Source organism: Acipenser ruthenus, chromosome 8 (assembly GCF_902713425.1).
Source record: "Acipenser ruthenus chromosome 8, fAciRut3.2 maternal haplotype, whole genome shotgun sequence".
In the NCBI taxonomy this organism is placed as follows: Eukaryota; Metazoa; Chordata; class Actinopteri; order Acipenseriformes; family Acipenseridae; genus Acipenser; species Acipenser ruthenus.
The window spans coordinates 3,616,282-3,679,390 of record NC_081196.1 but is presented as its reverse complement, the minus strand read 5'-3'; the positions used below and the strand labels follow the sequence as shown (position 1 = coordinate 3,679,390).

The 63,109-nt window shown below is 39.1% G+C and overlaps 6 protein-coding genes across 6 annotated transcripts in view; 2 read left to right on the top strand and 4 right to left on the bottom strand.

Moving 5' to 3' along the window:
- Window positions 1-2,531: 2,531 nt before the first annotated feature.
- On the bottom strand, window positions 2,532-11,862 carry LOC117406324 (matrix metalloproteinase-20-like). Its single transcript, XM_034922700.2, has 10 exons — window positions 11,298-11,862; window positions 9,737-9,978; window positions 8,689-8,837; window positions 7,759-7,884; window positions 7,411-7,572; window positions 6,786-6,957; window positions 5,842-5,975; window positions 5,591-5,747; window positions 4,964-5,067; window positions 2,532-4,677 (listed from the first exon to the last, which is right to left on the bottom strand). The coding sequence occupies exons 1-10, from the start codon at window positions 11,430-11,432 to the stop codon at window positions 4,577-4,579; spliced, it is 1,482 nt and encodes a 493-aa protein (XP_034778591.2). The 5' UTR covers window positions 11,433-11,862; the 3' UTR covers window positions 2,532-4,576.
- A 112-nt stretch (window positions 11,863-11,974) lies between these two features.
- LOC131737681 (matrix metalloproteinase-20-like) lies at window positions 11,975-22,418 on the bottom strand. Its single transcript, XM_059028094.1, has 10 exons — window positions 22,033-22,418; window positions 20,985-21,226; window positions 20,126-20,274; window positions 19,193-19,318; window positions 18,254-18,415; window positions 17,277-17,436; window positions 16,104-16,237; window positions 15,861-16,017; window positions 15,644-15,747; window positions 11,975-14,872 (listed from the first exon to the last, which is right to left on the bottom strand). Exons 1-10 carry the CDS (start codon window positions 22,162-22,164, stop codon window positions 14,772-14,774), a joined length of 1,467 nt encoding a protein of 488 aa, XP_058884077.1. The 5' UTR covers window positions 22,165-22,418; the 3' UTR covers window positions 11,975-14,771.
- A 5,295-nt stretch (window positions 22,419-27,713) lies between these two features.
- On the bottom strand, window positions 27,714-30,821 carry LOC131737680 (sperm-associated antigen 16 protein-like). Its single transcript, XM_059028093.1, has one exon. It carries the CDS (start codon window positions 30,531-30,533, stop codon window positions 28,650-28,652), a length of 1,884 nt encoding a protein of 627 aa, XP_058884076.1. The 5' UTR covers window positions 30,534-30,821; the 3' UTR covers window positions 27,714-28,649.
- Window positions 30,822-30,859: 38 nt separating this feature from the next.
- LOC117972907 (NADH dehydrogenase [ubiquinone] 1 beta subcomplex subunit 4-like) lies at window positions 30,860-32,707 on the top strand. The gene is made up of 3 exons (XM_034923318.2): window positions 30,860-31,073; window positions 31,904-32,050; window positions 32,552-32,707. Exons 1-3 carry the CDS (start codon window positions 30,897-30,899, stop codon window positions 32,612-32,614), a joined length of 387 nt encoding a protein of 128 aa, XP_034779209.1. The 5' UTR covers window positions 30,860-30,896; the 3' UTR covers window positions 32,615-32,707.
- Window positions 32,708-32,897: 190 nt separating this feature from the next.
- On the bottom strand, window positions 32,898-41,758 carry LOC117405197 (homogentisate 1,2-dioxygenase-like). Its single transcript, XM_034008064.3, has 15 exons — window positions 41,582-41,758; window positions 39,763-39,834; window positions 39,260-39,348; window positions 38,587-38,692; window positions 38,140-38,199; window positions 37,702-37,793; window positions 37,294-37,328; window positions 36,983-37,062; window positions 36,488-36,587; window positions 36,284-36,408; window positions 35,828-35,932; window positions 35,603-35,729; window positions 34,762-34,943; window positions 34,184-34,337; window positions 32,898-33,798 (listed from the first exon to the last, which is right to left on the bottom strand). Exons 1-14 carry the CDS (start codon window positions 41,594-41,596, stop codon window positions 34,194-34,196), a joined length of 1,332 nt encoding a protein of 443 aa, XP_033863955.3. The 5' UTR covers window positions 41,597-41,758; the 3' UTR covers window positions 32,898-33,798; window positions 34,184-34,193.
- A 21,037-nt stretch (window positions 41,759-62,795) lies between these two features.
- The window catches only part of LOC117972614 (aristaless-related homeobox protein-like), an 8,820-nt gene continuing 8,506 nt past the window's right edge, over window positions 62,796-63,109 (top strand). Inside the window, exon 1 of the mRNA XM_059028092.1 lies at window positions 62,796-63,109. This exon is cut by the window's right edge and continues 43 nt beyond it. Coding sequence (XP_058884075.1) covers window positions 62,969-63,109 — 141 coding nt within the window. The 5' untranslated portion in view covers window positions 62,796-62,968.

Here is a 63,109-nt window from a genome sequence, read left to right as displayed (position 1 = left end):
TACTTGGCAGTTTGTGTTTGAAAAACTGTACACTGTTCTTATCACTATTTCAGTGAAATCTGAAAAACAGGAATCCGCAAAAAGCTGTCACTTAGTTTTGTTGATGTTTTTGTCTCTTTTTTAAATAGATTTTCAAGGTCAAAGTGAAGATCCCCCTGTACACACACACACAGACAACCCCACACACACAATGATAAATATTCAGCTGGTGAGTCAATATAAAAAAACAACCAGCTCCCACATACTCATTCTATCTGCGCCTCACAAATAGCAACTAACCTGACTTTTTTTATCACAAGAACTTCAAATTCACATTGTACTGTAGCTTCACAATAATCTATTCACAAATGTGTGGTAGTAATATTCATTGCACGTTTTTTTTATTATTATTTATGTGGTTGTGTTGCAGCTATATTGTTAACTTCACCTAACCAAAACTACTGATTTTCATAAATAACATAAAAAAGCAAAAACAAGTCTATTATTCTTTCAAATTGTATTCAAAGGTAAAGGTAAAGGGTTTTGTGTATGACTTCTGTTTTGGTCCCTGTACCTTCTTTATTTGTTTCTGTTTTATCTGTAAATAAATGTGTGCTGTAACTGCAGCTCCCTGTCTCTGAGTCTCACTCCTGCTGGTAACAGCTTGGGTCGTGACGCTCCCCTGTCACAGTGTCATATTACAGGCTTTCTGATGAATCACTGTGACACTGGGAACTGAGCAGAAGGCATATGTTTTGAAGCACAATTCACAAGATGGAATTAAAGCATACTGTCCTCATTGCTGGCAGTTAACACTCATTGGCAGTTAGCGTGGGCACATTAGAAACCAGCCGGTGCCCATCGCCAAGGCTGGAGAAAAACATGGGCTGATCTTATCAGCCCTCCAAAACGGTTTGTCTTTATTGTGCATGAACACAAACAAGCATACTGTGAGTCAGCAAAAGGAGAGACTAATTATGAAAGGGGAAAAAAATGTTAAAAGAGAATACTGTAATATTAGATGTTGTTTAAACCTGATGTTCTGTGTCATCTCATCTAAAATAATATACCATAAGATATCAGCTAATCCATAAGAAATGAATCACTGAAAAAATGGACTTTTCTTGCATATTTATACCCTTATAGCAGTTTACTACAGTACATTTGCTTGGTAATTTTACATACTTTTCCAATGGTTATGCTATGCCATACTTTACCATACCTATATGGGCATTAGTACATTCTTCTAAGATTTACCATGCTTTCACTTTGCTTTCTTACACCTTGTTGTAAGGATTGTGTTTGGAGGTAAAGGCTTATGTAGACCACTAAGAAGCAGATAGACACTCAAAAGATACAAAGTCTCTTATTTATTGTGAAATCTCCAGGATAGGTCATGCATAGCTCTAGGCAGGTTGATTTTTTTTAGGCAGACACACCATTTACATGTAACTCTTTCCTGGCTACTTTACTAGCTTCCTAATAACGTTGCCTCCACCTAGCCCTTCAAACTTCTCTCCTGCTCCCTCTGCCACTCCCTCCTGCTCCAACTCAACTGCTATGTTCTCTACGTGGAGCGAAGGGGAGGAGATACAGTCGTAGGGAGGGAGTGACTTCAAATATTACAACTTAATGAGTTGTGAATGAGTTTTATATACTGTAAGAAGACATGGTAACTTTGAGTTTGGAATCGTGCACATTTTATGTAAGATAAGTAACTTATGTGATGATAACAAATAAATTACAGTTCATGATTACCTCTTGTGAGCACGGCTGCTGCTGGGTAAGCAGGAAGTAACGAAAATACCAGCGTTCGCTATTATTGTAAATGAGTTTTTGTTACCATTGATCTTTAGCTTCCTTACCAAAACAAGTATTATTTCTGTTATGTCTTTGTGGCTGAAGTGGTTCTTTGTTTGAGTCTAATTTCATCACAGATTCATTCTGCTGGATTCCACCTTGATCTTGAAAGAAAATTAAATACCCGCTGTCAGGTTATTTAGTTCATACCTTTGGAAAGATGCAATCAAGCAAATACAAGAAGTGGCTTTGCTTTATGCTGTGTGCCCTCTTCACACTGAATACAGCAGGACAGCACCAGTACCTCACACGGCTGCTGCATGTGTACAGTGAGAGTGTGGAGTCTGGGTGTGAACCGCTGACATGTACACTGCATGCAAACCTCTTAACCACCATGCAAATGAGCCAGGCTGGTCTGTATTAGTGACTAGAATATACACCTCTGAACCTCATACCAACATATAGCAGAATCCACAACAGCAGTGCATCATACAACACTGCCTGTTACACTTAGCATCATAAAACGCGTAACTATCTTCGTTCTCCCATCGCAGCTAACTGGATAAAGCACATGTCTTTTGTCTCACAGGCTGTTTGTTTCAAATGCCACTTTCTGAAATGTTTTTCTTTTATTTATTTTTTATTTCTTAACTAAACACTGCAATAAGCTGTGGTTTCAAGGTATTTCATAATAGCTATTTATTGTTAAATTATATGTCAGAATATTAAAAGAAAAACATATGAAAGGTGCAAATGTTTTATTCCTATTTACAGAAAGGACTATATTTTTTACAATTCATCTTAAAATGCTGATAAACATTTGGAGGTCAGATTTTAATAGAACAGTGAATATTGAGGCATCCTTTCTGGTGCCACACTGAGAAAGCAAGTACCATCATATAAACATTTACAATACTGTAATAAAAAGGGATGTTCACGTCTCACAGGTACCTCCACTAGTGTTTTCTACAGTAATAACAACCTTGACTTGCATAAGGAAAAACATTGAGTGAAATAGCTCGCAACACTCGATTTTCAAGGTAGCATAATCAACAAGTACAGAGAAACATCATGTGTAATTGACAAACCCAGGACTGGAAGACCTGTCTAACAAGGATGAGCAATACTTGAAGATAATATCTAGATTCAATAATGTGATTCCCCCTTTGGCTTTATAGAGATGAGCATGTCGGCAGGATTCTTAGCAGATGATTCATGTGGGCTTTGAGCTGACATCAACCCTAAAATCAGCATCGACTGTATTCCGGGATAGTGCTACACCGGTGGCTACACACACGCGGATTAGGAGAACATGCTCTGGTGCTGTGCCTTGATGAAGTAATAACTGTGTTTCCATTCACACAGATTGGAGGTTGGATAAGGTTATCACAGTGGAAGCCCTCCAGTAGCATGTTCTCTGACACCCCAGCTTCATGTAACTTTTTTGAATTTATTCTTTTTTGAACTGACACTTTTTTTGAACTGATACTTTTTTGAATTGATGCTAATTGTTTTTAATTGTTTAATTATTTCTTGAGTGTTTTGCAATGTACACCATGTGTTTTAAATCACTGGATACAGGTGAACTGATCTCTTAACTGTTAATTGTTAATGAAGTGGAAACCATATATGTGATGCTGTGTTCTGAGATTCCTTATACTGAGGAAGGCAGTTTGCTGAAACGTGTCTGCACAATCCGGGTGGATATAAAATATTTTTTTAATCAAAAATGAAATAATAAACTTTTAAGTGCATCGGATTGTTTTCTTTTAGTGAAGAGTGTGAGTCGTTCTTTATCAATTTATTTATTTATTTTAAAATGTGTTTGCTGGAAAAGTCACATGAGCTCCAATCAGCTTGTTTACAAAGGAGTCGCAGGATGGAGGCAGGCAGGAGCCAGTTACAGTAACATACAGTATGCACACAGCTTCACAATCCATGTGTCATTGTATTCATTTCACATCACATGCAATCGCAAGGCTGCTTCAAATGATCAAACAGTAATCTCTTACCATGAGAAAGTGACACTGTGGATCTGAGTTCTGTGCAATCTCTTACCATGAGAAAGTGACACTGTGGATCTGAGTTCTGTGCAATCTCTTATCATGAGAAAGTGACACTGTGGATCTGAGTTCTGTGCAATCTCTTATCATGAGAAAGTGACACTGTGGATCTGAGTTCTGTGCAATCTCTTACCATGAGAAAGTGACACTGTGGATCTGAGTTCTGTGCAATCTCTTACCATGAGAAAGTGACACTGTAGATCTAAATTCTGTGCAATCTCTTACCATGAGAAAGTGACACTGTGGATCTGAGTTCTGTGCAATCTCTTACCATGAGAAAGTGACACTGTGGATCTGAGTTCTGTGCAATCTCTTATCATGAGAAAGTGACACTGTGGACCTGAGTTCTGTGCAATCTCTTACCATGAAAAAGTGACACTGTGGACCTGAGTTCTGTCAGAGGGGCAGCAAAAACCAAAGATTCCCTGCCAATACACTTCTCATGGTTGGTATTTTAAAATATTTAATATTGTCTGCATTTCTTAAGGAATAAACACAATTAAACTCCTGGAATTATTTAGATATACAGTGATATATGAAAGTTCAGCAGACTGCTGGAAGTGAAGGTATGGATTCTAGTATAGGTATAAAAACATATAGATGTAACTCTCTAAAAGCAGCAAATATATTGTATTTGTACCTGATGTCTAGTGTACAGCTATACAATTCTTAATGTACAATCTGAAAGCCCTATAAAAAGCTTCTCTCATATAACTACTTTAAATCTTCTTGTCTCAGCATCCCAGCCAAGTATTTGCCTTCTCAGTTCCAGACACTTTCTTCTGCTTGTAGTCATACTTGTACACTTCTGATCCAGAGAAGAAATAAAGGAATCCTAGAGAAGACAACAGTATGTCTTATTTTAATGTGAAAGAAAAGAACAGAAACAGAAGCATTTTATTTTTGAAGCATATCTTTATTATTTCAAATAATAAAGATACTCTGCTGCGCTTCACAAAACAGTCTGTTACACAGTGTAATCCAGGTGTGTGAAGTGGAACAGTGAATGACTATTGAGAGAGTTAGTGCACTCGCACACTTATTCAAGTGCAGCAAACTTGTAATATGTTAAATATCAGATGTAGCAACTGCTCAGATAGCAAAACAAAATCGACACTTGCCATTTTTCTCCACAGCCGCATCTGTTTTGGTGCTTATCCCTGGAAAGTCATCAGTGATGTTTCGGGGATAAAACTCCTCCATGGCTCTGGCAGTTTCATTGTAACTTAAAAAAAACATGCAAATAATTTACATTACGATGCTGTGTGTGCTGCCACTGCATGTTCCACCAACATCAACATAAAAGGTATTTTCAAATGAATTTAATAGTTCAGGGCTTTCTCTTTCTCCAAGGTGGATCGATCATCCAGTTATAAAACTGGCTGAAGTGTGCCCTCAAACACGGACTCAGCAATAGGTTAAAGCTCTATCTTGATCGGATTTAGACAGCAGGTTTTGGCTTTGTGCACACCCCATGTCACACTAAACTAAAGAACAGTTACTGTGTTCCAGGCTTCAGGGTGAACTGTTTTGTACTATAAGTTAATATGCTGTGTTAACATGAAGCATTAACTTACTATAAATCACAGAAATGATCATACTCAGTAACTACTATTAAACATGAAGCAATGTGTGGGATGACATCTACACACAGGGTAAGATGTACTGAAATTCCTACAGATCCATAACTGACACTGGCTGACTTTTCATACATGATTTATAAATAATGTGCTGTGAAGTGCACTTACCTCCAGTACAAGTCTCTGATGAAGAATAAAGTATTCCCTGTTTCATTTATATGAACAGCAGCGTCTATTTGCTTCACTTGATGTGGGAATCCCAGTTTGTAGATGGACTTGGGGCCCCCTTTCATTTCAGGACCTTTGACAGTCCAATACTTAGATCCTAATGGAACACACAGAAACATCACTTTAGTGCTTTAACTTAGAGACTGGATGGTGCATTTACTTCAACTGAACAGACACATAGGTTCACTTACCTTTAAAAAGATAAGCAAACTTTCTCCTGGGTAGTGAGTATGCAGCATCGATGTCTGAATACATTCTTGGCATGAAGTTATTGATGGGTCCTTCTTTTATATCAGGAAGCTGTCCGTGTCTAATCCATAGGTACCTAAAATAATAATAATAATAATAATAATAATAATAATAATAATAATAATAATAATAATAATAATACATACATACATACATACATAAATACATACATACATACATACATACATACAAATATATCAAAATGCATTAATTCTTTGTCAGCAGCAAAAGGGGTGCAAATACACCCCTGCATGTTTAAAATGAACATATATCAAAAATCTTTGAAAATCCTGTGCTATCCTGATCAAATGTACTGTTATTTTGATACCAAACAGATTGCAAACCCTGTTTATGTTCAGTACAGTATGTGGGGTGCATTTGCACCCCATTCCGTCTGCTCTGTGCATGCATATTGTGCAGTCGACAAAGGGTTAACAAACAAAAAAAATTCAAGTTGAACGTAGATATGAATATTGCTTGTAATAGAGCTGTTGCCATGTTCCACTGTGTAGTTAATCATAGATTAGTGACTATTTGAGTGAATAAGGAAAGAATATTTCCTTGAATTTATTTTACCCCCACTTAATAAAATGTACAGTACATTTTAACTATTGTTCCTACCGGAGAATGCTGATTTTTTGTATGTGTGTGTTATTGTGTCTTTGTAAAAGCACTGACTGATAACTATTGTGCACCCCCGCAAGCAGACAGCTATTGTCAGTAACTGTGTTGCACAATACACTGCGTGAATGAAAGCACAGTGTGCCCTGAAGCAATGAAAACAAAGTCCTTTGCAAGTGCCTTAATAGCAGGAAGAAGCATCAGAATCTCTGAATAAAATAAGCAGTCGCAACAAACATTTAAGAGTTGCTTTTTTGTTTTTTACCTGTCTTTCAAAAGTAGTACATCCCGCCCCAGTGTAGTCACGGCATCAAAAGACAGATCAGGGTCACATTTTTCCTTCCTCGTTTGTGGAACATCAAATTTCAGCCTCCAGGGATAAAATAATGACGTCATGCCATATCCTGAGAAATCGTATAGTAGATTTCTTCTAGGTCCTAGTGTATGTAATTGCATGTGTTATTACATATTAATTACGCTATAAATACACTAACACATGTGTAACAAAAAAAACTAGCAACAGCCAAAATGTTTAATTTTGCAATTAAACGTGCTGCTGCATTGTAACTGCACAACCATAAATGTGTTACTACAATGTAAATGCAGGGTAGTTATAGACAAAACAAAGAGTTACCAAACATTTCATAATAAAATACTTGCACTTAATGCAAATAAAAGCAAAACCAAATATGATTTCATTATTTATTTAGTTTCTGATAGAAGGGTTTTTTATTCAGCAGTCTGTTTATAAGTTTCCTATTTTTTACATTGTACATGACATGAAGTCAGTCGAACAAAAACCTGTGATTTCAATAACTGAAAACGGGCTAAATACTGTATATAACTGGCTAGTTATTTGGGATCGCAGCTTATTTATCTTGCATTCCTACCGTACAAAGCTTGTATTTTAGCAACATCTTCACTGGAGAGGATATTTCCTGCTGTGTTGCGTTTTCTATATGTTGGGTACATCAGAGATTCTTTGTATCGCGAATGACTTAATCCCAGAGCATGACCAAACTCATGCGCTGCGACAAGGTAAAGGTTGAATCCTGAAATGAATTTAAAAAAAAAAAAAGTTTGCATTTTTTTTTCTTTCAGGGTAGTTTTCATAGTAAATAGCTTTGAGAGTCTATCCCAATGTGGCTGTAAAGGCAAAATAAAAACAACAACAAAATAATCTGCAACAAATTAAATTGCATTGAGAAAAAAAGGGTTACTATCATAAAACAAAATACCTTGGAACCCAGCTGACCAGGTTTCGTCATCGTCAAAGTGAGCATCCCCTCCGATTCCTTCCCCAGGACCATAGGCATGAGCCAGAGTACCCCCCGGCCCATCGAAGGGAAAGAAGTCTCCGTGAGCTGTCACAGACACAACAGAGTGACAATGGGAAACTGGGGAGCTCTTTCAATGATGCAATAAATCATTTTGATTTTTGTTCATTTTGTTTTATATTGGAATTCGTAGTAACCCTTGTCTCGATGTGTAATAAATCAGGCTGCAGTTATCGCAAAACACAAATTGTTAGGGCCTTAACACAAATTGTTTGTCAATAGATGGCAAACTTGCACAATGTGCTTTTAAAAGACATCCCCCAGTAGGGGAGAATGGAGTGCTAACAAGGGACGAGCCATGATGGCCCAAACCTTTCTTCTGTTCTTATAGAACCATACCTGTCAAGTCTCCCGTTTTGACCAGGACCCATCTCCCGGTCAGGACAAATCTCCCGGCTGGGACCCTCTTAATATTGGGACCCGCAGTTATGATTCCAACATCAGTGACAGAGTCTTGAGAGACTGCAAGTCTGCCACTTGGGCATATACCATTCACCACAGAACACAGCCATAATTCAACACCATCATCATTAGCAATCAAGGTTGCCAATTTTCATCTCAAAAGACACCAGAATGCATCTCTGAGCCAGGGGGTTAAACCCCCTCCTGCACCCTCCCCCCATGCCTCGTTACTCGCTTAACACTATCCGTTACACAAAATCTCCTGATCAACTGTCCTGGGACCTTGACAGGTATGTAGAACACAGTCCTTGATAATCCACCTGATTAAGTATTGAATGTATCCTAAATTGGAAATGCACAAGTTCTTACATAATTATATCTGAATTACAGACACTTGTTTCAAAGTGTAATCTTGTTATCAATACATACCGTAGGTGCTGAACTGAACCCTAATGTCTGCATTCTGAGAATATGACCTGACAAACGACAGCGGACTCGCAGAACTCCAAACTTTCAGTGCAGAGTCGATAAGATGATCCACCGCTGAGGCAGGCAAGTCACGTGTATAGCTTCCAATGCTGTGACACAGGAACACAGCAAGAGACTGAGGCAGACAAGTCATGTGTACAGCTTCCAATGCTGTGACACAGGAACACAGCAAGAGACTGAGGCAGACAAGTCATGTGTACAGCTTCCAATGCTGTGACACAGGAACACAGCAAGAGACTGAGGCAGACAAGTCATGTGTACAGCTTCCAATGACCACTGGGTTGGCGAGAGGGATGCTGTCTGTATGTATATTAGATTCTTTAACAGGATCTGATTCCAGTGTTTCAAGATATTTCTGACCTATCGCGAGGTGCAACTGCATCCTGACACAGAAAGGGTGTGGGTGCTATGTGTTACATTGCTGCAGTGCTGCAGTCTGGGTGTTTTTGTCTTTTTCTTTTTTTTGTTATCAGTCTATTATAAAGAAGGTGGAACTTATTAATAAAAGTCTTGCTGAATGTATGTGACACAAGGTGCTCCTTTCAATGGATCTAAACAGCGGCAGATATAAACACTGTCTGTTAAAATCATTCGTCCAACAATGCACTTTAGTCTCGTGTGTGGATTTCTGTCTTTAAAAATACATCAATCGCCAGGAAAAGTCAATTTAATTAACAGCTGTATTTCATTCTGCCACATTTAGATCAATTGAACGGATCCAAGATTTTGGGACAGTTCGGACTACTCACATCGCAGTGCATTCTGGTACACTTGATCTGAGACAGGTACAACGTACCAGAATGCATTGGGGTGTGAGCTGAAAAGCCTGAACTGTCCCAAGCTGTCCTAGTGTCCATGAGGTCCTAGGGTAACATTAGTTAAGCTTAAATTAAGATTTGATATTAAACATTTACAGTTAGTTTAAACCATGCTTTGTCAAGTCTTTTCCCCTTTGGTAAATGATCCCATGAAGGTACAGTGGTTTTACCTGTAAGAGATGACGTTCTTGTGCCACTTGGCTTGTTGACCGTTTGGGCTGTAGTTGTGCACGTCAGGAATCCCACAGCGAGGTGTCTTCATCACTTCAATGGTTTCATTGTCTAAACTCCCTGTCTCATTGAGTCTGAAAAACCTTTGCATTTCTTTCAGCTTCGATCGGATGGAGTCACTGCTCCTCTTGGGGCGACCAGCTGATTCATCTTCCAGGTCGTAGAATTGCTCAAGGTATTCCTAGAGAAGGACTGACAATCTTTAACTTCAAACAGGTATGATGTTTTCTTTCACTCTTAAGAATCCATCAATTCCGGACGGTGTACTGGCTTTAACAGTGATCCAGTTAGTCACAGTGCATCACATACTTCTGACACCTCTGCTCTTTCACTCTTTCACTCATCGTAAATCTGTTATGTTGTCTTTATTTTTTTATTTGTCAACTAGATCTATTTTCTTTGGGCTGAATTTCCTTTTGTACACAATCAATCAAATGCTGCTTGTAAGCGTTCACTGGTAGAATAGTAACAGTGTCCTTTTGGCTTTAAGTTGCAGCTAATGCATAGGGGATCTGTGTAATTCCCAGAAAGATTCCACCCTCCAGGAAGAGAAATTAACAAGCACTCAAGCCTTTTACAAATCCCTGCTTATTGTACTTATTATGTAGGCTGTGCAGCTGAGGTAACAACTGAGCTTATGAAATGTGTACTTGACAAGTTAGGAATGTGACGCTGCATATGAACAAAACGAATATAATATGAACTTACATATATATATATATATATATATATATATATATATATATATATATATATATATATATATACACACACACACATATATATATATATATATATAGGTTGATAAGAAAAAAAACATTAAAAAATAAAATAAAATAAAAATAAAAATAATGTACACAAAAAGTTTAAATGATTAAAAAATCATTTATTTCAGGAGGTTTCGGGCAAAAGCCCTTCTTCAGCTGTGTAGAAAGAAAAGTAACACAGTGCAGTAAACTTGTTGATTTTCAAAAATTCTGAGGATGATGTTAAGATGATGTCAGAATAGAATGTTCATTCCAAGAAGCTCCAAAGTTCCAAGTTTGAAGATCAACCCAAACCGAGAGAACGCAAGCTTATCTTCAAACTCGGAACATTGGAGCCGCTTTTGCCCGAAACGTCCTGAAATAAATAATTTTTTTAATCATTTAAACTTTTTGTGTGCATTATTTTTATTTTTATTTTTATTTTATTTTTTTAATATTTCTTCTTCATTATCAACCTTCATTTTTGAACACTGTAGTTCTACCTTCTCTGAAAACTTGCTAATTCATTGAGAATCTATCCAATTTAATAAAAACGAGTAAACGAAAAATAGAAACATCAGTAGTTTACAAATGTAGTTTTGTTGTGCTACTTTTATAAGCCTTCCTGACAAGCAGAAGCCTTTGTAAATGTAATTGGCATGGTATGTTAATGACTCCATTTTAAAGGAGAGGTAATGAATACTAAGCATATCTGTGAACACTGCCAGATTCCAATGAGTTACAATGCACTTACTGTTGCCAAGCTTAGGTCACTCTGGCCAGCATCCTTTGAATCTCCCTTTGTGTTTTCCTGTTTAGTTTTTGACACAGCACTAGAAGAGACCAAACACAGCAGGAAGAAAGCAGCACAAGCCCATAGCTGCTGCATCTTTGCAGGTAACACTGAGGGAGTGAATACGGGTGGTTTTCCAATTCCAGGGCTTCCATCTACAGCAGCCCTGCTTATAACTTACCACTTGTAATGTCATGACTCAGTTCACCTGAAACCATGAAAGCCTCAACAGAAAACATGAAATTAAGGAGTGGTTATGTTGGGTCAATGGGGGAAAAAATCCTCTTGGTTATTGTGTGAAACTCTTCTGTGTTTGTTTTTGTGACAAACAAAGGTGGATGGTTTGAGCACAATATATATTACAAAATCAGATGTCTTGTTTGGCTTAGTGGAGACTCTAATTGAGAAGAATGCACCGTTTTGAAACTCAAAGTGGTAAATACTGGTTATTAGCAAATATGAAAAAGCATTAAGCTAGATTGACATGCAAGTTAATAATACCACAACTTGACAAACACAAATGAATTCATTGCAAGGGCAATTTCATCATGTGTGAATGATTTGGGTTGCAGGCGAAATAACCTTGGACGTTCTAACAAAGCCCACCAAATCACCAATCACTGCAGTGGGTAACACTTTACACTGCGTCTCTAATTACTGTGTGTTTACATGGTAGTTACTTATTAATACATGTGTACTTACACACAATTACAATGTTATCATGCATAGTACTAACCCTAACCCTAACCCTAACCCTTTTCTGATACAATTGTGTACTTACATATACATTGTGCAAAAAGATTGACACATGAAGTACATTGTAACTATGCATAATAACATTGTAACTATGTGTAAGCACGCATGTATTTATATGTCCAATGCAGCCAGTCCAGCTAAGAAAAGGCATGCAGCACATTACATGATGCAGTTACTGGCAACATTTTCTTTTCTGTAAGCCTTGATAATCAGGAGCAACAGAAAAACTGCTCCCAGCTCTTAGCAAATAGCAATTCCAAAATCTAATACAAGGTTTGCCCCCCTGTGTTTTATTCTTGTGCTTTTCTTTTCGTGTCTTTCTCCATCTTGGCAGAATGCTTTACTTTATTTACCTGTCTGTGTGTCTGTGGCTTAGTTTGTGTTTGTGTCTACAGTAATTCGTAATAGAAGATGTTCCTAATGCTCTTTTCATTGCATCATGAGGACTACTGACTGAAGCAGACAGTTGTGCGGGAGATGTGAGTCATGTGACTTAGCTTGCCTGTTATGCGTGTTTCTGCTTGACTACAGCACTGCTGCCGATAGAAAACGTCGTTCCGGCACGTTCCAGCTCGACTAGACCACTGGTTATTTCACAAATGGAATATCATTTGAAAGGTATAATTAACAGACCCTATGTAAGACACGAGTAGCACCATCATTATATCTTTCTCTTGTATCCTATCCTACCACACTAACGTACACTATATAGAATAATAGAACTCAATTATACTGCGCCCCAAGTATATATAACCTGCAACCTGTACATAACATACATACATTTTACCAATCTATCGAAAGTGGAGTGTGTTATATTCCTAGCATTACGACATATAAACAAAAACATTTATATGGGGATATATGGAGGACCATAAGGAATTTCTGTGAAACGTTACACAATTCCCATATATTCACAGCTAATCTCTGAAGAATGTGCATGTAATTTATCAATTATAATTGTTTCTGTTTACAGCAATGTTTCTCAATGGAGGTGTTGAAAGCTTGAGGTGGCAATTATTGTGAATTATTTACACTATTATGCGTATCGGTGTAACACTGCACTGCTGTCACAGATTCTGAGCCTACAGATTCAGAGCCACAGTGTATTTGATATTACCTGTGTTTTTGAGTAACTTCTGTAGAGGCTGTCAGCAGCCTCGTAGAGGGTATTATTACGACAACGCAACAAGAACAGCTCCAACACAATGGAATGCATGACATCCTGCCCAGTAAAGGTCAGTTTTGACATTTTGGGTCACAACTCCTTGGGCCTGACCGATATTGCCACTGTGGGCATACTGTCCACTTCACACACATGTCAAGGAGTGGGACACCTGCCTACGAGCTGGCCAGAGTCGAAAATACAGACCCATGTTTCCAATGTCAGCTGTGACCAGCCATGCAAGAGTTAACGACGTATCTGTCATGACCACGCCACACCAATGAAGAAGAGCATTCCTGAGCCGTACATTTTTATTTAATTTATATTTAACACGGTGTTAGAGAATATATGTTTGCCCCAAATATTTATTTCCCCAGAAATGAATATTCGTTCCTACTGGGAACAAATATTCTGGAATATTGGCTCCCCTTCCAAATATTTGTACCCTCTTATGTTTTTGTAACTAAGTAATCTTTCTTTGCATATAAGTCTATATCCATGCACTTTCAACTGAAACCTTAATTTTAAGACCACTTTCCCCAACACTAACCCTAAACTTGTACCATCCAGTCCCCTCTGACAGGTCCAGTCTCACCTACAACAATAGAACAGCCTGCAAGCATTGCTCACATTTACCAGCATTATACCTGCATCATTTACATACAAATAACAAACATGCATGTAGGGGGGAACAAATGTTCGCTGGTGGAAACAAATATTTCCAGAATATTTGTTCCTGGGGGAACAAATATTTAGGGGGAACCCATATTCGTTTACAACTCTTTCCGTTTCCACAGAGAAAAATAAAATAAAAACATGAACACAGTAAATGAAAGAATTGCTTTTGCATATGTTTAGCAATACATTCATAGTATAAACACGCATCTGTAAGTCTGTGTTGTGATCTTTCTAGCAGGTTGAACAGAGCTGAAAATATCCACTTTGTAGATCTGAGAGCTTCCCCTGGAAAGATGTGCATGAGGAAAAAACCCAAACCATACCCTCGTTTGGATGAGAAAAAAGATCTTGCAATTAGGTGACACAGTACAATAAGTTGAGAGAAAAAAAAAAATAGATCAATTCCTTTTCTGTTTTCTTAAAGTAAATTTTTTAATGAGGAAAAGACCATTTTATTCCAGTTCCATGTAATATTATCTTTTTTTCTATTAAGGTTTGCAAAATGCAGAAGATCAGTGTTCATCCCATAGCCAAGCATGACATGGGTAACCAGATTGTGTTAGTTACAAACTGTGATTCATTCCACAGACAAGCATGACATGGGTAACCGGAATGTGTTAGTTACAAACTGTTCCTGAAAACAAACAAAGGCTTTTCTCTTTCCCCCCCCCCAAGGGTCATTAATATTAAAAATGTAATTAAAAAAAAATGTATTTCACAAAACGTTAAAAACCCTTGTTTGTAATGTCTCGGTCTTGTTATTTTTTTTATCTAGAAAAGTAAAGTTAAAATGTCCAGCCAGTGCCCTCCTAATGTGGGAATTGCATTGGAATTTAAAGCTAGCATCCGAGCCAGGAGTTGGCTTTTACAACTCGCGTGACTTCATCTCGTTCGCTGTCATACTTGTAAGCATTGGATCCAGAAAACAGGTAAAGGAACCCTAGGAGAGAAGAATGCATGGTCATGGTGTATTATCTGTGCACGATGCACAAGTCTATAGGAGCATCCTTTTTTTAGGAGAAATAGAAATAATCTGGAGAAAAAATTATTATGGGGAAATTATCTGTGAAACAATATTTATTTTAATTTCATTAGGGGTTCATCAATGAAGAACGTAAAATTCACCAGCATTCATTCTTACCCAAGTGAAAAAGGTCTCTAGGACAGACATACTACAAACCAGCTTGCACCCACTCCTGCAGACTAGCTTGAGAAATGCTCTATAAGTAACTGGAGCTGAAATGACTGAGCGTAATGAATACATGAAGACGTGCACAAGGGGGAATAAAGCAGAACGCTTGTGACATACCAGCTGGTATCAGAATGGAACTATCCACCCCAGTCTAAACTGTTAATTCAACCCATTTAAACTCTGAAGTATGACCCGTTTTATCTGACGATCCTGGAGTGGAAATGGTCTTGCAAGGCATTGGTGATATAAACCAATACCTCCTGGGTACCAGTGTGCAGCTGATTGAAGTTAAGGATCACTGTGCAGCATCTGTTAACATCGTCAGCGTGTTGAAATTGCTAGTAATGCTGTGTTTTGATAAATCCTCTGCTTTAGCATATACTGCACACTAGTATGGTTTACCAACAGGTCTTTTTTAAACTTCCCTAAGGAAGGGTTTAAATGTTCATGCACAGGGAGATGCTATTCAAGTCATTCATCTCGAGTGCTTATCGTTTTCATTGAATGAAATATACATACCGTTTACTTCAACAGCAGCATTTACTTTACCACCGATTCCTGAGAACTCTTCTTCAATGTTTTTAGGATAGCCTTCATCCATCTTTAGTTTGGCTTCATTGAAACTGGGAAAAGATGTTCAAAATAATTAGTAAATGAAATGGTGTTAAGCTTGGTCTGCTTTGAGCGTGACTTGCTTACCGTCCGCATGCAACTAAATAAGACAAACGACACGTACCTATAAAACTGAGTATCGACAAATAAAAGGGTCTTTTTAATGTCCTTCAGATAAACGGCTGCATCCACATGTCTCACGCGGCTTGGAAGTCCAAAATCAGAGATTGATCTTGGGCTACCTGTCATCTGAAATCCTCTTGAAGTCCAGTATTGAGAGCCTAAGAAGAAAAAAAAAACATACGTCAATGGGTGTACATTGCTAGAAACATGCACCCCTTACAAAATGACACTTTGTTAGTAATACCTTTAAATAGATAGGCAGTTCCTTTCTCTGGGACATCATAAGCTGCATCCACACTTGTCAACAGATATGGAAAGGAGCTTCTGAGGTAGCCCAGCCTGACGTCATTCAGCTGGGACTGTCTACGCCAGAGCAAGCTGAAGAAATAGAAATGACAATAATTACAGGTTTCTGTTAGTTTCATTTAATCTTTAGAAAACTTACATAACCCTGTAATTGAATACATTGTGTGTGAGGCATCTCCTAGTGTGTCAGAGGTGTCAGCTTGTTTTGTGGATGAGAGATTCGTGAACTGAGCTGTACTGGATGACTTGTTTTGGTAACATTACACTTCACTCTTTATAACATAAAGTTTAAAAAACGCATTACTCAAATGAAATACCATTGGCCCATTCATCTGCACGTCTACTGTTTTATTTCGCGGTAAGCAATGTTTAAGAGCAGTCCTTATTTGTCCCATATCATTTAGCATGGTGCACTTCGTTTTTGTTTTTCAGTACACTTTCAAATTGACAGGTGTCGTCTGTATTCTTTCCCCTGATTATAGTTTCTCCATGTGTCCAACGCTGTAAGTTACTGTCATTGAACAGAGGCAGGCCTTTCAACAGGTGTGACAAAACTGAAAAGTACAAGGTGCAATGGCTAAGGTATGTAATTGTTATAATTATATTTGGTAATGTTATTTTGCATGTAAATATTTATTATAAGCACTTGCTGACTATGATGTCACGGGCCTTGGGCCCAGGTGCTGTATAGGGTTGTTGTACACATATCATTTGTACGCTACTTGCTTGATTAATAATGTTATTGAAACGTGTTTTGCCTCACATGCTGACAAAGCTATCTGTTTATGTATAAATAGCAATCATTTTATGTTAATCAGCCCCAGAGACACAGGGATATCATATGAAGACATTTTAAATCCATCAAGTAACCCATTGTTTTGAGTGCTGTTTCATACAAGAGCTGTGTGTTATTTCAAGTTCACAACCATATATTTCACCAAAAGAATTATTATAAATGGTTGTTTTTCCTTTTACTGAAAATAAAAAAATGTCTTTTCAGCTAAACAAAATGCATCGACTCTCAATAAGACACAGCACGTGAGGATATAAGCAATGTGTATTAAAACGGCTTGTTTGTTTTAGTTGAAAATGAAATAAAGTCTGTCCTTACCCATCTTTAAAGAAGAGCAATTCTTTCCCCACAACCATGACAGCATCGAAAGACAAGCTGGGGTCACATGTATGGGGGGTGTGGGTGGGATGCGCTGGAGGCTGTGGAGGGATGGCAGCTGGGGGGTGAGGGTTCTCAGGCACCTTCGTTGTTGCGTGACCTGTATATTAGAGACATCAGGGGGTTAATAAGAGCTACATTTACAAGAGCTGCTGGATCCCAGAAGGGAACGTTCTTCTTCTTCTAGAATTTTACAATGCACTTTGTAAACTTATCTTTTATGACTGACAACCGAAATATTAGCATAGTCCCTCCTTAACTACCATAAAATGACACCCACTGGTGGCAATTAGAAATTTGTTGTAAACCCATGTCATACCAAACTGGGTGAAGTAGATTGTATTTGTAGCCAATGTCATTTCACTCCCAGACTTCATAAGCAGGTACCAGATATTCCTCAAATTAAGTCTGCATTTCAGACATCACCTGCCCAGTATTTGCAGTACATAACAATGCTGCATGTTTCCTGAGTCTGTCAGCCGGGTGTACTGGCAAGTAATCTTCTTTTCAATTTCTTTTCAACTGATTGTGCTAACCAGCCCTGAGGTTCAGAAAACTGGATACCTTCCAATGAATACACACAAAAAGCTTTTAACAGCCTTTTCAGTGTGGTTTGCACAACAGACACATGCATTCAATTATTATAAGCATCATAACCTCAATCCAAACTGAGTAGAAAGCTTCTCAACACAGTATTAAAAACCTGACCTAATAGAACTATCCAACACACTACAGTATTCAGGTCAAAGTGTGATTGACCTAGTTATTAACATGTCAAGTGCGACTGTACACGTGCTGTACAGGTAGTTGCCCATCAAATGTCTACAAAGCTTTGTGTTAATAGTGTAGCTGAGTGTCTTGGGCAATTACAACGCTGCTGTGTTGAATCCAGTTTTAGGAATGGACAATGAACGCACCGTATAAAGACTGAATGCCTCGCACGTCGTCTGTGGGCAGCTTGAAGCCCTTGGGGTTCCGATATTTGTAAGTGGGGTACATCAAGGCCGAGGGCTCTCTGGAGTGTGCCAGGCCCAGGGCATGCCCTAACTCATGAGCGGCTACCGTGAACAAGTTGAAACCTGATCAATAAAGACAAAATGAAAAAGCGTTGAGTTCCTCTACTTCCACCTTTTCAAAAAAAAAAAAGCATATACCTTTCTAACTGTCACTGACACATTTCCAGCGATTTCCTCTTGCGTTGTAGTTGCCAGATTCGCTTTGATCATAGACATATGTAAACAGCAAAGAAGGAACAGGTGGCCATGTATTCAACACAGCTGTATGTTTAGTTCCTGTGAGCCAGCGGCTCTGTTAAATCAATTTGCATAGTAGTTACTTAGTAAATACATGTGAACTTACACATAATTACATTGTTATTATGCATAGTTACATAGGTACATTTTTTGCATGATATAACCTTATCCCTAATCCTATCCCTAACCTTAACCTTCACCCTAAACCTAACTCTAAGAGTTAGAGTTAGGGTTAGGGTTAGGTTTATATCATGATTAACACATTAAATACATTGTAACTATGCATAATAACATTGTAATTATGTGTAAGTACGCATGTATTTACTAAGTAACTACTATGCAAATACACAGTAATTAGAGACACTTCATGGAAAGTGTTACCATTATCCTTTCACTAGATGGCAGTAGCTCTTACAACTACACAGAAGCTTTTTTCATCTCGTCTGCATTACATGTGACTATGTTGAAAGACAATCTGCCAACCAGAGCTGGAGTGCTGCTCCTGTATTCAGGTCAAAACACTTCAAAACACAGTGTTGAACTAAGCACAATGCAGTCAATTTATTAACAACGGCTTGAAGTAACCAATATAGCAATAGTTACCACTGGTTCCCATGGTCCAGGATTCATCTCCATCGAAGTGAGTATCTCCACCGAGACCTTCTGCAGGGGCAAAAGCATGTGCCAGTGTGCCTCTTGGACCATCGAACGGGTATGCGTCTCCGTGAGCTGTGCACAAGCACACAGAACACAAGGATACATTACAAACCTACATTACAACTAACCAGTGCTCATTTTAACACAGGCAGGTCCTCTAAAAGCTAACAGGACATTCGAATCTTGAAACTCATCTTGAAACTCATCTTGAAACTCATCTTGAAATATAACCCATACACATTTTAAAAGTGTCTTCATACACACAGCCATTTTAAAAATGTCTTCATACAGAGCTATTTTAAAAATGTCTTCATACACAGAGCCATTTTAAAATTGTCTTCATACACAGAGCCATTTTTGTTAATAGCATTATTATCCTCTGAAGCAGTCATAACCTGTAATTGACCTTTGGTTTGGGACACCTAACTGGACCTGTGGTCAATAATCTTGCAGTTTATGACCGTTGTATCAGATAATAATGCTTAATGACCTTCTGAGTTTGCTTGTGGTGCAGGAATGGGTAGTACTAAAATAATATATAGTAAATGTTTAATATATATGAATGAGAGAGATATAGATATAGATATAGATATAGATATAGATATAGATATAGATATAGATATATAAGCCATTTTTTATAAATGACACGTTACATAATGACCGTTTTTTTGCAAAACACAACATCAGTCCGGGCATTTCTTGCTTTAACCCATCAATGATTAAATAAACATTTTTGCAAGTGCTAGAGATATTCACTGGCATTTGTTTTGCAGTGCAGTAGTTTTAAAACATTGAATGTTTTATGTTCTATAAATCTCTGTTTGGAAACCCAACACAATCAAAACATCAAGTTGTAAAAGAAAGTAATGAAATAAATACCTCCCAGTTCAAAGGAGATCCTGATATCTGCCTCCCCGCTGAAGGTCTTTTGAAAGTTGAGTGAAGTAACACTGCTCCACGCGCTCAGAGCCATCTCAACCGCATGGTCCACCTCAGCGCGGTTCAGATGAGATGTATACTTTACTATTCTTTAAACAGAAGCAGGGAAAGTGTGCTTCATTAACGCGTCACTTCGGTTAGACACCTACAAGCCCTACTGTACCATGGAACACAGTTATAGTATATAGTAGAGTGATCTGACTGCGGTGGGACCAGAGTAAGGGCGGATATGTAAAAAATCGAATAAATTAATCCTGTTTAAAATACCATTATACACAGCTCTAACAATTACTATATACACACAATTATTGTTTTGAGATTCAGCTTTTATTATGGAGCTCCCATAAATCCCTTGTTTAGAAAGATACAGGGTATTAATGCTTGTGACAGGGTAGCCGTCTGCCGTGTGGGTGCGTGCATTCACTGCTGAGTGACAGGCAGGAGATCCAGATGGAGGTTGAAGTTGATATGCCCCCTGCAGTCGAACAGGATTTATTTACATATCAACACACTGAACAGCTCATGAGACACTACCAGCAATGGCTACGCATGAATCACATACAACAATGTACGGAAACTTTGGTGGGATCTACAATCTCTGAACTAATCTTCTCTGTTCAATAATAAATGAACGTTGCTGAAGAGATTGATCATGACGTATAAACAGTCAGAGTAGATATGTGATGGGTGGATACACGACGGTTCAGTTCAGTTTACAAGCAGTGGATATACCTTCATATAAAACAAAGGACAGCCAATATAAACAGTACAGCAAGTACAGCACAGCTGCAGATGGTACCTGTATGTTAGTGTATGGTGTCTCCATTTGGGGGTCCCAGGAAAGATGCGGTAATTTTCCACGTCAGGGACTCCACAGCGAGGAGCCTGCATCATCTCCATTGTACTGTGGTCAAGCCTCCCTGTGACCCTGAGACCGAAGAACGACTGCATCTCCCTGAGCTTCGGGGGCAGGGGGCTGTCAGGTGCTTCCAGCATGCCTACGAGGGCCCCCTCCGTGCCATAATACTTCGAGAGATATTCCTACACATTGTTAAAAAGAGCAAACAGCAAACTGGAGTGAAAAAAAGTACCCTTCGATCAGAACTGTCTTTGCTTTCAGATAAATGCATTACACGTTGCAGGGATGGCATTCAAACTCATTCTAGTAATTTTGCATGCAGTGAACAATTATCAATGAAGCAGATCACCTGCATGCTGCTTTTGTTCGTTTTTGCCCTGAAGTATTCACAGCGCAGTGCTGTCAAACCTGACCTACAGTACAGTAAGCAGTCATGAGTTCATATCAGCCAGTGAAAACCCCAGAGCGGAGGTGTCTTGCACGGATAGCCACCTGGCCCTTCGTTGAGTGTTTAATTGCGTTCTAACTGTCTTTAGGCTTTGTGTGCTGCAGTGCATAGAGTACCATGACAGGGGCACTTCTCCCATCCCCTCATAACGTCATTCCTGACAGAGGCGTGCTTCCAGACAGACATGTCAGGCTCACATAGAAGTGTCATCGTGATCCTTCGAACAATTCCATGCACCTGAACCCCACTGAGTCCACTCCCTGATTCCAACCCCAGTTGAAGACAGAGTTATTTTAAATAGTGTTTTGTTTCTAACTTAATGAAGTCAATAGTACTGGTACAGTTTGGGAGATGTTACATGTTACATTGTAGCAGTTATTTGAGTCACTCTACAAGCCATGACATAATCTGACATAACCTCTGTTCACGTAAGAGTTCCATACAATTTGGTACCATAACCATTGGCTGTGATAGGTCAGGTTTTCTAAATGTTTGACAAGTGAAATACAACTACTTGCATAGACTTTGAAATTTACCAACCTGTGCAAAATGAAAGTCTCTCCTGTTTGAGTTCCCATACTTGCTGGACCTCCTTGGAAGAGATGAAGAAAGAGCAACCAAGCTCCCCAAGAGCAGAACACACATACTCAGAGGAGAACAAAGGATCTTCATGTTTTCTGGAACAAGGGTTTATTTATTTACCCCAACAGAAGTCAAATGACTGTGTGGTCTGACTGGGCCTCTGGTTCTTTTATAGAGATAGGCAGGTCTATGTAATGAGTGCCGGGATGAATCATGTCTCAAATTCTAATTATACAGCTGATTTGTGTAGATGAATGGGTACAGTGGTGGTTATATAGATCTTGAAGAGAAAGTCAACCCTATCTAATATAGCGTTGAATAATAAGAAAGACCCAAAGTATACAGTTCAAGTTAGTTCCTATATATAATAGTGCTGCAAGAGCTCAGCTGACTGCAGATTACAAGCAGCACCACTGAACTCTCTATGAAACCTTAGGGTGGCTCAGTCTGGAGAGTAGAAGGCTCTGTCATTTTTGTGTTTAGTTTAGAAGGTGTTCACTAAAAATGCTCCAAGTTACCTTACGTCTCTATTAGAGACATTTAACTACCTAGGCACAAAGATCAAATGATGTGCCTACTTTTAAAATCCCTAAATTGAGATCTAATATGGGCCAACATGCCTTTGTGTATAAAGCTTCTCATCTTTGTAACCCACCGCCTTCGAACATAAATACTGCCTTTTCACAATACCTTTTTAAATCAATCATAAATATGTATTTAAAATCTGACCAGGGATGCAAATCCTGTTAATCCTGACTATGACCGGGATCATGTCAATTGTTATGCTTTTATTTTGCATCGCTGTTTTTATGATTGTTTTTAAGTGTTTTTGACGTGCTTGAATGACGTGTCTGCTTTTATAATGTTATTTATTGACGCCTTCTCTTGCCAGGACACCCTTGGATACGAGATGCATGTCTCCAGGGTTCTATCCCGGTTAAATAAATACATTTAGTGTAATTTGGTTGGTATAGATAACATTTACTGATGTGTTTGACCACTTTTGAACCCAAAGAAAAGAAGAGTAGGTTATTGTAGATTTCAATGCCCATATTTTGCATGCAAACTGGCACGCGATCAGTTCTTATAAACTACAGAGAGCGTGGTGAATAAACAGACACAACTACAGCTTGTGAAGCCAAAAACCACTGCCAAGTGAGCATGCTGAGTGACACGCTGCTGTGCACATTAATTCAATAACACTCCTGGTGTAAAGCTGCTTTGCATCAGATGATAGAATTAGACTGTGTGTCCTGGCTGATTGTCATACACTACGTCCTTCTTAGAATGCACCTGCTTGATCTGCCATCATTGTGTTTTTACACTGCTTTACACTAATTAGATGGCTTTACCACCTACTGCTTACAGTGCAGTCAACTAGCAAGGTGAGCCCAGCAATATGGCAACAAGAAACTAGTCAACAGGGCCTTTTATTAACATTTTCCATATTGTTTGCCAATTTCTTTTTTTTGTTTATTTTTTTAAGCTAGAAAGGCCCTGTGGTTGATGACAGCTCTAAAGCTTTCTAACGTGCTTATGTTACAAAAACTGTACTCCGGTGGTTATTGGATCAGTGGTGTAACTTTGGGTTCTAAAGTGGAGGGGACAGTTTCTATAGCTGGGGCATATAGGAATAAAATAAAAAATAAACATTAATTTCATTCCGATTTCCACCTTTACGGTCGTATACTACCTGGGTACTATTACCCAATGCTCAAATAGAAAATATGTTTTTATAATATTGAGACTATCACGATTGATAAATTTCACAATGAAGAGAAAAGAAAACAAAAACGTTACAAATGGCCTCGGCTTTCTCCTCTGCTTGAGATCACCCACAATGCACTGCGCACCAACGCTGCCCCAGTTGATTGTCGTTTCCGCTGGGTCCTAAAGGAGACGCTATACTAACTAGTGATTATACAAATAAATTACTGAGGAATAAAAGTCTCAGTACTGCTGCAATATGAGCCGGACATTTCTCCGTCGTTGAAAAAGTGAGGGGGACATGTCCACCCATGCCCCAATGTAAATTACGCATATGTATTGGATAAGCTAAGGGCTCCACTATCTTCACAACTCTGAATACCAGAGAAAAAAGCTTCAAATAACAACAAGGTCAAGTAAACTATGAGGTTGAACGAGGTTGAGAAGAGGGGGGCTCCGAGATTAAAAGGAATATGCAAAACAAGCTTTCCAGCCCAGGCAATTCCAAGTAAATATCACTTAGACCCTTTCCATTGCTATCTGAATAATGTATCTAATTTCTACTGTGCTGTGGGGCAGATTAACACAAAGCACGCATCCAGCACATTCCTGGCACCGCATGGTTGCTGATTTGCTCCTTGTAATTAGTCTATTTACTAACTTACAAGGTCATTTAACCTATGTGAATCAGTGCCTCTTATTCAAGTTTATCATGCTGTGGAATGTCTCTCAGTGTTAAGACTTCATCGTTCATGTTTTTTTTTTTTTTTGCTGATGATTAGACTTCTCACATCCAGTACATTAATCTCCAGCCCCAGCCTAAAAACACTGTCTGTCAGACAGTTAATAAGGCGAGTTAACTAGATAGCTTCCTTGTGTAAAAAAAAAAGCACAGCTGGAACTAGAAGCAATCTGTCCGCAAATTCATAATGAATTAATGAATTCGCGAGTGAATACCACAGGAATAACCCCTGCATACCTCCTTCAGCTTTGTAACAGCAATGACAAGCTCAGTCATTATTTTTAAGGTTAAGCTTCTTATCATTTCAGAGTGTTTAAAATCTTCATGTCAAATAATAACTGTGTTTTTTCTAACCATGCGGAATGACACAGTGTTAGAAAACCCAAGTGCTGTGCTTGTTAGTACCTCACGACAGCAATGAATAACCCTCTAGTAAAATCAAATAGTCAAGACGCAAGTCAAATTAGGAAGCATTACCTAGACATGAATCCACATAGTGTACATCTTGTATTTATTGGAAGATGTATTGGAAGACTGCACTTTCCAAGTCTGAGCTGAAAGATGCAGTTGAGAAAGTTTTCAGACACCTTTGGAAGGACTGAAATAAAACATACTGATTCAGAAATCACATCATCGTAGGGTTATGTTTAGATTTGCTGGAGAGACCATTTGACAGCGTGACGTTTTATTATCTGCAGATTAACAACATGAACCCATTCCTGCCAGGGCTGCTTCTGCCCGTTCCAGCCAGGGCTGCTTCTACCCGTTCCAGCCAGGGCTGCTTCTACCCGTTCCTGCCAGGGCTGCTTCTGCCCGTTCCAGCCAGGGCTGCTTCTACCCGTTCCAGCCAGGGCTGCTTCTACCCGTTCCTGCCAGGGCTGCTTCTACCCGTTCCAGCCATGGCTGCTTCTACCCGTTCCAGCCAGGGCTGCTTCTACCCGTTCCAGCCAGGGCTGCTTCTACCCATTCCAGCCAGGGCTGCTTCTACCCGTTCCTGCCAGGGCTGCTTCTACCCGTTCCTGCCAGGGCTGCTTCTACCCGTTCCAGCCAGGGCTGCTTCTACCCATTCCAGCCAGGGCTGCTTCTACCCGTTCCTGCCAGGGCTGCTTCTACCCGTTCCAGCCAGGGCTGCTTCTACCCGTTCCTGCCAGGGCTGCTTCTACCCGTTCCAGCCAGGGCTGCTTCTACCCATTCCAGCCAGGGCTGCTTCTACCCATTCCTGCCAGGGCTGCTTCTACTTCCAGTCAAAGTTCAGTAGTTTGTGCGATCACACATATGGATGGACTACAATGTTGTCTCTGTCAGCTCTGCTCCTGCACAGTGAAAGGATGTGGTGCACAGTGTGGGACACAGTGAATACAATGTTGCCCTCATATCATACAAGCCACAATAAAGCACTGTGCTTCTGCAGACAGCATTTCAGATCTTTATGAAATGACATGTATTTTCACATATTGTTAAGGCCTGGGCCACAGTATGTGTTTGCTGAACATTGATATGTTTAGGCTGGGAGCCCCACACCTTTCAACCCTTAGCATATACATACATAAGGGTACTTCATTGGATCAAGTAAAACATTTTTTTAAGCTGTAAATACCAGCTTGCAGGCTATAGCAAATCAGTCATTGCTATAAAAAAAATCAGGACTGTCAGAGTTTCACAATGTCTAGCCCCAGGCAGGATCAATTATAGTATGCAGTTTTCTGTTTGGGTTGCTCAATAATATTCTCCACAGACCTTTGTATTGTTTTTTTTTTTCTCATTTCCACCCAAACAAACCAGTTCCAGACACAACACTGCCTGTGCAACATGACATGGCTTTAATGACTTGTATCATTTAACATGAGGGGGGTTTGTGAACTATGCAGGAAAACCAAATACACCCAAACATGTTAGCTTAATCATTCATTCACATTCGGTGGTGAACCTAATTTACCTAATGGACCATCACACTGCATCCAAAGGGTATGGAATAAGGATATTGTAGCAGGGCAGAAGCTCTGCTGTGTAAATAGTGAGTGTGGGAATGTAAGAGTGACAGGGATGGGGTTAAATCTGTCCCTGCCAGCAATCACAGGCGTGGCCAGTCCCCAGTTAGGGAATTGGTGCTAATTGGGGAGTGGCCACATGTATAAAAGGAGCCAGAAATCCTTATTGTTTTTATTGATAGCATCACATTGCACAAGCACTCATCTGTTACCGTTGAAAACATTCCTGAAATATTATTTAGCAGGGTAAGCGTGGTGACTGAGACACATCAGTATAAGGAAGGTTGCAGACACACATATTATTATTATTATTATTATTATTATTATTATTATTATTATTATTATTATTATTATTATTATTATTATTATTATTATTAATGAGTCATTTAGCAGACGCTTTTATCCAAAGCGACTTACAGAGACTGGGGGCTGAACTATGCATCACAACTGCTGCTGCAGAGTCACTTACAACAGGACCTTGTTTTTACGTCTCATCCGAAGGACGGACACAAAGAGGACTTGCTCAGGGTCACAAACAGTGAGTCAGTGGCTGTGCTGGGATTTGAACCCGTGTGGTGTTATTTTGTGGTATGCTTTAACAAGGGGTACACCATGTACTGCGCTTGACCGGCCTGCACAAATGATTTTAGCTCAGAAAACAAGGAAACACCCGTCTGAACGGGGTACGATGTACTGTACTGAGTTTGGCCCTTAAAATTGTTTTTAATATCATTCACAATTCAACAAATTTATGTGACTTGAAGGTAGTTTAGAAATGGAAAAAGGGATGAGTAAAGACTTTTATTAAGGATATACAGATTTTAATATTCTCATTTTAATTAGTCGCTGGTATCGCTGCAGTCCCTCAGTTGAAACCCAATCCTCATCGCCTCCCCTGGGTCCTTTCCTCTTGTGGGAACTCGACTCAACTGTAATGTAAGTAAATGTTTCTGCCTTTGCTCCTTGTTGATTGAAGCAGAGAGGTTCTCACTTTACATCAATCACACGAGCTGCAGTTTGACGCAAGCATTTGGGATGAGCCGGTGCACAATATCAGGATGAGTTCTAACTAGCAAGAGTGGCAGCTGTCATAGACTCTCAGCTTATAGCTACAGGCAACACTTACCAGTGACTTTGCAGCTGGGAAAATCTGATGTCACAAAGTTCCAGTAATAATCATTCCCTCCCTCCCACCCGCTCCATTTTTGTAATTAAGAAGCCCCTTCATCAATTTGCATTTCGATATCTGTACCACCAACAATCAGATTTCTCTTTCCTTTCAGGAGGGGCTTCCATTGCACATTCTAGACTACTGGTGACAACCAGTGCTGGTCAAGTACTGTATGTTCCAGAATCCAGACCTGTACACTGCTGTGCTGCAAGTGTCACCTTGGGAGATGGTAAGATGCACAGTATTCAACTCAGCTGGTGCCATCTAGTGGTCCAATGTTGCAAACTGACAGTGGGATAAGTGTTTAAATGCAATCTGTTTTTTGTTAAAGTTTATTTAAAAAATATGACGTAGTAATAATGAATTATTGTTTTACTTCTTCCTGAAAATAATAATAGTTGTTCCTGCACAATTCTGTACAAATCATTCTTCATAAATATTTAGAATAAAGCCAAAAAATAAATAAACAGAAGTACAAACTCTTGTGGTTACACTTAATTTTAAGAAATACACTATTCATGCTACAAAGAGCATTAAAACTAAATATTTAGCTTGACAGGTATTCCTTCTAAGAATGTAGTATACTGCAAGGGTAGAGTATTAGGGTGATACTATTGCTAGTGTTAAGAAATTGGTTTATATATGTTGGTGTTTATAAATGGTGATTATAATAAGTTACCATGCATATCAAAATAAAGCAATTGATGTTTGCATTTCCATTTTGGTATGAATGGTATTGCCAGTATTTATCACTAAGTTATCAATACTGAACCACGTGTTTGCTATTGATACAGTACAGAGACTTAAGGGTTTTAGGGTTATGCAATCAGAGAAGGCAAGCCCAATAGTACAGTTTTTTTTTAAAAAAAAATTATTAGGAAATCAGTAAAACCTCATCAAATCCACACACAGAAGCAGATATATAATGAACATATTCTATTCTATTACAGCTGTACGAAGTATATTTTCAAGACCAGACCTGCACAGTACCATCAGAACTGCCTGACAGAAGGAATTCACCCTTGCAGTCGTAGATCACACTCTGTACGGCATCCTCATGTCCCAATAAACTTGAGACCTGCCCAGATGCAAGATCCAGGAGTTTCACTGCTCCGTCATTGCTGGCTATAGCCACCAGACGACCTGATAGGTCAAAGGTGGCACAGTTGCTAGGGTGAGGACCTGTGTCAACGGTTAACATCGCCGCCACCTTCCGCACATCCCAAAGCTTCACTACCCCGTAGGAGTCGCATGACACAACGGTGTCGCCCGTCAAGTTAAAGGTGGCGTGGTTACAGGAGTGCAGATGCCCATAAAATGTCTGAGCGCAGAGACCAGTTCTTGCATCCCAGAGCGAGAGGGTTTTGTCTGCAGAACTTGTGAGCAGAGTGTTGGAGAAGGGCAGGAACTCTACACTGTTAACCGAGTCGGCATGCCCACGCAGAGTGTAGCGGCATCTCTTGCTGTTCAGGTCCCAGATCTTGCTGGTGTTGTCCATAGAACAGGAGGCCAGGAAGTCACCACAGGAATGCCAGGAGCAGCCCCAAACCGCGTGAGTGTGCCCCTCGAACGTGAGCACACACTCGCCCTTGGAGAAGTCCCAGATTTTCACAGTTGTGTCCCCGCTGGTAGTTGCCAGCTTATTGCCCTCGGGGTGAAAGCAGCAGCTGGACAGCCAATCGCTGTGCCCTTCTCCAGCCATTATGATGTCCCCGTTAGGGACTGACCACATCTTCCAGTGGCAGTCATCGCTGGTAGTCACTACGATCTGCTTACGAGGGTGCGCTGCCAGGCTGCTAACAGCCAGCTCGTGCACTTTCAGGGTGTTGGTTAGCCTGTATCCACTGGACCTGGTCACGTGACTGGCTTGGCCTTTGACCTGGGCGAGGTTGGGGTTCACTCGGGTATCGAGAGGAAATTCGGAATCATCTGGGTACTTGTTAACAGTCTGCTTGGTTGGGTCTTTCGCGGGATCGTATGGAGCAACCAAATCTGTGAGCAGCATCTTCTCCCTGCTCTCCTGTTTCTGTCTGCAGCCTCCCTGTGCCCCACTAGCCTCTTTGCAAGGTCTCTGTATCGCAGTGCTCAGAGGAGGCATCTGCTGCTCAGGCTGTATATTACGCAGTGTTGCTTGTAACCCAGTGATCTGCCCCGCGGCTCTGTCCCTCTCCAAGCTTGTGAGCATTTTGTGCTTCAGAGCAGTTTTATATTTGTCTTGCAGCTGCCTCAGCGCTGGCTCGTATGAGGCATAGTGCGTTTTCAGCCTTTTGATGTCACTGATGAGCCTGTTCTTTTCCTGCACAACCCTCTTGTGCTGCATCCTGTGAAAATCCCGTTCCTTCCGCAGCTTCACTAGAACATCCCCAGCTTTCAAAGCAGCCCGCTTGTAAGTCCCCTGTTCTTTCTTCAGGCTTTTAATCTCGTTTTCCAGGTGCTGATTGTGGGAGTACACGTCAGGGACAAACCCTACCTGCTCCGCGTTCAGCAGGCCTCTGTATGTCATCTCATACCACTCTGTCTGGAAGCAGTCAAGGGTTTTGCTCATGCCCATTTTTATGAGGAAGTTTCTGAGGAAATCGTCCACTGCCTCCGGCTTGTGAGAAACTGGCTGTTTGGCTAAGGCTGCCCTCTGGTCTGCTGCCTGTGTGTTATCTGTTTGTTCAGAGATGGCTTTCACTGTGTTTTCCAAATCGTCATCCCCCTCTGTGATGCTCCAGTCATCATCTGCTGGGACCTCTTCGTATTCATAGCCATCCTCTGAATCGTCAGCTATTGAAACTTTCTCCAGGTAAAACGCTGCGTCTACCATCTCGTCTGCCGTTACTGGTGCTGGTGCTCGTGAATTCGCCATGCTGCGTTTCTTCTCTGAGTTTGTTTATTGTTGACTTAGATACCACCTGTTGCTTAGCGACCCATTGACGACGTCTCGCGCGAAGTTGTATTGAGCAGGAACCTATTCAAGTTCAACTGAAAACTATTTTGTTCTGCCGCTATGAAGATCATTTGTGGGTGGGGGAAAAAACCTGTAAATAGCTTTATTATTTTAAGGCTTATGTTATCTCAATTTGACTACAGTACTGTATTCTCAACAATAAATGTTTCTCGAGACTGTTTTCAGATGGACTCTGTTTGTGTCAATAAAGTTTCAAATAAATGTGTCCATGGCTCAGTGTAAATAAAGTTGTGTTGTGTTTGAATCGAGGGTGCTTTCAAGATGGCGGATTACCGGGATGCGCCCTTGGCGTCTCGTCCTAAAACCTTGGACCCTGCAGAGTATTTTGCAGTTTCCCCGGCTAAAAGGAAGGCAGAGGAGGAGAGGGCAGCGATTCGAGCCCAGCTGAAGAGACAGTTTCAACTGCAGCTGAACAATCCGCGGAGGGTCACGACCATTGTCAGTACATACTGTACACAGTCCGAGCTGTTTAGCAATCTAAGTCTGTACCCTACCCAATAAATCAGCGTAGTTTGTTGTAACCGAATGATACTGAGACGTGCTCACTGTGGTCATAATAAATATCTGTAATGAACAGAGAAAAATCTGCTCCTGGACTTCGCAAATTATGTCCTGCTGTAATTGACCTTGGCTTGAGTCACGTCTTTTATTCCAGGGATGGAAATAAGACTCCCATTGCATAGCAGTGTTACTACGAGTTTAATAAGACGCTGAGCTTGTTACCTATACTACACACTGTGGTTAATCAGTACATATTAAAACCTGCCATGGAAGAAACTGCTTTGCAATAGGAGTCTTATTTCCATCCCTGTTTTTAACTGTGGACCACCAGGTAGTTTTTACAAACTTAAAAAGCTGATGAGTGTGTCGGTTTAGAGAATGTCTAGAGAACAGCTTGTTAAGTTCTGATAAACCTTGCTAAGGAAGTTCTTTATGCTATTGGGAAGACTGCTGCTTATCCTGTTATGATAAGCATGACTGTTAACTAGTTATTAAGAGTGTTACACTCAGGTATATGGAGGCATCTTGTCTCTGTTAGTGTAGCCCTAAGTTTTTAAAAGCGCTGATTTAATTGTGATTAAACTTGTTCGTGACATGCTTTAATACAAGGTATTGAGTGGGTCAGAATCTGGGATTATATAATGTTGAATTTGCCAGTGGAATGAATGCCATGGGCATGCTTGTTTCTCATATGCGTTTTCATATCCCTGAGAATGGTCCTGTCAAGTTTTATTAATTAATTTGGTTCCTGCTTGTTTGTTTTTTAGGAAGACCCGTCTCTGACCCGCTGGACCTATGCCCGTGTCTCCAACGTTTACCCTACCTTCAGGCCCACCCCCAAGAACTCTTTACTGGGGGCTGTGTGTGGGATAGCCCCTCTTTTGTTCTGGTACTTTGTCTTCAAAACAGACAGGGTGAGCACAGTGTCCAGTTTTTCTTTTCTGAACAAATGTAGCTTGGTTTTGACTTGGTAGCTGTTTTAAAACGTATTTGAAACTTGTGAAATGCACAAGTCAGTTTAAACCAGGGCTATTCAACGATCCACAGTATACGGCTCATTGAGCTCCACAGTATGGCTCTTTTCATTTAGAAGTGAAGGCAGGAAAATCTGTAGTTTTTGGTAGAAAAACTCCAAATGATGTGCAGTGTTTGTGCGTGAAAACCCTTTTATGGCATTTGAAGCACTCCCTGATCATGGCTATCTTGGGACATCTCTGATTTTAAACTCAGCCACATACTCATTTTGAAATGTAACAAAATGAAGCATTAAAATATCGAGGAAACACAATTCACTTTTTTTTTTCCTCCAGCACAGCTTTATTAATATTTGGGGTTAAACCCATGACCCACAATGATCATTTCCAGTCTTCACTGCAAATGAGCTCATCCTTAATACTTTCTCTTTTTTATTTAAGGATCGTAAGGAGAAGATGATCCAAGATGGCACAATTGAACGCCCCTTCCAGTTGTCATCTTGAGACTCCTCCTGCAAGCTGCCTTCGCACATTTCTGAAGGACTCCTTATGTTTAATAGCAGCTGTATTGTAATAATAAATCTTATTATTGTGGAAGTTGCTGACTCCAGGGTTTGATTAGGTGTCTTCAGGTGCAACAGTATTGGATCCCTTTTAAAGAAGTCCAGAATGGACAGTTACAGTAAATATACAAAAATTTGAGTGCATCTAGCCATCGTGAAGGTGGCTCTGGGCATTTGATAATATTGCAGTCTGAGTTAGTTGAAGTAAAACACAACACAATAAGTAGATTGTTTGTTTATTTATTTATTCATATTTGTATTAATACATTTTACTAAGGAGTTTAACAGGAATGTTTTGTTCTTTTAATATACAAATTAAATACGTGATTCGTCACTATTTAAAAAAAAAAAAAAAAAAAAAAAAAAAAATTACACATCACACTTGCATCCTGAAGTGGCTGTGACTTGATACAAAATAGTGTAATTACTTAATCTGAGCAATAACATAGTGACCTGTACCATTCCCTTATTGCAATTTCACATGTAGGGAGTATATTAATAATAATTTCTTTCTTAGCAGACGCCCTTATCCAGGGCGACTTACAAGATATCACATTATTTTTACATACAATTACCCATTTATACAGTTGGGTTTTTACTGGTGCAATCTAGGTAAAGTACCTTGCTCAAGGGTACAGCAGCAGTGTCCCCACCTGGGATTGAACCCACGACCCTCCGGTCAAGAGTCCAGAGCCCTGACCGCTACTCCACACTGCTGCCCTATTAAACTGTAGAGATGCGTGAGTATCATTTTTAAAAGTATAAATCTGGTTTACTATTCATTTCAACATTAATGAATGTTCTAGTAGAACTAAAATAACCTGTTAATTCTTAGTGTTAATGTATACTGAAGACATTGAGAAACTTCTAGTTGAAACGTTTCTCAAATGTTCTTTTAGTATTATTCCATAATTAATGTTCCACTTTGCACTGTTGAGCAATTTTGCATAATGTGTGAATTGAATTTGTTACATTCTTTTTTTTTAATTGTGCAAAGTTAAATTTTTTGGGGAAAAAAAAGAGAGAAACTTCCTTCAATTTATTCAGAAAAGGCCATCTTTGTAGCAAATTTCATAACATTGAATTGTCAGTAAAGTTTCTTCATCCATGGTCTTCTGGTTTCTCCTGAAGTAAAAAAGTGAAGAAACTGTTTTATTTTATGGTAAAACTAAATAATAAAAATATATATATATATATATATATATATATATATATATATATATATATATATATATATATATATATATATATTGCAGTCTGCTTGCTGCAATGCACACAGTAGTTGTTAAATCTGACTTGGAGGATTCACAATAATGTGGGGATGGAGGGAATCAAGTATTTTCACTTCCTAGAAGGCTCTATTGGATTAAATATAAGTGAAGATAATAAATACGTGTATGTTGTATATTCATAGCATTTATGTTTTGTATTCTGCTGGGGAGGTAAAGATCCCATGTGCACAGAATGGATACCCTCTGAGGTTTCAGGCCTCAACAGTGTGAGAGTTTACCTGCTGTGTTTTACTTGCTGCTTGGTTTCCAGTTGGGATTGAAGTGGCTTTTGATGGGCTCCCAGCATTTATAATAATTCTTATCCAGCCGTTTACAGGTGTCCAGGCCCCATTTAGTGACAGCCATGCTGAAGGAGGACTCGAACATAAAAGCCTAGGAAAAAGAAAAGCTTCTGGATGCGAAACATGCTGGAGACAGTGCCCAACACTAATATAAAGTACATATTAATAGCTGCTCCTTCGAGGGATCACTTGGACTTCATTAAGGATATGATAGAATGACACAACGATGCAAAAAAAAGTTCATAAAAGCAGTATACTATTACCCGCAGCACAGGAAATAAACTTAATGTGCTGCTGTGACAGGATAGATGAGCATCATCAACGTTCAAAGTGGAAATAGCCTGGAAAACTAAACTATCTCAAAATGGTAATGGACTTGTGAGAAAGGTGTAGTGCTAGTAAAATGTATAAGAAAAGCCTTGGTAATTGCAGCTGTACGAGGGATATTGACAGTATTCAGATAGTGTGAGAGGGCTTGATAAGCTCTGCCTGAAACGCATCAGCAGCAGGTTTACCATGGTCCCGTCGGCCACCCTCTCTGGCTTCAGGTCTGCCTGGCTTGCCTTCTCAAAGCAGTCTGCGTCGGGGCCGTGCGGGGTCATGATGCTGTGAAGACTGCCCCCTCCTGGCTGGAATCCCTCCGCTTTAGCCTCGTAGTGGCCCTTGATCAAGCCCATGAACTCGCTCATGCAGTTCCCTAAGAGATGGAGGGGAAGGAGAGGTGATAATGCTTTCTTATATGTGAAACAATATACCTTTATGTCTTTAGACACTTGCCACATGGAAAAGGAAAGTTTTTTTTTATTTTTATGATGAGTTATGGTGACCCTTCATGAATAATTCTGTCAGTATAGCATTTATTTGTACTCAGAGTTGCAAGTATTGTTGTTGCAATGAATATTTGTGTAGGTTGCTACATCAAGCCTTTCTCAACTGAGTTTCTGAATGTTAGATCCAGGTATGATTGTACTTTATTCTCAGTGCTTATGTTCTTAAATAGCTTATAACTGCAAGGAGTGACTGGCTTTATTTAATTGGGCCACAATGTAGATTTTTCTGTAAGCTGATCCTTTTCTATGGGTGATCAACTGTCACGCCAGATACAGTCACCTGCTAAATAAATGGCAACTTGCAAATTACTATTTTCCTGATTTATCTTCTTTAATTATTCTCAGTAAGACTGTAAATTCCATAACCAGCCTAAATCTTATTGAAGGGATGTGTTCCCTTAAAACTAAACCTCACCCCTAAATAAAACCAAAAAAGACATGTATACACAAATGCATTAACTAATTTCTTCTCCTACTTTTTCCAGCACGTGCCCAAAACCATACAATTTAACAAACATGACTTTACTGTGATAGTAGGGTGGCCTGAATGTGTTATTGGCCACGCCCCAGCGAGGTGGGAAGATCACGAAGTCGGCTATGGCCACGCCTGGGCGAGTTGATTTAGCCGTCAGGACTGTGAAAATAGAGGGATCCTGCAAAACACAAGAAAGCAGAGACGCCTGTAGAACAGCAAGCTGTGCCCATTAAGAGATGGGGAATACAGACTAGATCACTGCAATACCGAACTTACAGCATGGTCAAATTCCACACAGTTGATGACCATGAAGTTTGTAAGGTTGTACTTGTAGGGGGTGTAGTTTCCATGCCAGGCCACGACGTTAAAGGGGGAAAAGTCCTACAAGACAAAAAAGGAAGATCAATTTACAGTTAAAAAAAAAAAATCCACACAAAAATGCATTCTGAGTGTAATAATGGGTGTGCTAAGGAACTGATGTAATCTGCTCTGTAGCGTCTCTGTGCTGCTCAGTAGGAGCTGGACTGAGCCTGCTGTTGTGGGTTATTTCACTGAGCTGTTCTGAGTGGCTCACTTACTTAACCCAATGTCTTTAACTGCTCAGAAAGCCCTAGCATCCATCATCTAAGATTCTTAAATTCCTGCAAGTAACAATGGACTAAGTAATACATCTTTTGTGATGGGGTTAATAGCTGTGGTATTTCTTGTCCCGCACGGTATGTCTTACTGTACCTGTTGAGCTGCAAACATCTTGCCCTGGTACTTGTTTATGACAGTGTATCCGCTCGGTACCTTCCGATCTTCATACCAAGCAGTGGGCACCAGAAAATCACGGGGATTAGCCAAGCCATTGGCACCTAACAGAAGAGCATGACATTTAGAAGAGGTGTTCCAGTGGCATGTTTTCTTTTTGTTAAAGAACAGAAGTTTTCTTACCAATAGGTCCAAGGTCTGGGAGTTCAAAATGGGCACCAAATACCTCCAGGATGTAGCCTCGGGTCTCCCCAAAGACCTCCACACTGAAACGCATCCCTTGCTAGAGATGAAACAGATAAGGATGCAAGGTGACCCATACTAAACATACTCTTCCTATTAACATTGTGCATAAAACTATACAGGGACAAAAAACATGAAACACTTCCAATAGGAGTATTGGTAGCCATGGGCAGACTGGACAGCACTATGATAACCATTTGATACCATTGAAAACCACCTGCCTCTTTCCAGCAGTTGCCTGAAATCCACACTGGTGTTTCCAATCATGGATAATGGGGACAGGAGTGTTCGGTCAACCTTGAAACTTAACACATGCTGCATAGCAGAGTATGCATCTCTTAAGAGGATGAACAATGTATTCAATTAAACTGTGTAGCTGGTTGAAGAGTCTGAAGATAACCAATAGCATAGAGCACAAATGAAATCGCCCATTACCTGAACAACACAGGTCTCATTAGGCTCCACCATCATCTTTCCAAATTCTGTTGTGATTAGCAGTACTCCAAGCTGAGGCACTAGATACAAGAATACAGCATCTCATAAATGCACAGAAGAGAAACCAAACAACACAGCAGTGTCATGAGAACGAGAGAAACGGGAGGAGCAGGTTCTGTTTGGTCCCCTACTTGAGTTTGTTTAGAAGTTGGTACAGTATGTGCAAGTCAACAACCCCAGTACCAGTACTGTCTAAACAAAACTGATTTGTATCAGCCTTAGACAAGCCTAAAAGGTTACTGCCAACTTACCAATTAGAAAATCACCATCGGAGTTGTTGAAGCACCTGAAACATGTAATGCATTTCAGAACAGAGCTTAAAACAATCATAGTCAACCTACAAGATGTCTTGTGACTGTTTGATGATAACGGTTTCATTTACAAAGACTAAAACAGTTAACAGTATGTTTAAACTCACAGTCTCTGGTAACCTGACCAGCCCTCCTGATTAGTTAAAGGTGTAAGGTAAAGGCAATGTGGTTTAGGTTTATAACATGTGTAATAATGACAAGACCTGCACTACTCTTCTGTTTAGGAATCTTTTTCACTCCTTCAGTAGCCCAAGGATGCCCCCTACTGGCCATTTATACATAGTTTTAAAAAACTGAGCTTCAATGTTAAAATAAAACACATTCTATAAAAGCTGTTTCAAACCATACCTGTCAATCATAGAAGTGTTGCAGGTGTAAACATGAATAGCGAGGCCATTGCGAGACCTTGCATCCCCTGCGCCGCACAGTGTGTGCAAACCCTGAAATCATTTTAAACAGTACAAAAATAAATGGTGCTTTGCTAACAAATATTAAATGACACATTTAGTGTGCCTTGTCACAGTTCTCTGTGCTTCATGACACTTTTACTGTGTTTACAACACTGTGCAATAAACATTAGGTTTTTATTTGCATGTAAGCAGAAGTCTTCTACAGAAGGCAGCCTTGTTCATCAGGGTTAAGTGAATGCAATTGGCTGAATCTGTTCCTTTAGGACAGAACAGGTGGGCTGCCTATAATTCAATACCTGTTTCTGTAGAACAGCTCATTAAAGCACTGTATGAAACTACAAATCTAGACCAAAAAATAAAGAACAACTCAGCCTACCGTCACAAAGTCTATCTTCTTTTCATTTGCTTTAGGAACAGTGAAAGGCAACCATCGGAGCTGAAAATGAACAGGGGAATGTATTCTGAATATTTTGTTGGTAATATTTTACAGTCAGTGTCTGGAATTTTAAAACTACTGTTCTGTACACCAACTGTATTTAGAATTCAAAAAGTATTTCTTTAACCAGGACAGAACCCTTGAGATATACATTTCGTTTACAAAACGGGTCCTGGCAAGAGAAGATGGCAACATCATAAAATCAATAGCAAAAAGAGACAAATCATTCAAACAGGACACAATCATTCAAACAGCAACACAGAACAAAAGCATAACAAAGTGCAGCAGCCCCAGTTTGCATGATCGTGGTCATAGTCAGTAATGGCAGGGTTTGCAGCCCTGCTCACATGTGAAATCGATCTGCATGGGTGGAGGTGAAGGGGCTACCTGGTTGGGTTCCGGCTCAGCTTCGTCCCAGTTGTGTGTCAGGGCTCCCTGCTCCACTGGAGCAAAGGGCTTGTGACGCACTGAGGGCAGGATCCGATACAGCCAGCTGAGGAATCAAGAAGACGCTTTCATTCACACTGCAGTGCTGCATTTGCTTCTCTTTATTTTTTTTTATCAAAAAATAATGCAGATTTTCTATTAAAAAAAACTAAATATGTTTTGAATATGATCTGTTATTAATGTCTTAAAATGCCCACTTAAGTGTTTTTTTTTTTTTTTTTTTTTGTATGTGAAGTCTATGGGGTAGAAGAGTTCCCTGCCAAGACTTAAATATATATATATATTATTATTTATTAGCAGACACCCCCAGGGCAACTTACAATTGTTACAAGATATCACATTATATATTATACAGATATCATATTTTTTTTTCATACAATTACCCATTTATACAATTGGGTTTTTACTGGTGCAATCTAGGTAAAGTACCTTGTTCAGCAGTAGTGTCCCCCCACTGGGATTGAAACCACGACCCTCCGGTCAAGAGTCCAGAGCCCTAACCACTACTCCACACTGCTGCCGAGGGTCGAGAGTAAACTCAGCATGGTACTATTATACAAAACTCATTTGAACAACTTTCACAGGGGTTTAATGAGCAACCCTGTGCTGTTACCTTCTCTTATTGGCTGGCCGTGGGCAGGTGAATGCTGACCCAGATAATTGCTCTGCATACAGACCGTAGGGGCAAACCTGGGGATTGTTCTGCAATGCAGACACGGACAGGTCAGTAACTTGAAGATACTTGACATGCCAATTGCAAGAATAATCTGTAACAAGGATACCATAGCATTCTGCCACACTGGTATTTGTCAATGTGAGACATGTCCGAAAGAGTGTTTTGTAGTGCAGTAGCTTGTTTGAGTGTTTTGAAAAATTAGCAAATCAATCACTCATTACAACTTTACAAATATGCAAGAACAGTGATCATTGCCAAAAAGGCACATTAAATAGATAATAAATAAAACATTATTAAAATGGACTTGAACTCACATTAAACAGAGGTGTGCTTCATGGATATTGGAGAGAGGATCTTACAAAGACTTTGAATGCTTTAATATATACCAGTACTGCAGCATGTGAAAGAGGTGTATTTTGAGTTTGTTAACAAAGTCATACCTGTCCTTCAGGTAAAGCTCCTGGGCAGCGAGGGTCTTCTGTGGCAAACTCATTACCAAATCCAGTCAAATACTGCGGAAGGCAGGGAAAGATAGATCACTGTACATTCCTGGAAGAGTACTGGAGTCTTAGATGACACTCCACAGCCTTCACGGCTTACAACACTTGTACTGACAGGGCTGTAGAGGGTATGTATCTCTACACTGGGGTGATCAAAGGACGACTTTCTGTCCGGCTCCATCACGGATGTCAGGTAAAGGTGGAGGTCTGAGAAAAAGACATTTCAAACGCCCTGCAAGGTTGTATGTCTGACCATCTGTAAACCTTCATTCCTTCTGTAAGAGACATGTATGGGAGGTTGTCTGTGTTCCAAAACCTACTTATTATACTTCAAGGGAAATGTATGCTGCTGTACGGCTTTAACTTGATAACTTTTATAAACTCGTCCCACAGAATGTTAAAACTGCCATCACTCAGTTTTACATTAAATGTAAGCTATTGGTCTCTGCTTGCTACATTGCTTCGTAGTTTAGCGTTCTTGTTGAAAGACTGTCCTTGTTGACAGTCTAGTTTGTTTGCATTCCCCAAAGGCACAGTCAAAACCCTTGTTAATTTACAAATAAATCAAGGCCTCTTAATCCCCTCTCCACTCTCTGTGTGAAGAAGTGTCTCCTTCCCTCTGTCCGACTCCTAACTTTATTCCCACTTGATTTCCAGCAGTGTTAGAATTACCAATTAAACTGAATGTGTTACCTTACAGAAGAGGAAGAAATGGATGGATGGAGACTAAATATCGAATTATTTATTGTAAACAAATGAACCATAGTACACTTGGGATACATCATGTTGTGGTTAGTATTTAATGTCACCTTGCACTTAAATGTACTGTTCACAGATGTTGCTGTAAAAAAACTGCAATATTATTTAGCAGACGCCTTTATCCAAGGCGACTTACAGAGACTAGGGTGTATGAACTATGCATCAGCTGCAGAGTCACTTACAACAAAGTCTCATCTGAAAGATGGGGCACAAGGAGGTTAAATGACTTGCTCAGGGCCACACAGTGAATCAGTGGCTGAGCTGGGATGTGAACCAGGGACTGCTTGGTCACAAACCCCTTTTCTTTAACCACTGGACCACACAGCCTCCTAATGCATGCACCAAGGCCAGAGGAATGTTGCTGAATCATTGTTTGCCTAAGATTGGGGCTGTGGTCATCTGGGTTCAATTCCACGTGGAACACTTGGGTTAAATGCACCCTTACCTATTCAGCAGACAGTGCTTCTTAGGCTGGTGTTATGAACATAACATTGGTTTAAGTGTTATGAACAGCACATTGATATATATATATATATATATATATATATATATATATATATATATATATATATATATATATATATATATGCTTACCGGTGCTTTATTATGGTAAACTTTTATAACGGTTAATTTGTTGCAAAGGGGTGATAACACCGCAGCTGGGCAGATGCAGTTTGAGACGATCCCATTGGTTTATTTTGCAACGCCCCCAAACGCCGCTCCACTGTTCAGTTTTTTTTCTTCTTTAGTTTCTTCTTTACTTAAAACTTCATTCAGTGACAAATGTTTCAATGACGTGCAACCGACACATCTCTGTACAGATACACAGTTAAGCAATATCACAGAATATGTAACATTTAAAAACGTTAAGTTAAACGTAGCATCTGGCATCCCTTTTTTCTAACTGATGTCTGAACCATTTACTTCTAAGTTAAAACCAAAAACCAGACAGACATGCACAAAACAGCAGACAATCTAAATCAATTTAAACAAGCCTTACCTTCAATTCTGCCATATTAGTTGGTGTTTTATGATTTCCCACTCACAAAACAAATATTATTATTATTATTTTTAAATAAAAAACCTCTAGTTTTTTTTGGGCGCTGTCCCGTTGCTTCCAGAATTCTGCAAGATGAGCGTCACATTAACTATTTTCTTTTTGAATGGAAGAATCCCAAAGTCTTCGGGGCGGAGTTTAAACTGTTGCTCAATGTGGTTTTAATGAAACACAGACCCAGCTCTGACGTCACGTCACCGGTTTAGATTGCAGGAGACCAGGTGAAGAGCCGAACACATGTACGCGTCCCGAACACGGGCGTTCAGAACGTGACGAGGTAACTTACTTAGCTGTGTGAATACATCCTAGAATTCGCTATGAGAAGTGCATGCAAACGTTTTGATTGCGATTTACTGCAGAAACTATACAACTACACGTGTTAACAGAGGTCAACGTTTGAAGTTTATTGGACTTTGCAATAATTTGCCTAATAAGATCCAGCGTTAAGACATTGTTGATTTAAGTAAACCTGCATCGCTATCCACTTGTGAAGAAGGGACGGGACTGCTGAAGTAACTGGACAGTGCCCTGTATGTCAGTGACATGCAGGCAATGTATAGACACACACACACAAGCACACACACGTGCACATGTGATGTGAAGCACACACCAGCGAAGGGGCAGTTTTTCCATGATTGATTAATTTGCTATATAAATAAATGTGCACTATTCATTGTGTATAACTGTAGAATATATAAAAGTTGGATATGCCTGTTGCAAATCTGTGTTAGTCACAAAGGGAATGACAGCATATCTGGGTGACTGTGAAAGAAGTCTTATAGCAGAAGCTCCAATAACAGGACAGAGTTTTGTATTCAATACCATGCTGGTGAATGCAGGGTACTGCAGTGCACTTACCAGGAACATTTCTTAGCATTGTCTCTTGCACTAAAAGAAAAAATGAATAGGACATTTTCTATCATGTAATAGTAATCCTAGATCTAGAACCATCAATGGATTGATAATCCAGGACCTAATCCATCAAATGGATTGATAATCCGGGACCTAGAACCATCAAATGGATTGACAATATTAAACCTACAACCATAAAATGTATTGACAATATTAGACCTAGAACCTTCAAATGGGTTGACGTTCCTGGACCTAGAACCATCAAATGGATTGACATTCTTAAACCTAGAGCCATCAGAAGCCTCTCCAATATAAATTGTCCTGGCTGTACACAGAGCTGAATGAGATGACAGCTCATAAAACAATCTAGGTATCAAACAATTGTTTCCGCTGCATCTTTTTACAGGTGCATAAGATGTTTGAAAGCCTATTTTCCCTGCAATCACTGCCTTTGAAATTTCCATCATCTGAAAGACAGAGACAGCTGATATGAGGAAACAGTCATGAATCTGACAGTTCACTTTTTGTTGATTGTTTCCCAATCATCAAAGACATGTTAGTTCTTCACAACAGTGACTTTCCTTGACAACAAAAAGAGCGACGAATAAACCAAAAGCTACTTATTTTGTACTGAATTCAGACTTTTTGTTGTCAGATTCTGTCTTAAAAGGCAATGGATGAAGTACAGATGGTTGTTTCTTTCACGGCAAGGAGCCAGGTGTCTCATCCAGTCTTTCAAACCCCCTCAGAACAGACAAACTCATTACACGGATGAACACCTTAGCTGAAACCAGCGTGTACTTGACTTCTCGTTTCCCATAGTGGCATAATGCACACTAAACACACGGGTGGATTTTGTACAGAAGCAGGCTCACATTTAAAGTTAGTGCTCAAAATTCTGTTCATGTGGCTGTTCCAAGGGTTCGAACATGGTGGGAGAATCATCATTTGCATATCAGCTCCCGAAGAGGGGGAACTGTTTCCATCATAGTATGAAGATTCAATTTGATAATCTTTCCTTCTCTGGTTTTAAAGATCGTATTTGGGAATTGCTTAGAACCTCCTGCCAATGCTTCTCCTTTAGTCCACATTAACAAATAGATAAATGTCTTATTTACTCAGTTCTTTGACCACTGTGTGATGCTGATGAAGTTTGAACTGCATTGTGTTATTTGTACTTTGCAATTGTCCTTTTATTGTTTTCCAGGACCCCATTGTAAATGAGATTGAGACATCATTAAAAAAAATATACAAACATAATTTAGATCTTTTATTTAACATCATGTACTCAAAGAAGCTACAAAATTATATCACAAAAGTCTACTGGAAGACATAATAGCAGTACAGTATTTCATGTTAGATTTTGAAATGTCACATTTTTTAAGTGTTGTCAGTTTTTCGATAAGTATATGAAAAGCTACAAAGCGATATGTAATTCAATATGTTAACGTAACATTGTTTGTCAGGTTTCATTCGACTTTACGAAGCAACATTAATTAATTCTATAGCCTGATGCTAAATATTTGGCCATAGCTGTACATCTAATAGTTTCTGCTTCTGGATAATTTAGACAAAATATTGGGCTCTTAAAGAAGTTAAATCACTTTATGTTTCTTTACCACTAAGAACTAGAGTATTTTTAAATTTATGAGCAATGAAAAAAAAACAGTAGTGTTCCAGAGTGCATTGAGGAAAAATCAATATCCTCTGTGCCTTTTTTGTGTAAATGACAGCAATTCTCATGGAGAGCAGCAAATAGAGATAATAGCCACAACTCTTCAATCAGGCATGAAAATGGAGTCAGTGCTCCCACTGAGAATCTCAGTCTGGCTGCTCCCCCCACAATGAGGCTTCATAATGGCACAAAATAGCAAGACCCAGCCTAAAGAAATGGATCTGCCCTCTGAGAATGGGACTTTTTATTTGATCTCTACCTCTTACAGCAGAACCTCAGCTAGCTGCATTCCCATTTTTTTCTGTTAGGGGGCTGAAAGACAAACGAGTTTCATGTGTTTACACACTCAAAACAAAACACAAAAGATAATCGTGAAAAAATGAGTGTAGAGAGTGAAATCCAGTTAGAGCATAGGAAATGCATACAGTAGTATAAGCATGGCGATAGTTAGTCAATTCATAGTTTAATCATAGTGGCAACATTGTAAATGCATAGGGAGAGTATTACTATATAAATTAATAGTATAGCATGGTGAGTGTATAGTATAAGCATGGTGAGGGTATAGTATAGTATAAGCATGGTGAGTGTGTAGTATAGTATAGCATGGTGAGTGTATAGTATAGTATAGCATGGTGAGTGTATAGTATAGTATAGCATGGTGAGTGTATAGTATAGTATAGCATGGTGAGTGTATAGTATAGTATAGCATGGTGAGTGTATAGTATAGTATAGCATGGTGAGTGTATAGTATAGTATAAGCATGGTGAGTGTATAGTATAGTATAGCATGGTGAGTGTATAGTATAGTATAAGCATGGTGAGTGTATAGTATAGTATAAGCATGGTGAGTGTATAGTATAGTATAAGCATGGTGAGGGTATAGTATAGTATAAGCATGGTGAGTGTATAGTATAGTATAAGCATGGTGAGTGTATAGTATAGTATAGCATGGTGAGTGTATAGTATAGTATAGCATGGTGAGTGTATAGTATAGTATAGCATGGTGAGGGTATAGTATAGTATAAGCATGGTGAGTGTATAGTATAAGCATGGTGAGTGTATAGTATAGTATAAGCATGGTGAGTGTATAGTATAGTATAAGCATGGTGAGTGTATAGTATAGTATAAGCATGGTGAGGGTATAGTATAGTATAAGCATGGTGAGTGTATAGTATAAGCATGGTGAGTGTATAGTATAGTATAAGCATGGTGAGTGTATAGTATAGTATAAGCATGGTGAGTGTATAGTATAGCATGGTGAGTGTATAGTATAGTATAGCATGGTGAGTGTATAGTATAGTATAAGCATGGTGAGTGTATAGTATAGTATAAGCATGGTGAGTGTATAGTATAGTATAGCATGGTGAGTGTATAGTATAGTATAAGCATGGTGAGTGTATAGTATAAGCATGGTGAGTGTATAGTATAGTATAAGCATGGTGAGTGTATAGTATAGTATAAGCATGGTGAGTGTATAGTATAGTATAGCATGGTGAGTGTATAGTATAGTATAAGCATGGTGAGGGTATAGTATAGCATGGTGAGTGTATAGTATAAGCATGGTGAGGGTATAGTATAGCATGGTGAGTGTATAGTATAGTATAAGCATGGTGAGTGTATAGTATAGTATAAGCATGGTGAGTGTATAGTATAAGCATGGTGAGTGTATAGTATAGCATGGTGAGTGTATAGTATAGTATAGCATGGTGAGTGTATAGTATAGCATGGTGAGTGTATAGTATAGTATAGCATGGTGAGTGTATAGTATAGTATAAGCATGGTGAGGGTATAGTATAGTATAAGCATGGTGAGTGTATAGTATAGTATAGCATGGTGAGTGTATAGTATAGTATAAGCATGGTGAGTGTATAGTATAGTATAAGCATGGTGAGTGTATAGTATAGTATAAGCATGGTGAGTGTGTAGTATAGTATAGCATGGTGAGGGTATAGTATAGCATGGTGAGTGTATAGTATAGTATAGCATGGTGAGGGTATAGTATAGCATGGTGAGTGTATAGTATAGCATGGTGAGTGTATAGTATAGTATAAGCATGGTGAGTGTATAGTATAAGCATGGTGAGTGTATAGTATAGTATAGCATGGTGAGTGTATAGTATAGTATAGCATGGTGAGTGTATAGTATAGTATAAGCATGGTGAGTGTATAGTCAATGAAAAGTATAAGCATTTGTACAATGACTTCTAGTTTTCATTTTGGTGTAAGCCTTCTTCTTCTTCTTCTCCTCCTCCTCCTCCTCACAGCTCCTGTTTATTTTCTGGGAGTTGCTTCATATTTAAGTTTCATTTCACAAAGGATGTTAAATCCGTGAGCAGTGAGTCCCAGTCAGACAGTCCCTGTGTATAAGATCATTCTCCTGTAGAAGGCTTTCTAAATGTATTAAACAGTATTTGACTGATCTTCAATGTCCAATATCTCAGGCTCAATAGGTTGCTGAGTGAAGTGCAAAATTACTGTAGAATAGTCTGCTGTGTTACCCTTTTTCTGATTTCAAACAGTATTCAGTCACACCTTACATTAAGTGTCTCTAATTACCATGTATTTACATGGTAGTTAATTAGTAAATACATGTATACTTACACATAATTACAATGTTATTATGCATAGTTACATTGTACTTCATGTGTAAATATTTTTGCATGACATAACCCAAACCCTAACCCTAATCCTAACCCTAACTCTAACCCTAACCCTAACCTGTTTTGGGTGCAATTGTGTACTTACATATACACTGGAAATAATTACAATGTACTTCATGTGTGAATCGTTTTCCACAATATATCTACAAGCACACCATTGAATCAGAAAAGGGTTAGGGTTAGAGTCAGGTCTAGGGATAAGGACAGGGTTAGAGTCAGGTCTATGAAAAGGGTTAGGGTTAGAGTCAGGTCTAGGGATAAGGACAGGGTTAGAGGTATATCATACAAAAAGATGTACACATTAAGTACATTGTAACTATACATAATAACATTGTAATTATGTGTAAGTACACATGTATTTACTAAGTAACTGCTATGTAAATACACAGCTATGTAAAGTGGTACCCAGTATTTTCTGTCCTTGACTATCCCCTAGCCATCCACGGCTATTACTGTACTGTATAAACATGTAAAACAGGTCATATCAGGCAGCACTATCTCACAAAATAGAAAATTGCACCATTAACCCACAGAGTAAATTGGTGTTGAATTGCTTGGTTATGATGAGATGTGCTTTAAACACCATCAGAAAATAAAAACAGAAACATAATTACCTTTTGTGCAAAATCTCATCGGGTACCCGCATTATATTGAGAAATGTCATTTCAAAGACCACTACAAAGAAATCAGACTTGTTATCCCCACAACACAGTACACCTCGTGGTTACTTGTGCAGTACATTATGCTAATAATGCTGATTATCACTTCTCAGGCTCACTCTCTTGAGGAGAAAGTGTGACAGATTAAATGGAATTGCTGAGGGTTCTGGTGAGTAATGAGTGCTAAGTGTGAGTAAACAAGAGCTGGCAATGAAAGGAAGTCTTGACTCATCCTGCTGATGGCATTGTAATTGCTGCTTGAGGGTCATCCACATCTTCCTTTGAGCTAATGAGTTTGCAACCACTTTCTGATTTCATTTTGTTTTTAAAGGCTTACATGAGAATGGTTCTACTGATCTCTGCTGTTTTCTCTGGAGTAGGCTTCTTGTTGTTTTGAGCATCGGTTTTAATGAAGCACAATGTCAGTGTATGAGATATTGCCAGTTTTCTGGGTGGGGGTCTTTCCCTTACCTCCTAACGATGGTTCACAGTTCTGTTGCTCTATCACTGAGATGTATTCATTTGTATACAACTGGTGTCTAACTGAGTTTGAGTTTGATAGGAGGTTGTGTTGCTTGCCCATGTGTCAGTGCTTCCTGATCTCAGAGGAATCTGCTTTAAGATGGTTCTCTGCTGTGACACCTTGGCCGAGATCCTGGGAAAGATGGTGGACAGATGAACCAATCCAGACACTAAACTCACTAAATGTGCTGACTCCTCTGCAGCATGTAGTGAAGGGTAGAGTCTAGAACCAGCTTACGCTGTTCTGTCCTACAGATTACAAGGGGCTGTAATAGAGTGTGTGGGAATCCGGTGTGAGAGATAGGAGACAGAGAGACTGCAGTCAATACGGCATGCAGCCGTTTACATTATTTACAGCGGGGATGGAAACAAGACTCCCATTGCATAGCAATGTGATCCATTCCTGGTTTTACTATGAGCAATAAGAAACACCTGAGGTTGTTGCCTATACGCTGTGGCTAATCAAACTTGTAGTAAAACCTGGAATGGGTGAAACTGCTCTGCAATAGGATTCTTATTTTCATCCCTGTTCCAGTTTAGAATGCAATTGCAGGTAACCACGCATAGCCCACGGGTGAGAATACACAAACAAAACCTGTAAACCAAAAATAAATTTAAAAAGGCAAAGCAAAGTACAGTAGGTAAAAAGCAGCTAGGAAATAAAAGAGCTGCCACTATAAAGGAGGTCCTGCTGCAGGAACCTTCACCCTGACTCACCCTCCGTACACCTGTGTGGGATTTTAAATACCCTAAACTATTCGCTATTTTAAATGTAGTGGTCACAACCCCAGTTCCACACACAGTGGTCACGTACTTGGTTCACTCAGCCCCGGTTACACACCCACTTGTGAGGCTTCGTAGCCGATCCATCTCAAGCTTGCAGAGAGAGAATGAATGAAACTAGCTCTTAGCTGCTGTCATAAACCATGTGGTCAGGTCTAATTGATAACACATCAATTAGCACCTGGCCACATTTCAAACCTGGTTTAGCAAGGATGGGAGTCTAACTGCACAGACTTTTTTTTTTTTTTTACTAAAACTGAAAAGAAAAAACACAAAACACACTATTGACATGTAAAGGGCCTCAGGCCTGCCACAGTCACCATCAGTTTTAGGATTGTACCTTTTAATATATTGATTAGTACAGGGTTTTCCAGATATGAGAGGAGGAGATAAGCATACATCTTAGCATGTTAGCCATTGGATTGTGGATATCCCACAAAGAGGAACTTTGGGGTTCCAGTGCAACAGGATGACAGGATCAGAGACCTTTTCTGCTGCTGTGTTAATTACTACAAGTATCGAAAGTTGTAATTAGCTTATTATACCACAATGAACAAACTTCCCTCCAGATTATTAGTAAGGAAAGCTAACAACATCTGCTTCAAATAAAATCAACAAATTAGCAGAGGCAGCTCCGGATAGCTTGCAGTCAGACGCTCAGAGTGTGCCGAGTGCTCATTTCAATTCAAACACTAGCTTTATATTTTCTCACATCCCACACGTGTCTCACAGCTGGCACTTAACTTACCCTCTGTGGACAGATCTGCTGTAACTCGAAGAGAGGTTAGGCAACTTCATCGTACACTACGAGCACAGCGGTCAGGACTGCGTGGCGTTCCAAACAAAATAGCCATACGCTTGTATATACTTGATCAGATACAGTGCCATTATGGTCCTTGGCTAGCTGGTGCATTCATTTAATCATCTTTCCTATTTATGTGTAAATGTCTCTTTTATTAAGAATACCATCCGAATAGTTGGGACAGTTCTAATGTATTGTAGTTTCTGTGCCATAGTCCCAGGAAAGTCATGGTTTCATTTAAATAAATAAAAAAAAAACCGCTCCAAACATCTAGTTCTAGAACAAAACTGTAATAATACAGTAGGACGAACAGCAACGTGGGACAAACCTTGCACTGTGCTGAAAACTGGGTCCCAATGGGTGAGTCAAATACCAAGAGATCGGTTTCTGGAGTCGAGACCTTAAGGAACCACTAGATGTCACTTGAAAGCCGTAATTACAACGCCGTGCCGCCCTGCACTGCGTATAGATCCTTACTGTGCAGTAGCATGTTTCAGTGCTGCTGTTATTTGAATCCGAGGCTCCTCTCTAATGACATCAGTTCATTTAAGGTATTTTTCATTTAAAAATAAACTTGCAATCAACAGAAGCTTGTTCTGACTTTGCTGTTTAATCAGGTTTTACTGGCTTCTGAAAAATGCCATTTCGACTTAAGCTGAAAAGCACTGCTTCCTCTGATTGTGTTAGAATTGAAATACAATATCATTATAATTGCTTTATCTATTAACTGTGGCAGAGTGTTAGCACATGAGCCAGATTAAAGACCTCTATTATATGTTAAAGAAAACATTACGCAATGGATCCTTTCTACGGCTCTAATTAGCTAAATTATAGTTACAGTTTGGCGGATTTGTATAACTATATCATCTGATGCTGTCATTCTAAATACTGTAACGACCTGTAACTTCAATACGTTATTAATTGTAATGATTTAAACTTGAAACTTGGTGATTTTCATTGAAATTGGTTTAAAATATTTCATGGATCTCAAAACTTATCAAGTTTCACAAATTGCAATGATGCCACAACCGTAGTACGTTACCGATCTCCTAGGATTGAAACAATAGATGGGTTGCCGGGCCAAATCCTTTTTTTTTTTTTTTTCCTGAGCATACTTTAATGACTACACGTAAAAATATCTAGGTACCGACTACTCTACTGGGATTACAACAATAACCTGCAGCAAGGTAGTATCGGCGGACTGTCAATCAAAACACAAATTCGCAAATCACAGCTGACAGATTGTCTATCTGGAGGCGGGACGCAGAGCGAACGCTTTGGCAATAGGTCAGTGTTCATGTCATGTGATTGCTCTGCTTGGAGATGTGATGCTAAAGGCGTAATTTCGTGAGCCCGAACAGACCGAACAGAACTGGACAATCTGATTTGGAGCGGGTTCGGCTTGTTGGGTCGCACAGCCCGGTCTGCTCCACACGGTGAAACATGGCGGAGCCCGCAGGTACAGCTAGGGACAAAAGTTTTGCATCACATACATTTTTTTTTACATTTACATTTAATAATGATTAACATAATATAAATGTTTTATTTAACATCATGTAATCGCAGAAACTACAGAACGATGTCGCAAAAGTCTACCGGAAGCCATAATACAAAATGTGACATTTTTTTAATTGTCCTTTTGTATCCAGTTATTTATAAACAGAAGTGATTTCATTCTGGATTACCGATGGGAGCAGTGTACCCTTCTTCTCCTACATGTCCTTGGCGTTCATTGTTAGAATTGGATGTCTCACCCGATTTGGATAATCTCATGTACTCGAAATGCAAATCTGTTTGAGGGTTTATTTAAAATCAAACCAGTCACGTGTTAAAACTCCTCATAATTACCATACTAATCCACAATTACAACAAATGGTACCCTCCCAATTTATTGACTGCTGAATTCGATTGTTTTATTGATTCCTTGTTTGTATGTGATAATTTAAAAAAAAAAAAATTCTTAGCTGACGCCCTTATCTAGGGCGACTTACAATTGTTACAAGATATCACATTGTTTTTACATACAATTACCCATTTATACAGTTGGGTTTTTACTGGAGCAATCTAGGTAAAGTACCTTGCTCAAGGGTACAGCAGCAGTGTCTTTCACCTGGGATCGAACCCACGACCCTCCGGTCAAGAGTCCAGAGCCCTAACCACTACTCCACACTGCTGCCCGTACAGAATTGAATTACTTCTTTATAGATACATTATTATACTTAAGTGTTAATATTTCTCTTAAAACCTGAACCAACTTTTAAAACAGTACCAGAATAAAATATATGGCCTGGTGAAGTTCGTATAACATTAGAGTATACTTTTATACTTATGTGGAGTAGTGGTTAGGGCTCTGGACTCTTGACCGGAGGGTCGTGGGTTCAATCCCAGGTGGAGGACACTGCTGCTGTACCCTTGAGCAAGGTACTTTACCTAGATTGTTCCAGTAAAAACCCAACTGTATAAATGGGTAATTGTATGTCAAAATAATGTGTAAAAAATAATGTAATTGTATGTAAAAATAATGTGATATCTTGTAACAATTTTAAGTCGCCCTGGATAAGGGCGTCTGCTAAGAAATAAATAATAATAATAAAGGGTTTGTTTGTTTGTTTCACTATCAATCAAGATAACCAATTATATTGTTTTAACTCGCAAAATAAAGACAGCTCTTGTCAAACTTTCAATTTAATTGACAAGGAAAGTGAAAATGAGACGGTTTCATCATTAGACATTAAAGTGTTTGTAGCTAACACAATATATCCATGCGTCTTACCTGTAGTGCACTTCCATTAGCTACATAGTTCTGAAATGTGCAGTTTATTAAAGATGCACATGTCAACATGCATTTGTATTTCAACACATGATATGTGGTTAATGAAACACTGCACTCGGTTAAAGAAACCTCTGTTTGCACTTTCAGGTAGTCTTGCACTTCCTTAGTCATTCCAGCTTCCTTAGTCATTCCAGCTTTAACTGCTTCTTCCCTGCTATTAACCAGCCACCTGCTTCCCCGCTGATTGACATGCGTCCAGCCAGTAACATGCTTTGAAACGGGGCAATGCACCAGTTCATTGAAACAGGTTTCCTGAAAGTAAAGCATGGAAACTGATATCCAAGCACAACATAAACTACTGACTACAAACCAAGCTGGAACTCTGACATATAGATTGGCCCATCCTTACTACACTTTTAAAAGTCCTGGCTAATGTTAAAAGCTCATTCTAATTTGCAAAGCACAATGATCTATACCATGTATGTGACACTAAAATTCACCTTTTTTTTATCAGCTAAAAGAGAATTATTCCAAATGTTTATATCCGAAACAGCATAATCGAAATGAATCCTTCCAGAAACTCATCAAAATTAATATTTCAATTATTGCAACAGTTTCCCTAAAAGTAAATTCATTTGAGCTCTAAGTGGTAGACAGCATTTCCTCCATAACAGCAATAAGGCACGTGCACCCTTGCAAAGGGCATACAGATCGTAAAGTGGAGGCATCTCAATTGCATTTCTACTACTTTTTCCCCCAAAGGTTACATTTGGTTCGTTTCCTGGGTATTTTCTTCCCTCTCTGCAATCAGCCGCAGACTCGGCAATCAGACTCTATTTACCTAGAATCGTGTTTACAATAAATTGTAGATTCACCTCGTGCAAAATGTGATGACCTTTAAAAGTAAAACGTAGGAAGAAGAAAAAAATCAAAGGATGGATTTCATTGTTGGAAATCGTGTGTTGCATTTTGTGATAAATAACAGGGCTGTTACTTGAGTAATAGCTTCCTCCTCTATAGCCTTCGAGATTCATTTCTGCAAAAAGCCTGATATCAGGGGTGCTGTTCGCTGCTGTTCAGTGTGTAGAAAAGGAATTTATATTGAGAGGAACTTGACCATTTACAGTGCAGCTCTTACCAACTTGAACTCTTGCTGTAATTGTTTGGAAAAAAAGACGTTTTTAAAAAGGTTAGTTACACCCTTAAGATTTTTTTTGCTTATTGCACCTTTCAGATTTTCTTTGCTGCACAAAAGGAAGCACACACCAGCTGTTTCTGCAGCCTCTCATCCCCAGGCTCCCTTTAATGGGAGATTATCCAATCACTGGACATGCCTGGAGATCAGTGGCCCTTTCAGAGCTGTTCAGACTGTCGAGGCTCATACAAAAGTATTTTGTGTATGTATATTTTGTTCCACATTCCTGTTTCCCACCCAGCTGTGTGTTACTGTGTACAACGTGGGATATGAGATAGTATCTAATGTAAACTTTGCACCCACTGGGGTTTTAGGGGAGCATGAATGAAGGCACATGAGAACGTAGGTGAAACAAATCCTCAAGAAATAAATACGTATGAAATGTTAGCTGTACAACTAGGAAATGCATTGTAATTAGTTTATTTAAATCTTAAGGAAATTAATCAAATAAAATGTATAGCTGAACATTCTTTACAGGAGACAAGGTAAGCTACAGTATATGTATATGTGAGAGTACCATAGTAAACAAGGGAGAGACTGGTGGAGCTGTTAATACTAATGCCATACAGTCTCCATCTCCATCCCCCTCTATACTACACTCAATCATCCTGAACCTCATCCTGATGAAGCTAATCATTCTAGATCACCCTGAACCCCATTGTGATGAAGCTAATAATTCTAGATCATCCTGAACCCCATCCTGATGAAGCTAATCATTCTAGATCACCCTGAACCATACCCTGATGAAGCTAATCATTCTAGATCATCCTGAACCCCATCCTGATGAAGCTTATCATTCTAGATCTCCCAGAACCCCATCCTGATGAAGCTAATCATTCTAGATCACCCTGAACCTCATCCTGATGAAGCTAATCATTCTAGATTACCCTGAACCATACCCTGATGAAGCTAATCATTCTAGATCATCCCGAACCCCATCCTGATGAAGCTAATCATTCTAGATCACCCTGAACCCCATCCTGATGAAGCTAATCATTCTAGATCACCCTGAACCTCACCCTGATTAAGTTAATCATTCTAGATCACCCTGAAGGTAACCTGGCAGTACACTAAGAGTATCACATGACAGACACTCGCTTCCTCAAGCACCTGGAATGCCTGTCCAGTGTGATTCATGTCTAGGGTCTGAAAGACTGCTACCCCTGGTCATCTCTACGGGACCATGAAACACTACACTCCTACCCACCATGCAAAGAACAACACGCCCTATCTGATTACGATGTAAGAGATAATGTGTCCCCAACTGCACATAACAAGGATGCAAATCTATTGAGGGGTGATGGTAACAAGAAACGGTAATACTTTCCATGAAGTGTCTCTAATTACTGTGCATTTACATTGTAGTTACTTAGTAAATACTTGTGTACTTACACATCATTACAATGTTAGTATGCATAGTTACAATGTACTTCATGTGTAAATCTTTTTGCATGATATAACTCAAACCCTAAACCTTTTCTGATACAATGGTGTACTTGTAGATATATCATGCAATGATTCACACATGAAGTACATTGTAACTATGCATAATGATGTGTAAGTATATGTGTATTTACTAAGTAACTATCATTTAAATACACAGTAATTAGAGACACTTCATGGAAAGTGACACCCAAGAAAAGCCTTCAGTACGGTTGTGGTGTATTTGTATTTTTGAATACATGGTAACAGGTGCAGAAACGTCTTGACTGAGTGTAAAGTGGGCTTTGTGGAGAGCTGGAGTGTGAATAGTTCTCATGGCTGAGAAGAACTCGAGGAGATCATGAACAGAGACAGGCTGGACCCACATGCACCCTGACCAGCCTCAACACTGATCTGTCACACTACCAAAAAGGCTTTGTTCAAACTTGCTCAAAAATAACCCCACATCTTAAAACATTTACATAAATTACAGACAAGGTCAAAACAACACGAAAGCCCTTAATTTATTGTAATCAACTTTAATTTGCATGCCTGTATTTATGAGGGTTATTAATACTGTACCAGCTAAATGCATGGACTTCCTCCGTTTTCATGAAAAAGCACATTTTGATCAGCAGACACAAAACTCCAAGTGCTAATAAGGTTTAATTTGCATACATTAGTCTGATGATCTCGATAAGGGAATCGTTGAATTATTGCTTCATGTATTTTGTACTTATTATGCACATTTATAACCACATAGCAGTCGCTGAATGGCAGCCCAAGAATATCTCAAAGAACATCAGCACAGAGAAGAAGGAGCTGATGCACAGAACATCCCTCATATATTAATATACTGCAAGACAACTGCTTCAGCTGAGGAAAGCAAGCATGGCACAGGGCTGGCTTGGGGGAGTCTGTATTATCTGAGAATTCTTACAATGTCTGTCAGCTTAATTCAAAGTAATGATTTGTCAAAGACCACTTTTCACCTGCTCTTTGGACTTTTCTTAAGACAGATGAAGTATTGTGTTATTATAGTACTTGTGAAGATTGGGCTGTGACAGGGAAATTAAGGGAATCAAGCCATGTAACAATACGCTTTAATGAAGATAATTAATATACAGTAAGCTGGGACTTGTTATTTTTAAATTCTATGCAGGCACACTTTTGAAATTACCCCCCCTCCCCCTCCCCCTGTGTTCACACAGGGGGGTGGGGGCGGTTCCCACTGCAGGTCCCATTCAGACACAGGGTGGCATCCAAGCGTAGGTGGAGGGGGGGGGGGGATTTTATCTTTAAAGAAAAGGTAGCCTTCTGGCTAAATATTAACATATCAATTATTCTTTTTACATAACTGTAAATGAATGAGTCAGTCAAGTAAAATTAGTGCCTTTTGTTTTTACTATAACACATTGGGGTTGAAAATTATAGTTGATCATGGCATGGAAGTCTTTCCCCATTGTTGTTCTGTTCGTAATTTGTCATTTTGAACATGCAGGAACAAAGTGAATAAATTGACTGCTTCACACTCTTATTATGTTCCCTTTCTTTTAATAACTGCTCATTAATGTTGCTCAGCAGATTATCCAAGCGCTCGCCTTTTTCTTCTCTTCAGAAGCTTCTCGGTGCCAGCAGAGTCATAGTAACAGGAATGATAATCACAGGTGGACCGGCACGTTAAACGCCTGCTCTTATCTGTGTGTTTTAGATTAGTGAACGACATCATTCAAACTCAGACTGACTGAGGAGCAATGGTGGAAAATTGATTAAAGCATATTTGTTTTTTATCAGGGTTTGGGTTTGTGGTAGAAAAGCGATGCTCCGTCTCAAAGCTAGTCTCATTCAGAAAGCCATCACTGCATCCTTGCACTGTGAGTGATTTCCTCTCGTTTCCAACTTCAAGTTGCCAATCTGTTGCCATCGTGACAGTTTCTGCTTTGCTCCAGAACAGGGCAGAGAAGAATTGTGCCACATGAAGCCCCCAGACAAAAGAGTCTACTCCCAGCAGTCTTTGCAAGCAACAAGCAGTCGCTGTGTCTCCTAAGAGTGATGGGAGTATGATTTCAGCAACTAGGAAGTGATGCCGGCAAAGCATGGGACATGCTAAGAACATTCCCTTGCATTAATTTGCATTTGAAGAATTTCTTGATACATAATATATAGCTAATAAATTGAGTATGGACTTATCCCAGACTCACCATCACACTGGGTGAAGAAAAGTCAATTACTTTCAGTGGTACACTTATAGGGTTGGAACCCTTAATCGAGTGTTACAAATACGAAGCATCTGATTTCTGTTGGATCAAATGGTTCTATTAGAACCGATTATATAGAACCCTGTGGTGTTTCATGTAGGAGAATTGTTGTACATGGAAGCTAAACACAACACGCGTTACCCCGACAGAGCTACATGGTGGAATATAGAACGCCGAGAGGCTTCTTTCACAGCTTATATAGAAGAGACCAAACAACATTTCTATTGACAGACACGCACCCAACACGACAAGCGCTTCGTTTACAGTGCTATAGTAACACTGTCATTAACCTTAATATCAATAAAAACACAGCAATATATATTCATGAAACTCATCACGGAGTCGACTCCAGGAAGAGAAATCTAACGAAACTCAAGTGAAGAATGTACACTTTATGTACAGGTTTACTTTTTTTTGTATGTAGCCCGTTTATTTATTTAAATATGATATATTAAAAGTAGTATTTAAAAAAGAAGAATATATACATATATATATTCGCACACTACTTAAAGTTAGTAGCTTATATATATATATATATATATATATATATATATATATATATATATATATATATATATATATATATATATATATATATATATCAGTCTATAACCGTGTCCGTCAGATCCTTAAACGGTTAATAACTCAGTTGTGATCGTCAGTTCAACTCTATTTAGTTTTTCGTGTTTTTGTACCCAGCATTTTCACTGCACCCTCCCGCGGTACGCTCGTCCAATAATGAATAAGGTTTAATTACTGTCTAGTGGACCCATAAAACCATAACATGAGGTATTACAATTGTTTTATTTCAATGGATTCGTAAGAATTGTATTCATGTAGCCAAACACTTCCAATTGTATTAGTTAATATGAAATAGCGCACAGTTATTAAGAGTCGGACTTAACCAATGAAGCAGGGCCTACCATTTCCACGGGCTATTTTAATTAGTTAATTATTAATTGATGTAACGTTTACTTTGCGTGTTATGCGACCAACGGGTATTGTTGTGAAGTTACCAGGAATTACCAATATTAGTTTAATAAAACAGTCTATCTATACATAAAAAGTGTCACCTTTTTCTGATTCAGCTGACAAAGCAAAGTTAGATACATTCATCAAAGCTAATTGTGAACTGAAACAGGCAGTCTAATGCGTGTTTACATCAAAGATTTTCCAATCCGTTTTTTTTTCCTTCCAGAACAAACAAGTGAGCTATTATTGTCATAATGGTTTACTGGGGAAATGCACAGCTGGGGAGGGTTCAAGAATTAAGCAAACAAATCACTGACAAGTCCATTTAACCGAGCTGTGGTGCAGTTCGACATTAAAACCATAAGATGGCGCAAATTAGACTTGATACATGCCTCCTGGACTCTAAAACCGTAACCCTCGCAGTCTATTGCTGTGTTAAAACACCGTCATGTTTTTGTAATATAAACGATTATCCTGAATCAAATACACTCTTAATCATAACACATGGATAGTCTACATATTTTGGTTTGTGTAAAGCTTTAAATGAAAGCCCAACAACTATGCAAACTATATCATTATTTTGTATCTTAACTAAATCATTTGTTTATGTATTGCCTGATTTGCAAGTGTAGGACTGAGGGCGCTGACTGCGCTATATATATATATCCAGCTCTGTCTTCCCTTAACACTGAAACTCGAATGTGTGAAATGGAATCAAACAGGGTTTATCAGCCACGGTTTACGAACGCGGGCCCCGAATTTGGAACACACATTTTTAAACACACGCCTAATGGTATAATAATTATGCACCGTTTACCAGTAACCCACGAGTTGCTTCAGCAGGCAAACCCTTCTGGTTTTGCTTGTAACTATTAAATTGAAAATATGTAGGGTCTTTTTATAATGCGTGCAGTAATTAGTCAATTTTAAACAAAGAGTGCCGGGGCCCTGCGGGAAATAATAGAAGTGAAATTCATTTTCTAGGGTTAATCACAGTGCCTGAATAAATTAATCAAACTGTGTCTTTAAATTATACCGCAGATGTATGCGTTTTTAATTTTTTTTAATTTTTATTTTAAATTTTTTTGTGGTCATTGCTATTGGATTGAAGTCTTAGTGCCTCCTGGAAGTTTCTGTCACAGGGTAATGCAATATTCTCTGTTTGTAAGAGTTCACAAGTGAATACCGGGGGTCATTTCATTTGTACTGTACCGTACAGTCAAAACCTGATGTTTTAGAATTGAATTACATACCGGGCTGCTATATCTTATCAGCGGTGCTATTGTTCTAAAGATATGAGCTCACAATGGCACTTTGCTCTATTGTGCGTCTGTAAAGCGAACCTGTAATAATGTATAAACGAGTCTATAGCAGACTGACGACTGACGCGTATACCTGGGTGCTGCGCGTGGCTTCTGCTTCGCGTTCCAAAAGCTCAGACCCAAGTTACAATAAAACATCATCAGGTGAATGCAAATTGTTTCATTTTATTTTATAAGCAGCTTTTGAAGCTTTAAGAGTTCCTTAACCATGTAACTAATTGATTTAATAAACGATTCAATTATAAAACCACTATATATAAAAACGCTGCAATGAATATCGTTTCTATTCTGTAATGACCTGTGTATAATTCTTGCCTGAACAGAAAACAATGTATAGAGCGGTACAGGCCTATTGTGTATTGTCAAGAGTTAGTCTGTGTGGGTTATAGGGGTTCTTTCTCGTTGTTTTATCCAGACAGTAGAAGAGGTTAAAATTAAAATTAAAATATGCAACAAAGTCACTTAATATACAAAGACAGTTTTCAGCATTGTTGTCTTAACACGCAAAGAAATGGTACTGCAACGTGTTTTAATTCAACTATTGAAGTACAAATCTGTAAATCTATTGAGATCTCTTTTTTAAAAAAAAAAGTCGCATTAACGTAATGTGTGGACTGTTTCAATGTAGTTAGAAAATTGAGGTTATCAGATTTGTCTTAAGGTGTTAAACGTTTTGAAAAACCATGTCAAGCATATTAAAAGCACAAATAGAAGCGATGCATATTTAATCCAGAATATGTATGCAGTTATTTCGTGAATATATAAAATAGAGAGACGTAAAAAATACGTTCGATGTTGTTCTCTTCACCCTTGGTCTTTAAACGTGCTCATTTATCCTTTTTTCTGAGGTTTTTTTTTAAAATCATTTTATACTTGGCAGATCTCGCAATATAACCGAGCTGGTATAGAGAAAGAGTAAATTGTAGCTTGTTGAAGTTTTGGGATTGGATTTTGAAAATGATCTTTTAGCAGAGATGGCACTGGGCGGCGGGTGAGGTCACGCCATTCACAGCGGGTTAAATACGCTCTCATTTAAAATTACATTCTCAATCTATCGCTGCACTCGTCTGGATTAATACCAAAAACAGCTCCGTCCTGCACTATCCAAAACCACGGTCTGTGCTCCAGTATTGCCTCCATATCACCCTTTAAGTCAATGATCTTAGTAAATCGTTACAAGTGAAATTGTTGCCTTCTCGTTTACTGTCTCAAAGACTATTAGTGCAGACTCGTCTCAAGACGATTTAATTTCGATGTATGTTCTTCATACTCAATTAGAAATCGGCGTTATGAAGCAGTTAAATGAAGGACATTGAGAAATAAAACCAAGACGCTTCTGTGTATCTATTATATTTAATAACCATTCATTTAAAATATGTTTTCAGATAGACTTTAAAATACGTATTCTCTCTGAAATGCCGTTTGAATGTGTTTTATTAAAAAGCAAATCTAATAGAAAAATAATAATCCAGGATAAATCTATTACACACGTGGTATTCAACATGCTCGGCAGATCTGTCAAGTGGGGAATGGTTTTCTTTCGACCCTGAAATCAAGATCGGCGATTCATTTATTATATTTTCTTGTATTATTATTTTTAACTTAAGAGGCAGCAGTGTGGAGTAGTGGTTAGGGCTCTGGACTCTTGACCAGAGGGTCGTGGGTTCAATCCCAGGTGGGAGACAGTGCTGCTGTACCCTTGAGCAAGGTACTTTACTTAACTTGCTCCAGTAAAAACCCAACTGTATAAATAGGTAATTGTATGTAAAAAATAATGTGGTAGCTACTAAGAAATAAATAATATAAGTTTTCAAAAAGGAAAAATCCGAAGTGTATGTAATGTCCGATGACCGTCTAATGGTGCGCTAATAATGTATAAAAAAGATATGATTTTGAATAAATATGAAAGCGTCAAACCAATCTATTGCAACAGATTTCAAACACGTTATATATACGTTATATATACGTTATATATATATATATATATATATATATAGATATGCCCTATGTATTTCATACTGTAATCTTTATTTAGTTTAATACTTGAATTTTGTGTGCGTCCAAAGTAGACTACATTCTCAAGCAATTCTAATAAACACTAGTGTGTTCAAAATCCGTTGCGTTTAATTCTTCAGTGTTTGGTTTGACAGAAATAGGCTGAATGTTTATCCAAATAAACAGCAAAAATCCGTGTGGGGGGGTCTATATCTTGAGCACAGATCATGTATACGGTACTTTGTACAATTCTAATAATGCTTTGCGACCTGATATATCCATTAAATGCGTCATAATACAGGCAGTGGCAAAATATGGGCTGGAAGGAATCTTGATTGACGAAGGGAGCTGCGGCACTGTAAACTCGGGGTCTTCCGGAGAAGTCATCTATACCATATCTACTGTACCCAAACCACCACACAATAACCCGATCATCTGAAAACAAACATCCCATTGACAGGACTGATGTTGGGACGGGACCAACCCAACATCATCAAACCCACCCAATACTACACAGATGCGTGTTGGTTTAATGAGTGTCTTGTGGGAATGTGGCCAACACACACTGATGCCCACCTGACCATCACGTCAGTATTTTTCATCGCTTTTTTGACAGAGTCGACAATTAGTGTAAATTAGTGGACCCTCCACCGTGTGCCCATGTGCTTAAGAATTAAGCCTAAATCTTATGCACCAGATGTAAATACATCGTAATGTTTGTTTTATTTATTTGAAAAAAAACTTTAGATGCACAATAAAAAAACACACGTGTTGCCAAATGAAATATTCCATGTATCTTACATAAAAAAACGCATGTATGATTGGTGGCTAAATATTTAGTTGAACGATGTCAAATATTCAGATCGCCGCATTAAACACGCTTTTAAAAGGTCGCTCCTACTGATAAACTGAATGGGTGAAAGGTGGCCCTATACTTTATAAATATTTATATGAAGAAGACATATTTATAAGAACTAATTTAAAGCAGCTCGTGGAATGAAGATTATTGATAAAAACTTCAGAAACTGTGACTCCCCTGTCATGGTAACAGAATACAATTTTGGGAATATTTCAATTTCAAAATGAAGTTTAAGAAGCTCGTCTTTAGTTTTATTTGCACGTTTGGTATGGTAACAGGTGAGGAACACGGTCCAGTCCATTAGCAATCCAGTCCGAGCTTTGCTTTCTTCTCGGTCTAATGTCAATGGTAAAGTAAAATAAAGATCCCTTTGCTTTGCTGGGAGCCAATCAGAACGCTCACAACACGTAGATGAGTAGGGAATCTAGAGCAAAGCTGTTGCTGCACAGCGCGCACATGTCATTCATGTCCTGGTTTGGAGGAGCGACTGGAGAAGTAAGGGGGACATATCGAAAGCCACAGTGAGAGAGAGAGAGAGACTCCTAAAGATCAATCTGAAGAAGAAGAAAACTCCAACACCACCATGAGCAAGCAGTACCACGAAGAGATTTCTGAGAGAACAGAGTGTAAAAGCAAATCGCCCACTTTGCTCTCCTCGTACTGTATAGATAGCATTCTGGGCAGGAGGAGCCCGTGTAAAATGAGATTGATAGGGACACAAAGT

Excerpts from the sequence above, each read along its gene's own strand:
- LOC131737680 (XM_059028093.1), bottom strand. The coding sequence starts at position 30,533 with ATGGCGAATTCACGAGCACCAGCACCAGTAACGGCAGACGAGATGGTA.
- LOC117406324 (XM_034922700.2), bottom strand. The coding sequence starts at position 11,432 with ATGCAGCAGCTATGGGCTTGTGCTGCTTTCTTCCTGCTGTGTTTGGTC. Across the intron at positions 5,976-6,785 it reads GTACTACTTTTGAAAGACAG|GTACCTATGGATTAGACACG; the intron begins GTAAAAAACAAA and ends TTATTATTTTAG. Across the intron at positions 5,748-5,841 it reads GTTTGCTTATCTTTTTAAAG|GATCTAAGTATTGGACTGTC; the intron begins GTAAGTGAACCT and ends GTGTTCCATTAG.
- LOC131737681 (XM_059028094.1), bottom strand. The coding sequence starts at position 22,164 with ATGAAGATCCTTTGTTCTCCTCTGAGTATGTGTGTTCTGCTCTTGGGG. Across the intron at positions 21,227-22,032 it reads GAGACTTTCATTTTGCACAG|GAATATCTCTCGAAGTATTA; the intron begins GTTGGTAAATTT and ends AACAATGTGTAG. Across the intron at positions 18,416-19,192 it reads CTGGACCATGGGAACCAGTG|GTTTCAACTTGTTCACGGTA; the intron begins GTAACTATTGCT and ends TTTATTGATCAG.
- LOC117405197 (XM_034008064.3), bottom strand. Across the intron at positions 38,200-38,586 it reads CTGAGCCGGAACCCAACCAG|CTCCGATGGTTGCCTTTCAC; the intron begins GTAGCCCCTTCA and ends GTTCATTTTCAG. Across the intron at positions 37,329-37,701 it reads AACACTTCTATGATTGACAG|GTGCTTCAACAACTCCGATG; the intron begins GTATGGTTTGAA and ends TACATGTTTCAG.
- LOC117972907 (XM_034923318.2), top strand. The coding sequence starts at position 30,897 with ATGGCGGATTACCGGGATGCGCCCTTGGCGTCTCGTCCTAAAACCTTG. Across the intron at positions 31,074-31,903 it reads CGCGGAGGGTCACGACCATT|GAAGACCCGTCTCTGACCCG; the intron begins GTCAGTACATAC and ends TTTGTTTTTTAG. Across the intron at positions 32,051-32,551 it reads TTGTCTTCAAAACAGACAGG|GATCGTAAGGAGAAGATGAT; the intron begins GTGAGCACAGTG and ends TTTTTATTTAAG.